Raw genomic sequence first — 60,948 nt, forward strand, 5'->3', positions numbered from 1 at the left:
ATTTTTTTAATTGGAATTTTTCAAAGGTAACTTCAAATTTGTAAGAGAGTATTAGCGTAGGATTCGAAAATTCCATGATAATAAAAAAGGGTATATCACAAATGTGTTAATTAACTCAATATTGTTTTTAGCTTTTGGTCAAAAAATACTGCTTTTAGCTGTAAATTTACTGGATGTTGTTTTTAGATTTTGGTCCAGCGATACTGTTTTTAGCTGTATCGTTTAATTTGATAGTATAAATTTTACGCAATAATTACGATCTGAAAAGACAGACACTCAAAATATTTGCTAGGTTAGGTACGACTTAGGGCCTGACTGGTTTAACCGCAGCGGTTGCGGTTGTGGTTGCGGGAGTTTGCGTATGCGGGTGGTTGCGGTTTCTAGCGGTTTTAAGAGATTTGTACGACTGGTTCTGCGGTTAGAAATTTGTGCGTTTGCGGGATACTTATGACTGGTTAACTACCAAATACAGCAGCTGTTAAATAATAAATTAATAATATTTATATTTTATACAATTATAAAAATATCAAAAATAATAATATTATAATAAATATAAAATTTATATTTAGAAAGTTATAGTTTAAATTTTTTAAAAATATAGAAAATATTTTTATTTTAAAGTTTTATAATATTAATTAAAATTTAATTGATATATTTTAGCATTTTTATAATTTCACTTTAATTTTTTTATTGAATTTTTTTTTTTGCATTTATATTGTTTTGGAAAAAAAATAATTTTTTTTTATCCTCCCGCAAACGCCCGCAACCGCAAACGCTAGCTGGAACCAGCTTTTGAATTTATGAGGTTCAGAGCGATTTGGAGCGGTTTAGAACGGTTTGAGCGATTGTTGCAAAACGCCAGCAACCGCTACTAACCGCAAAAGCTGCGTTTGCGGGTGGTAGCGGGAAAACCAGTCATACCCTTAATTTATAGAAAATGTATTTTATTTGTCAAGTCATCTTCTTTTCATATTGTGTACGACTGCATTGCTACAAAAATAGTATCTCACTGATTATTCTGAATCAACCCATTCACCAAAAAACAAAGAAAGAAAACAAATATATATATCATTGAGATTTTCTTTTCATATTGTGTTAGAAATGTAATAAATCACCAAGTAATTCATCGAAAACAAAATAAAAATTAAATAATAGATTAGTATTAAATATAGTAGTTTTTTTGTACTTTGAAGTGTTACATAAACAAAAAATGTTATAATTTTTACGATTTTAGTGTGTTTTCTCTTTTTCACTTACATTTCCATTAAAACAAAGAAAGATACAAAATAAAATACAAAGCCAACAGTTCTAAAATTTCAGATTCACAAACCTAACAAAAAAACGCCGCTTCAAATTATTGAAAAACCAGCAAATCTGATAAATGGAATACAACAACAAGAAGAAATACACACAAATAACCCAACTTAGGTTTAAGGAACAATTGAAATCTAATGACACACACTATATCAATCAGAGAAGAGCCTAGAATGCATCCATTCAAGCTCATAAGCCACACCATGAAGACATATAATCAAAAAGGAAGAGATATCTGAAACAAAGGAAAACCACAAAAGAAGCTCAAATATACGATAAACTTGAACATAAATCACCAACCAAAAATCTAAAACCTAGCTATAATTTTCTACCCAAAAAGTAAAAATTCCTAGCTATACTCCTAATCTTCTACCCAAAAAGTATAAGTTAGGCATTTGCATCCCTACACAAAATTAATCTTATAAGAACATAACATAAGTAAGACTACAAGAGAAAACTTTTTATTCAAAGTAACTAAAATAAAAGACTGAAACATGCATAATTTAATGATTCAGTAACCTTAAAAATATCATCCAAAGCCAAAGTACACCGTTTACCAACAAACCCAGAGGAAATAAAGAGAACAATCGAACCATCATAGCTGACGGATAAGCCAAACAAACAGAGAAAAATAACTAGAACTTAGAATTGAGCGCCAAAAAACGACACCTTCAACAAACTATACACCGGAAACAGAAGGACAACCTCCAAGGATCCAACGAGATATGAAGTCTGGAACCAAGAGTAAGAAGAAACAATGGATGAACCATACCGTTGATCAGTAAATACAGAACTCACAGTTATATGTAATAAGAAATTGACAAAGAAAGAACTTTTGGCTAGTATAAAGAAAACATCAACAAATAACAACTAAAGTAAAAAAAAAAAAATAGAATCAAAACATCTGAAAATAAAGAACAAACAAAAGAAAAGAATTTGATACCAACAAAGAATTGTGATTCCATAAAAAAATTCACGAATAACGAAAGCGAACTTGAACATAAAGAAAATGAAAAAAGAAATTAAGGGTGTAATTAATAAAAAATTATTAACTGAGAGTAACTTAAAATAGATTAATTGGGAGTAAATATTATAAAATAGTAAAAATAGTAAAAAATGGAAATGAGTGTAACTCTTTTCTTCGACAAAACCAGGAGAAAGAAAAATAAAAAGGTTTTAACTTTTGATAAACAGTAACAAGAGGAAGAAAATATAAAATGATTAAAAATTTATACTTAACTGATAAAAATTTAGCTGAATGAGCGTAACTGTACTTCCAGCTGAATGTTTTTAGCTTCGTACGTGACATTCAATCACAACCTAAAAGAGAAAAAAAAGTTTGCCGGGAGTGTAATTATCTTTCATTCAAAAATTAATATAATCAAGTGGTATTGGCCTAGTAGTAATGGGCTCACAGATGTGAATACCGTCTTGAGTTCGATTCTCTTTGGCCACCCGGAATGCCTTAAGTGGTAAGAAACATGGATCTTGCAGACTTCGTAGCGATTAGTCCTTAGACCTCGAAAACCTTACTGTTATCAAAAAGAAAAAAAGTGGAAAAATATGAATATTATACGGCGGAGAGAACGTCACAAAATGCAGAAACTCCGGTGCTAATGTCGGATCGGAAAGCAAGTTCAGATAGATGGTCGTTGACCAAGTCTCCACTTGCGGCTCATCGACAAGTCTCACTCGTTGTCATTATTACATCGTCGCATTAGAGCTACTTCTTAAACTATGTGACCAACCTGTATAACTTTCCATTTGATTTGAGGAAAAGCTAACAGTGATACATCTAAGCAGATATAAGAGCAACTCCAATGGTGTTACCCACCATTAGAGTCCTTAAAATTATAATAATATTTTTTTGTTTTTTGAATAGTTAAGGATTTGAGTTTAAAATGTATATCCAATGGTGTTACTCAAAATGGAGTCATTAGGAATTTAAAATTATTAAGTTTGTAAAAAAAATTAATTTTAATTTTTTTATTCAATGATTAAAAGCAAACATACAATAATTATACATCTTCATCATTATCAAACTTGTTCCAAATATTTTCGATTAAATCATTTTTCAATGCTTCGTGTGTACGCCTATCTCGAACCTGATTCCGTAGACCAAGCATATTATCGAAATGTGAAGGCATGTTGTTAATATGCTCTACATGTGAACTTCTGCTCGACTCTCCTTCTTCAAATTCCGATGTATCACATTAAATAAAATTATATTAAAACAGAATGAATTCGTTGAGGTGTACTACTCTATTTTGTGTAATTATGAAAGGGAAATCGCATAAAAAAACTTTGACAGTGGCACGTACTGACACGTTAAACTTTGAAAATTTTTGACTATCATTTTAAACTTTCAAAGTGACATTTGTATCATAAAAAATCATCAACTTGACTTACTTGTTCATCAAGTAAAAAACTGACATGTACAACAGAAAATGTGATGATGTGTCAGTTTTTTTTGAAAAAAAATAATTATTTAATTAATAAAATGAATAAAAATTAAATAATAAATCAGAAAATTAAATAATAAATCAGAAAATTAAATAAAAATCAGAAAATTAAATAAAAATCAGAAAACTAAATAAAAATTAAATAAATTAAATAAAAATTCAAAAAAGTAAAATAAAATTCAGAAAATTAAATAAAATCTTAAAAATAAATTAGATTAAACTAAAATAGAGAAAGTTGAATAAATAAGATTAAATTAAAATACAGAGAATTAAATAAAAAATTTAAAAATTAAATATAGTTTCATAAAATTAAATAAAAATTCAGAAAATAAAGAAAAATCACAAAATAAAAAATAAAAAAATCATAACTTTTTTTTAAATTACAAGATTATTTAAAAAACAAACATATCATTGTTGACAATAAAAATTTCAAACATATCACTGCTAACAATGATTGTTTCTCACATAACCATTAAAAATGACATTTTTAACATATCTCTGAGATGATATCATTGTTGACATATCTCTAACGATAGTTTTCCACATTATTTTTAAAAAACCTTGATGGTACCTAATGTTTCAAAAAACCTTGACATATCTATCGTTTTAAATGATGGTTGTCAAAAACATTGTTATTGACATATCTAACATCATTTTTAACGATGATGTCAAAAACTATCATTTGAGATATGTCAAAAACGTTATTTTTAGTGGTCATGTGAGAAACCATCATCATGATCAGTAATATGTTTGAAATAGTTATCGTCAATGATGATAGGTTTTTTTAAGAAAAAATCTTGTAATTTAAAAAATATATATATTTTGAATTTCCTATATTTTTCTTTGAATTTTATGATTTTTCTACAATTTTTGTTTGATTTTCTAAATTTTCATTTATTTTTTTGTATTTTAATTTAATCTAATTTATTTTTAAAGTTTATTCAGTTTCTGTATATTAACTTAATCTATATATATTTTTTTAATTTTCTAAATTTTGTTTTAGTTTTCTTAAATTCTATTTTAATTTTTAAAATTTTATTTAGTTATCTGATCTTTTTATTATTTTTTTAATTTTTATTTAATTTATTTATTTTATTGATTAAATAATTATTTTTTTGGAAAATAAATCGACACATCATCACATTTACCTGTTGTACAGGTCAGTTTTTTACTTGATGAACAAATAAGCTAAGTTGATGATTTTTTATGATATATGTCAGCTTGAAAATTTAAAGTACTAATAAAAAAATTTCAAAGTTTAAAGTGTAAGTACGTGTCACTTTTAAGGTTTTTAATGAGATTTACCCAATTATGAAATGGTCCTACTTTAAAAAAATTCAAGAAAAAGGAAAGTCCTGCCTTGTGGATTATCTGCAACTTTATCTTAAAAGGAGCCAGCGAGTGATAACTGCCAACTGGTAAGTAACCAAAGAAAATAATATAAGAACGACTTTCGTCTATTATTTCAAATATATGATACGTCGCAGTTCTAACCAAAAATGCCCTCCTTCATTTTTAGTACAAAGGGATTATTACTTTAGTTGACCATTTGAGTATTTCCAATATTGGCGTGGATACTAATTATGAAGAGAAATATATTACCATCACCGAGAAACAAAAGTAATTAATTAAGTGGATGTTGATATGTTAGTGTAAAGTCAAATCATAAAATTAGTACTATATAATCGTAATCTTTTAAGAGCTGAAATTTGAAAATTCATAGTAGTAGGGTGTAACACGGAGATAGCACTGGTCAGTGGCCACCAGGGACGGTTTATTAGGGAGCGCGGCTGGTGCGACCGCCTCGGGCCTGCTCTAACTCTAGTAATATTAGGAGTCTTGATTCTAAAGATTCACATATTTTATTTAGATTTAGACAGCACAAAAACATGACATTTCTACCTTTCTAGTTAAAATATACAAACAAAAATACGTGCAGGTTCTCATACTTCAGTCAAAAAATTCTTAGTAACAAAACAAACTAGTTATATGGTCCTAAATTTTTTTTTGCCCAGGAGCCCTTGGTAATACTGAGCCGGCCCTGGTGGCCACCACCAGAAAACACACACACACATTATATTGTTAATTTAATGGTGTGCTGAATAACATCCAGAATAACATCCAGAAAGTCCAAGTTAAATGTGTGCAACTGCAATGGTGTGTTCTTCGATGTCATCGAAGATTTACTTTATATTATTAATTTAAAAGGAAAAAAAAGCGAGAAAGAAAGTTTTGGGGTAATTTATTATTTACAAAAATAATTGTAGTATATGCTCGCATGCCCGACAAAGCTTTAGAATCTTTTTTGTGTTCTCATACTTAAAAAGATAAGAATTTTGAGTACCTTTTAATCAGAGTCGTTGCTTTGAAATTCAGTGTAATATTCATTCCATTTTTATTTTATCTATACAAATTTATGCCAAAAAAGTCACAATTCATAGTAAACTAATTATTCTTGGTTCACAACCAAAAATATATATTTCAGAAAATAAAATAAACCAAAATGAATCTGATATTTTATAGTTTGATTATATTTTATATTATAATTAAATGTAATTAAATAAATTTCTATATTGATTTTTAATGATTTAATCTTTAAATTAGTATAAATACATTTTAAACATTCAAATTTAATAATTATTATTTGACTTATTGTCTTAATATTTTATAACAATTTTTGTTTTCATATGATTATATATTTGTAGGTTTTAACAAACTTAGATTCTGAAACTTATGTATTGAATTTTGTAAACATTATTCTAAAATACGTAAACATTATTGAATTTTATCAAATGATTTATTGATAATGTGTCATAGTTTTAATTAATTATAAAATATGTTTATGAGGTGGAAATCATGAAAAAACAGTATTAATTATTTTATATATATTTGTAGTAATAAAAATCACTAATGAACTTATTGTTTTGATTTTGTCTATTTGTTACTTATTTTTTATTTATTGTTGTCATTTGTCACCCATCACTGAAGTAAACAAAGGGACCAATTGAATATTTGTTTTCTTTGGCACTTACATGACTAAAAGCAAAATCGTTTTGTTTTCTTCTTCCTTGTCGTACTCTTGTGTGTATGCATGCATATAAAAGTATATAGAAAATAATACGTGGATGTTAGTGAAAACAATTAAATAAACACATAAATAAAATAAATATAAACGTGAAATTGAGAAATGCACACGCACGCACATATCCAAAGTTAGGTCTGAAAATACGGCAGATGCGGATTTAATGAATTGTCGGCATCGTAGGTCGAGTTTAGCTAAATTGCATACTAGTGATCTCTATCATATCTGTCTTTTAACTCTTAACTACATATCATATGAATAAGCGTAGGCTATATAGTATAGTTTTTGTTTTTGAACATTGGAATGTAAATTAAGATAATAAGTTCCGATTCATTGTAGAAATCTAGAAGACCTTCTGTATAGGTTCATGAGGGACGTCACGACAAAAAAAGGAGTTATGATTCATAATGGAAAAGTTGATTGTGTAGCGTAATTAATAACAATCTACATTGAATTGAACACAGAGTAACACTTTATGTAGGTGTGTCAACCATGTTTGTCCGTGCAGTAGTAAGTAAGATTCATAGGAAGAGGCACCAATTTGGATAGAAATACCCCTGTACTTGAGATTTCAAGGAATGGCACCACCTTTAGACAAGTACAAGACTATATACTCTAGCTATATATACATTAATAACCATGCATATGATAAAAATATATAGTTATATAGAACAAAATTATATAATAGACTATAGATTAAGGACTAATTATAATGGGTAAAGAAGATAAATAATATTTGGTCATTGTTTATAAAGATAGATGGGGTGAAAGATTAAGATCAAGCCAGATTTGCTTGAAGACATTGATGATAATGTGGTGATACTCGTCAGAATTGAGACAGAGATAGCAAGCTAGAAGCTCCTCTAGATCCTTGGACTCTCTTATCTTGTTCTCTGTGATCATCTCTTCCATCGACTCCTTAAAATCTCTCCTCGGGTCTACCGACGCCTTCACCACCGCCCTACTCCGCCGCGAACTCGCAGTCGCCGATGTGCCGGCTATCCGTGCGCCGCCGCTGCTCGCAGTTTTCCTCGTGGAGATCCTTGGCGAGCGCAGTCTAAGTCTCACACCCGCGGGAGAAGTACTCACAGCCGTTTTGCGCACGGTGGTGGTGGGTTTGGTGATGATCGGATGGAGATCGAGTTCCGGAGGGGGCGTAAGAGTTGCGGCTTTGGAGCTAACGCAGCTGCTGCAAGGGCTGTGCGAGGAGCTCTCCTCAGGGATGAGTAGTTGATCAGAGCGAAACTCGGGTGGTGAGAAAGACTCAGTGACTTGCTTCGGAGGAGCAGAGGAGACGGTCGTGGCGCGGTTGCGGACAGACTTTCTGGGCCTTGCATAGTAAGAAGACGAGCGACGAAGAGGAAGTCTAGGACTGCGTGCTGTGGTAGGAGTAGGAGTAGGAACTGGCTGGTGTTTCTTGATGGGAGAAAGAGACACCGTGCTGTTATGTTGCTTTTTCCTTGATTTCCCCATGTCTCTCAGTTTGTAAAACCATGCGTTAGGGACTAATTCCGATAGCTTAAACCGATAATTACCCATCTCTTTTTTCTTCTTATTCTGTAAAATAGTGGTTTTGAGATGTAAAAATGAGGGTCTCAGGAGGTGGAGATTATATAATAGGGTGGGAGAGTGAGTACGTGTGGGATCCACAAAACGTGCAAGTTATAAAAGGTATAGGTGAGAATGGGATTCTCTCTCTCCATTTTTTCTTGATTTTGTGTTAGATTATGTTCGCCTTTCATTTCCCTCGCCTCTTCTAATTACATTGACATTTGACACTGACACTTTTATTTTTATTAATAAATACTACTTGGATAAGACCTGCGCCATACGCAGGGTAAATTTATATGAAAATTATTTAAGAAATATTGTAGGGAAAAAAATTATAATATTGATCGAATTAATATATTTGGCTCTTACACAATTTTTTAAACTTTTTTGTTAATTATATGATTTGTTTACTAATGAGCTGATCTCATTATTAAAAATATTTTAGGTTAAAAAATTATTTATCGCATAAAAACCTAACGTTTAGGCCGAAGAATCTCATGCGTACTATTTGGTTACAATGAAACTATGTCAGCTCGGTTTTATATCATGATTTAGAAATTTAAAAGATAATTATGGTTATGAAAAGTTTACGTTCACGTGTCAATCCTATCTATCTTCGATAATTTTCTCCTTTTTGTGTCATTTTGGTTATTACTCGATATAAAAATTAATTTTTGAGTTTATTCTCATTTCTTTCTTTTATTTTGGACTGAGATTTAGAAAATGTTTAAGATTCAAAATTATTAAAAAGATACATATTTAGGTTAAGATATGCGCCTTGTACAGAATAAATACTTATTTTATATTTTTCTGCATATTATGAAATAATAAAATAATAATTATATATTAAATAACTAAGAAATCAGTTACTATTATGTAATAAATTGGCTTGCACATGTAAATCAAATGATCGCTCTTGTTTATTCGCAATCATTTTAGAATAAATAAATCAAAACAATCAATCTTATCTATCGTATATGATAAATAAATTAAATTTAAACGATATGAAGTATATATATATATATTAACATAAACACCTAATAAAATAAAATTATTTATTTATATGATTTTATTATCACTGTATCTTATTATAGAAAATAATTTAAACATTGATCACAAAAGTTTATGTGAGACTTTTAACAGTTTTAGTAATTTATACTCGTTTTGAAAAATTTAAAATACAACATATAGAAAAAAAATCTAAAATTTTAATATATGATTAATGTAATTGTGTAATTTATTTTAATAGTAAAGAATTAAACAAAAATGATAGAAATCATACATATTATTAGCAAATCTTCATTATTTAAAATCATTAATTACTATATATATCATAATCACATTAGGTAATTCCGTATGTTTTATTTAAGGAAATAATATATAATAAATAACAACCTTTCTTTAGTTAATATCATATGATATCATATAGTTGGTATTAAATATTTTTAGTGAAATCTAAAAATCAAATTGGACCAACATGTTTTTCAATTTTAATGTGAGACTGACATGTAGGACTAATTAATTATCTAATTGATTGACACATAAGCAATTGGTCTTTTTTAATTATTACAAAATTGAAGTTACATCTTTTCAAATGTTCTTCAATTAATATATAGGAGATACTAGTTGTTTTTAAAGACGTCCTACTAGTAGCAGTAAATGTGGCAATTGTAATAATCTTTTGTTTTGAATGTGCATCACGATCTTATATCGAAATGTCCAAAAAAAAGTGGTGGTTAATAGTATTTCTTTTGTGTTTACAGTTTCCTAAAACGAGCGCGATGTTCATGTAAATAAATGTTACCAAGAGTATGTATGACCTTGTAGCGTGGTGGACCCTCTTGTCGAAACAAACAGAAATATTCAATCTACGGACTTGGTTCGGTCCAGACATTATCACGAAAGAGCCTTTGTTATATATACCACGCACGCACGACTGAAAGTTGTTAACATTTTGCAAATGACGGACACTAAACCCTCTGTCCGACATATTTCATTGAATGGGTATAAAATTCACGTCTACATTTCTTTGTTTTTCTTGTCTTCCTTTCTGACATGTTTTAAACGATAGCTGTACAAATTAGTACTCGAAAGACAGCCTTCCTTTTGTATTCTTGTTTGAATTTATTGGTGTACAGTTTCGAAAAATCTAATGTTCATAAATTCGAGAAGGCCCCCAAAAAATTGAGGGACCATAATAGATATAAGTTGAGTATATAAGTTCACAGATAGATAATTGTGTGCTTTGAACGATCCAACACATAAAACTCAAAAAAGAGAGAGAGAGTAGAATTGTCCCTAAAAAATAAAAGAAAGATTGTTAGCCATTTGCCAATCATTATCATTTATCACCTTTGTTTTTGAAACATGCTCTGTGTTTGTGCATGGAATTGCTCTGTCCTCTGCGTTGAAGTTTTGTGCCAATTCTTTTGTCTATTACCAACAACTATTCCACATTCATAAATGTTTCCAGCGAAATTATAAAACAAAAAATGTAAATCATAGTAAGTTAGTGACAATTAAAATTTATACGTTACATAAAAACACTCCGTCAAGACTCAAGCTCTTTGTTTCTGTTTTTTGAAACTTAGCTGAGATTTTTAATCAATACAATTTGATTCTTTCTGTTTCTCCCCGATTTATATGGATTTTCTCAATGCTTGAAATATAGAATAATCTAAATCATACACTGGGCTGAATCGTTATTATGATGCATATTATTATATCTGGAAATAGACAAAAGGAAAAAAACTGAAGAATGCAAGTAGACATATAGTCATATATACAAGACATTGAAATAAAATTGGGCTTTATTATAATATTAATAGCTGCTCCACAAGGCCTAATATACAAGAACAATGTTACGTGGGTTATTTTAGGTATGGATAAGCTGCACTTTTGGGGCTTTACATTGGGATACACATAATTTTGTAATACAATCAAAATAATTCTCCAAATTCTGTTACTCTTTTCCATACATATCCCCACATAGTTCTCTTCATTAATCATGAAATTTTTGATGGAGCAGCTTAATGTCTTCAATATGCTGATAGCTAGTTTGTGCCAAAGAGACAAATTTGAAAAGGAAAAATTTAATTCTATTCTAATAGGCTTTTGCAAAACTCTGCATTATTATTAGGTTTATATGAACACACAACAATATAACAGCACCATTATCGCTCTCGATACTGCAAAGGTATCTTAAAAGTTATAATAACAATATAGTGTATAATTAAAATTGAAAAATAAAATTCAAACTGCTAAAAGAATTCTACCCATTGAAAAAATATATTTGGCAAAGGAAATTTTAGTGGGTTTCTAATAGAGTCTTATATGAGAGATTGCTTCTCATTTTGTCTCTCCACTCTATCAATATTTTTATTTTATTTTTAAAGTTGAGATATTTTTAAGATCCCACCGTTGAGAACACTCTAATAGTAACATTATCAGTTGAAACTCTAAATTGGATATCTACACCAAATGAAACTAATAATTTATTGACTTAGTTATCTAAATAAATTAAAAATGCTTGAAAAAGGTAAATTCATTTCCAAGCAGACATTTGTACATAGAGGGTCTAAAGAGTATCCGAAGGGAAGTTTCATATATGTAAAAAGCTATCGAAGTCTAATAGTGAGAAATTTTAAACTCAAATCCCCCTAGTTTTTTTTTTTTGCTAAAATGTAAATATCATATAATGAAAAGAAAATTTTATAAGAAATATCTTAAGTTTAAGTCATTTTGGCAAAAAGAAATGAAAAAAAACAAGATGTATCTTCATAGAGATTTCAACCTACAAGAAACCTTATCTTAGCCACATCAACATGAGTGCGTAAAAATGCTTACTACATCTCTTAGCTGAAATAATGTTCCTCAATTGTTTATCAAAGGCATAAAAGATAGATCCTGGTGAGATCGAAGTATGATTATGCATTAGGTTATTTCTTTGTTTCCAAAGATAGAAGACAGTAGTTTGAGAAGCCAGCTTCCGGAGGAGAGTTAGTTTCTTGGACGGTGAAGATCGGATCCATGACAAAACCAAGTGTCATTTGTGGTTCTACTTTGACAAAGATTTTCCTTGTTGTTCTTCTTTAATTCAAGTTATGTCATTTTCTTTTACCAAAAAAAGTTATATCATTTTCGTTCCTCATTCATGGGTTGTTGTTATATAGCTTTAACTTGGACTATATTTTATTATAGCAATATAGTACATTACAATTCAGACACCCATAACCATATGTGGGACTTACTTACCTTAAAAAAGTTATAATTGACTTCCGCTTATTTGTTATTAATAACAAGCAAGTTCACGATCAATCAATTAGTGTCTGCGTAGTGCGTAAGCCATGCCCTATGTTTTGTATATTAATGATGACTATAAACTAGTATATTGAAAATAAAATAAAAACATATCTCATTAGTTAATATGTACATCACCTCTTAATTATTCGCAAGGAAGAAGACGTATTTTCTCCCGACTTATGCTGACTCGCCCTACATACTCAACATATTTTTTTGAAGTCCCTAAAAATGTCAGTTAATTTGTAAAGAACCAGAATATTCAATAAATATCAACGTCAGGGAGTCTGACAAAACCTATAGTATAATACTAAATTTTCACTTTGAATGTGGACGCGAAATCAATTTACTTGGCACACATTAAAAGCCACACTAAATGAAAAAAATAGTTATCACAACAAATGTGTTTGGAAATACGTAAAGGAGAAAGCGAAAATAAGGGAATTAACGAATGGTCTGGAGAATGTGAAGAAAAATAAACCAACCATGTTCTCGTGCTTATGGGATACTTTAATTTTGCCGTCTATCCCTCTCTTATGGACCTTCAATGTGGTCCGTCGCCTTAAATTGCTAAACATCGTTCATCTTTTTAAGATGATTTGATTTGATCCGTTGACAGAAAATGATTTTAGAGAAGACGGCCGAAGGCGAGCCAAAGCCCACATATTTTTCTCGTTCATCTTATAATTAAGCGATGATGACTTTAAGTTTACGGATGAAGGATTTTAGAAAATTTAAATATATACAAATCTTGCATTAATGTTGACTTTAAATAACTGATTTCATCAAATTTGCTTTCAACTTTATTTAATATAGGTTGTGTCCTTATCTGCATATAAATTTGAACCAATTTTCTCGCATTATTTAACCGAAATTAGCTATTGCCTGACGTTACCTTAGTTCTTTTATTTTTTCTTCAATTGAATTGATATATGATCTCCAACAGGAGTTCTGACGTTACCCTAGTACTCATTCTCCAAATGCGGCATCCGTATCATACTCATTAATAAATCTGTTGACAAAAAAAAATTAATCAAAAAGAGAAGAGTATTAGAATAAAACTAATCAGATTGTAAGAATTATGTATTAAAAAAAATTCACTAATCATACGACAGCCATTTATTTATCTTTGAAACTTCATTTTTTCTTTCATTGCATTTTACATTAAAATTTTTTTATCATATAACCAAAAAAACTAAATTTCACTAACTAACTATATCATCATTTTTTCCTTCTTTTCTTTTTCTATCTCTCTCTATCCGTTACTACAAATCTAATATTTTTTCAATATGGTCATTTATCAAATTAACCAGATACATTATATGAAGTTCTTGTATTCTTTTTTTTTTAACATTAGCATTATTCTTTCTTTCTCATGTTAAATCTTTGTTTTGATTGGTTCAATGTTTTCTAAAAAGATGTATATGCGTTTAGATTTTATTTTTTTGGAGAAATATAACAATCTTTTATATTACTTGTTTGAGACCAAAACTGATATGATAGATATTTTTGGTTTCCACTGTACAAAATACAACGTAACTTCCATCTTCTTTAAAGAGAAGCCTCGAGAAGTAGTTGATGATGTTGAATTGGTATTTTATACATTTAATTATGACGTTATGTTCAATCCGATAAATACACACATATATGGTTAACTTTTGTTGTAAACATGGGTTACAATGTTGGTCACAGAATCTTTATTTTTTATTTTTTTTCTAAATTGGTCATAGAATCTTACACGGGATCATACATAAGAAGCGAAATAATTTGCTCTTTATTCGGTCGGTAGATGCATCACCTTGGAACAGAAGCGGCCTTTCGAACCAACCAAGTAAAAGGGGCACTTTCATTCTTCCATATTTCATATAAATAGAACTTGTTTTATTGTTTATTTTACATGCCTTTCTTCTTCTTCTTCCTATGTTCTTCTGTCTGAAAGAAGCTTCATTGAAATAGCACTAAAAACAAATATCAAACGGGAATTCGGCCAAAAAAAACCTTAACTTTGCACGAATTACCAAAAGAAACATAAACTTTTGGGCTGGCCAAAAAAACACCAAACTTTCATTGACTTTAAAATTAATTAACAATGTTTTCGCTGACTTGCCAATTTAGCACGCCGTCAACAAATTTAACAGAAATATTTGACGTCGTTTATTGTTGGCGTTAAGTGAAACGACGTCGTTTTCAAATGAGATGAAACGACGTCGTTTTACATGTTTTGAAATTAAAAATATGAACACCCCTGGATTCGAACCCAGGTTGGTTGGTCAAATGGCAAGGTATTTTACAACTGGGCTACAGGCACTTTCGATGTACTTACTAACATGTTTACTTTTATTTGGTACATATTAAATATAAAAAATTCTCTAAAAACTTAATAAGATCTTTAAATTCCAAAAAAAATTAAAAAATAAAGAAGATTTTTTATAAAATTAATTTTGAAATTAAAATTGAAAGTAAATTTTATTTTTCTTTTTAAAAAATAAAAACTCTTCCAAAATTTTCTAAAAAATTAAAACGATGTTTAAATTCCAAAAAAAAATAAAAAAATAAAGAATTTTTTTATAAAATTAATTTTGAAATTAAAATTGAAAATAAAATTTTATTTTTCTTTTAAAAAAAATAAATTTTATTTTTCTTAAAAAAAGAAAAAAATCTTCCAAAATTTTCATAAAATTAATTTTGAATTAAAAATAAAATATTTTTTTCTTTAAAAAATCAAATAATTTCCAAAATTTTCATTTAAAAAAAAATCCAATTTTTTTAAAAATTATAATAAAATGCAAAAAATTTAAGTTACAATTATCAACTTTTTATGTGTGTATAATTAATTTCAACTTTTAGCAAATGTATTAAAAAAATTGAAAATTTAGGAAGATTTTTTTTTTTTTGAAAATAAAAAATAAAATTTTATTTTCTATTTTAATTTCAAAATTAATTTTATAAAAAAATTCTTTATTTTTTCAGTTTTTTGGAATTTTAAAGATCTTTTTAAGTTTTTAGAAAATTTTGGAAGAGTCTTATTTTTTAAAAAGAAAAATAAAATTTTATTTTTAATTTTAATTTCTAAATTAATTTTTTAAAAATCTTCTTTATTTTTTAAATTTTTTTGGAATTTTAAAGATCTTATTAAGTTTTTAGAGAATTTTTTATATTTAATATGTACCTAATAAAAGTAAACATGTTAGTAAGTACATTGAAAGTGCCAGTAGTCCAGTGGTAAAATATCTTGCCATTTGACCAACCAACCTGGGTTCGAATCCAGGGGTCTACATATTTTTAATTTCAAAACATGTAAAACGACGTCGTTTCATCTCATTTGAAAACGACGTCGTTTCACTTAACGCTAATAATAAACGACGTCAAATATTTCTGTTAAATTTGTTGACGGCGTGCTAAATTGGCAAGTCAGCGAAAACATTGTTAATTAATTCTAAAGTCAATGAAAATTTAGTGTTTTTTTTGGTCAGTCCAAAAATTCATGTTTTTTTTGGCAATTCGTGCAAAATTGAGGTTTTTTTTGGCCGAATTCTCAATATCAAATGGACTGATTCACGAGGTGCTTTTTTTTCGTCTTTCCAGTTCGTACAAAAACTATTGATAGTAGTAACGCGCGTGTCTTATGTACAACTGGACAGCGTGAGCGCGAATACAAACACGTACGATTATCTAATCTTTTAATAACATTTCGCTGTTTAAGATAGGGTGAATTGGGCCAAAATACAAGAAGAATGTGGAAATTAGGCGGATACCCATAAGAGAAAAGATGTGGGCTTTCGATTGTCAGAAAGCAAAGCAAAATGACGATAAGGTCCTTCTATAAGATAAGGAAGAGGTTTTGCCGTAGGCTTAGTGTAGGTTGGAAGCTAAAAGGGTTATTGTTTTCGATTGGGGGGGTTAGTAATCATTAACCTAGAATATATACCCGCTAAAATAACTTTACGCAGTTTACAAATAGAATTGACGAATGAGCGGTTTCTACCTGTGATAACAGCCTGTGCATGGAAAGGAGGATCAGAGTAAAAAGATCTTCTAAGGCATGCAAAAAGTTTGTATGGGGGCTAGAGTGAGAAAGTTCATGTCGGGTTTCGCTATAAAAGGGGATCCAACCGGTGAGCTTATGCACCATAAACACTAAAGAAAATCGAAGGTATTAATTAGTTTCATCGTAGTTAATTTCTGAGAGTCATAAATAGAGAATGTTTTAGCTGTTGTTCGTCATGCATTAACTGTTGTTCGACTGCTATTTAGTGTTTTGTTATTTGTCACATGAAATCTGAAGATATCATCACCTGTCATTAAATATGAGAATGATTAGTTCGTTATTTTTTATTTTGCTGCAACATAAATTGCGGTTGCCATATCAGCGACATGCATTAACTCTTGTAGTATTCTTGTTTTTTCAGGATGGTTCGCTCTATCCGTATTTGGCTAGGTGAATGGAAGAAAAACGGAAACGAAGAATGGGATTTCATAGTCGACCCTGAAGATTATGGATATGGGTTGTTGATTAGCAAGACAGCCACCTTTGATATGCTCGACCAGATCGTAAGGCGCCGTTACAGCCTAAGTCAACGGACTCCGGTGGTTGTGACGTACCGTCTGCCTAGCTGGATGCTCGTGCCACTGGGTAACAAGACACCACCAACAACGATCGCTAACACGTCTGATCTCTCCTTGATCCTTAACGTGAGAACCTGGTTGGAGGATCTAGCAATCCTTGTAACAGTGGGGCCTAAAGGAGTGGCTGAGTACCATTTCCTGTGTCGAACAAGTTTCAACATTGGTGCAACCTCGTATGTTTTTGACATGACTGCCACTGAAAACTCAAGGGCTGCGTATGAAAGTAAGTATACGACCTCGGATAGGAAAACTCTACATTTAATTTGTTGTCTATTGTTTCATTATAATGATGTCTAAACCAATGATTTTTGTAATGCAGGTCTTGTGTTTGGTGATCGTGCAGCCCAAACTGAACGGGTGATGAACGCGATATTCCCTGAGGAAGCGATGCTTCTTTTTCATCGAGTGTCTTTGGAGATGGCGCACGCTGACTGTTACCGTGCAAATCGTAACCACAACACAGCTCCGGTGAGAGAAATCATTGAACTTGACAACGACGATGATGAAGTAATGATGGAAGGAACTCTCGAGGATGTTGTGCAAGGTTGGTTTTATCAACTTTGATTGAGTATGTGGAAAAGAAATTAGTACAAACACGTTTAATGCTTAGCATATCTGATGAGACTGGAAGTGTTAAACTTGGCTAACAAGAAAACGTAAAACTGTTAGCCTGATAAATAAGAAGTTTTATAGCAAAACTACTAATCGCTAAATATCACTGTGATGCAGGGATAACAGGGAGGACATCCGTAATGCCAGAACAAATCACGCAAGCCCAAGCACCGTCTGTGTTTTGGGATGTGGGAATGGACTTGTTGAACTACCCTACACATGGTCCCACCGAAGGAATCACTGGTGAAGGGGTTGAGAATACTATGCGTTTTTGGCAAGATGTTGCAAATGAGGGGTTTGCTTGTCCAGAAGGTTTACATGTCAATGACCCACCGGGAAATCAAAACATGGGTGTGGGTGAGCCAAACGCAGCAACGGATGATAATGGCGGTGGCTCATCAACAGGATCGACACATGCCCCGCTTGTGCCGACATATATAGGTGAACAAGTGCGTACAAATGAAATGGTAGAGGAACCGAGTGCGATTCAACTAGGGGAGTCTGCATGCATCCTCCCAACGAACACAGGTACGGGATGCTTTACGTTGAAAAAACAGTTTTTATGATATGGCGGACAAATTGTAAACAATTTTTAATACATTAATGTGAAAACAGAGAAGAGGGCTGGTAAAGCATTGGAAAAGACGCCAACAGAATTCGCTGAAGGGAGCAAGGCTACCATACATGGTGGACGTGAAAAGAAGGGTGGTCAGAGGGCAGAGCAAACTTCATCGGAAGGGAGTAGCACCGAGGGTGGGTGTCTTTAAAATGTTTTGTTGGGGAAAGGAAAAGGGGTTTGCAAGTTGGATTACCTTGTTGTCGCGTGTATTGTCTGTGGTTGATGGTGGTGTTTATGTTTTGGGTGGATAATGTTTAATTTGGTTTGTATGTTGTTTCTTTTAGACTGCTAAGTCATAAGTAGACGTTGTTGTATTTATGTTATCGCGCTAAATGAAAAACCCTCTAGCAATGCTTAATGAAAATAATCTTTGCTTTTAATATGGTTTAATGTTAGTTTTGCCTTCGCTGTGGTTTCTGTTATACTGCTAAGTGTTATATGTAGCCATAGTTGTATTTCTGTTGTCGCGCTAAATGGAAAAAACCGCTAGCATTTGTTAGAGAAAAGAATCTATGTTTTATTACGGTTTAACGTTTGTTTTGGATTGTGTGTTGTGTTTGTTAGACTGCTATGTCTTATGTGTAGCCGTGGTTGTATTACTTTTGTCGCGCTAAATGGAAAACCCTCTAGCATTGGTCAAAGAAAACAATCTTTATTTAAATAGGGTTTAATGTTTGATTTGGATTGTATGTTGTTTCTGTTAGACAGCTAAGTCTTACATAACCTTTATTGTATTCATGTTGACGCGCTAAATGAAAACCTCTGGCAGTGCTACCTTAAAAAAATATTTGTCATATTACTGTAAAATGGAACATATAAAGGGAATTTGTAATACAACAACGTGCATTATATGAAGACAATAAAATTATTACACAAGTACATCGTTTGGAAATATAATGAGAAATATAACTTCTTCTAGTTTGGCACGGAATCTATATAGTTTTGGTTTGCTAGTTAAACTTTTTGGCATTGTAGCTGTCCTAACCATTTCCGTGATGTATATGTTTATAGGCGAGTTAGGAGAATACGGAAACAATGTTACTGAGGGCATGATGTTCAGAAACAGAGAGGCTTTCAAGCAACATATGGCTATTTATGCCATAAGCATGAAGTTTCAGTACAGAAGTAGGAAGTCAGAACCAGGGCTGATGGTACTTGAATGCTGTGGTCTGAATTGCCCATGGAGAGTGTATGCAGTCAAACTTAAGGATGCTGATGTGTTCGAAGTTCGGAAAGTGGTATCAGAGCATACATGCTCGATAGATGAGCGTGGCGGTTATCAGACTCAAGCTACTTCATCGGTTATTGGAGAGCTAATGCGAAACAAGTTTGGAAGCGCCGGCGGAGGACCTAAACCGCGTGAAATAAGGCAGATGATGCGTGGCGACCATGACGTCAATATTTCATACTGGAAGGCATGGCGTTCTAGGGATGTGGCCATTGATAAAGCTAAAGGTACCACACAGTCATCTTACCACCTCTTACCAGACTACCTACAAAGGCTGGTGACTGCAAATCCGGGGACGATAACAAAACTCTACACTGAAACAGTTGAGGGTGGTGGCGAACGTTTCAAATATATGTTTGTCGCTTTTGGCGCTTCAATCAAGGGTTATGAGTTCATGAGAAAAGTGGTGGTGGTTGATGGTACTCACTTGAAAGGGAAATATGCAGGGTGTTTGCTGACTGCGTCTGCCCAAGATGGCAACTACCAGATATTTCCTCTAGCTTTTGCAGTAGTTGACAGCGAAAACGACTCTTCATGGGAGTGGTTTTTTGAGCAGTTGTCGGCATTTGTTGAGCGGGATGATGAGTTGGTGTTTGTATCTGATAGGCACATGTCTATATACAAAGGTCTTAGCAAGGTAATTAATTGATTGCCGTGTCTTTGATCATCAGATTATGTTAAAAATGCGTATATGCACATGCATTAACCGTGAATCATGCTAATTAAATGATGTGTGCATGCAGGTCTATCCGGGAGTGGGGCATTGTATCTGTGTGGTTCATTTGAAGAGAAACATAAGGTCAAATTTCAGAGCTCGGCACCTGGAATATCTCGTTGCTAAAGCAGCTAGGACCTTCAGATTGCAGGAATTCTATACAACTTTTAACGAGATTAAGACAATGGATCCGGCATGTGCTGAGTACTTACTTGATATTGGGTTAGAGCATTGGGCCAGATCACATTTCCCGGGAAAGAGATATAATATCATGACAAGCAACCTTGCGGAATCATGGAATTCTGTTTTGCGGGAAGCTAGAGAATTTCCGGTAATACCTTTGATCGATTTCATTCGTACTAAGCTCACAGGTTGGTTTGCAACGCGAAGGGAAGCAGCCCAGAAGAATATGGGTTCAATGTCGCCAAAGGTCTCCGGAATGCTAACCAAAAGTTTTGAGCAGACAGGTGGATACGGCGTAACTCAAATTGGAGAGGACGAGTACGAGGTGCGCAACAAGAACGGAGGGAGCTTTCACGTTGACCTCGATAAAAAAACATGTAGCTGTTACGAGTTTCAGGTGCTTGCCATTCCATGTTCACATGCTATAGCTGCTGCAATCAAGGCAAAGATTAGCGTGGAATCGTTAGTTTTGCCTGCATACACTATTGAGGGGCTGAGGTCGGCATATGCAGGGAGTGTATTGCCAGTGCCTGACTACACAGGTGTGTCTGATTTGGTTTCTGACTTTGGTGGTATGAAACTGTGTCCTCCAGTGACAAGACGCCCACCTGGGAGGCCGAAGAAGCAGAGGTTCTTCTCCAGGGGGGAAAAAATAGTAAGTATACTAACTAGATTTAATGGAATAGAGATACAATATGATTTACTATTTGACCTGATCGATAAAAATGTTTGCAGATGAAACGCACTAAGAGGAGGGCCTTGTGTAGCCGTTGCAAGGGGCTGGGACACAACAAAGCCACTTGCAAGGAATCTATATAAAATGTTGGGGAAGCTTGTAGGAAGGAATTTGTGGCGTAGGAAGAGTTGTATGGAAAGGGGTGGGATCATGATGGACAACTGCTATTTATCTTGTGTGATATTGTAATAGTAGTTATCCGATCATATAGGTCTGTTGGAGTTAAGATGTAACGCTTTATTATTATAAATAAAAATTCCTTCCATTATTTAAGTGTGATACAAAGGTTTGTTTTGGTCGTATACTTCATTTAATCATGTGAACACATACGTTAACATCTGAGGGAAAACTGAAATGTTGAAACCTTAAATTTAATGCAGCAAAAGTTTTAACACCAAAATAATTCTACGACAGTATTATAGCACGGTAAAGTTTATTTGTTGTGAAACTGATAAAATTAGTTTGCTAAGAAGGGCCTTAAACAGGAATAAATCCCACTACAATTTATCATTTCTATACTTGCATTATAGCACGACAGCAATTCTCGTCTATTGCCAACAGACCCATTGGATTGATACTGTCGAGCCCCTAGTTAAAACCTCAATCCTTTCAACCAGACACCGTCAAGCAAATTGTTTTATTTGTGCTAGAGTAATGTGAAATTTCTCCTTACGCAATCAAACATACAACAACACAATTAAGGACAAGGTTGCATGGGTTTTTTTAGTGGATTAAGACAATGGATAACATAGCATTGGGATCGGCATTCCTACACTTATAATATAGCACAACAACATTTCCTGTCTCTTGCTAACTCTACCATTAGCTTGGTACGCTCGCTATCTTTCGTTATTGAACTTAGTTCTGCTCTAACATTGGAGATGTCTGCTTTCAGCTCTGAAACTTCACACTTTAGGTCCTCTACCTCTTCCACCACACGTTCGTCAGTCCATGTGAAAAGATGGAATTTGTCCTGAACATGGAAATATGAAGCAATATCACCCTCTCAATTAAAGGATTGTTCTGGAACTACTTACCAATAAGCTCTATCATGTGTGGGAGCATTAACATACTTCACTAAATACTTGCTATAGGTGGAAAATCAGTTACCTCCTCTGATCCGTTCGGACAGCAGTAGAAGAGCCGACCGGGGTTTTTTGCAGTCCCTGATGTCCTAATCACTGCTTCTTCACCACAACGACAGAATTGCGGGATCCCCCTCGGTTTCTCAACTCTTCGCCGCCTAGAACGTGTTCCCCCTGTAAAACATAGAACATTTTAAATAGATGATATTCCTTGCTAAAAAGAGCGTAGCCACGTACCGGGTGCTGAGGAGGAGCTTCCCTTGGTTTGGGTCGACATATCAACGGCTCAATCTCTCCTTTTTTTTCCGGCGAGCTAGGGTTATGAAGAAGCGGAGTCTCGGGGGTAGAGTTAAATAAGGGGAGCAGGAAAGACAACGACGTCGTTTAGATCATCAATACATGAGCACAATCACCAAAGTTTATCTAAGGAAATAATGTCTAACGACGACGTTTTGTTACAAAAAAGCGGAGTATCGGACTTAAATTCTAGAAATTAAACCGTAATTATATGTAAACCAAGTTCCGGACCGCCTGGTTTGTCCGTATTCAGTCTCGCATGTTGTCTTGTTAGCATGCTAAATTGTTAACTTGTATGTGTAGTATATGAGCTAAGTCAGGTTAGTTGGGCCCCGTTTGCATAAGGAGCATAATTGAAATGTAATTATATTGAGGCGGTCTTGTTAGCAGGATACAGACAAAACATTTAAAGCCGAAAAGGGTAACTTTCCGAAACATCTTACAAATGAGTTTTCGATCTTAGAAACAACAACATTAAACAAACTAACAAACAACAAAATATGAGATTGAGCAGACGATCTCCATGACGCGGGAAATGAGACATAGGCTACAAGTTCACACTCAGATGAGTCCCATGTATTCTTCATAGATCATAACTGTGAGGCGCTCGACCTCAACGTCTAGCACATCAGGTGTGATGCATTTGCAGACTTCGAGACCCCCAACCGCGTGAGCTTGGATTAGAAAAATAGAAGTAACGCCGGAGTCAAAGGAGGTGGTGTTCTGAGGGATGGAACGAGGTCTGTCGATGGTGAATGTCTTCATGTCTTTGGAACTGCATTGTTTCCCAGCTTGTTTCAGTATGTAAGGAAACATCTGCGAAATAGAACGCATTTCTGACGTGATCATCCCGTCCGTCCTGAGAGAGGTGTTTGAGTCTAAAACAGAAACCTGGCCTAGGGATGAGTCAACGCAAACACCAACCCAATGCTTCTTGTCAAAATTGAACGGGAAGTAGAAACGATTAGCTTCATCAATTGGGAAATCTCGAACTAAATAGTCAGCTAATGCGGCTGGAAATCGAAAACTTTCTTTCTTAGGTGCTTTGGAGAATTTGAAAAACGTCTTAGCAAGGAGTGAGACAAACTTTGTGTCCAAAAAAACAGAGTTCTTTGATTGGAGGGAGACTGGATAGGATTGGAAAACTAAACGGGTATGATGAATGAGGACGTCAAGAGCCTACAACATTGACAACATCAGTTGAGCCCTCACCCAGATTGAAAATTAATATATATCTAAAATTAAAACATTACCTTTGGTGGTAAGTGCGTAGACCTGTCAACAATTGCAGAGAGCTCTTTACTAGTGAGAGATAAGCCATCAAGTTTTATTGTGCTGCGGTAAAAGGCACATACATTATAAGAAATAGTTTTAGCATGCTAAAATAACGGATGTAGTATAATATTTTCATTAGCATATCTAGTAGAATGTGCTTACAATGGGGACTCCAGCTTCGATGAAAGTTCAGCGAATTTCACAGCGTAGTCAACGTTGGGGACCCTTCTAGTGGCATTCACATGCGCCTCCCACGCACGCACCAGTATACGTTTATCACACTGGTAATCACCAACTAGTGACCTAGGAACAACTCGTGGACGCTTGCTTTTCCTGTAAAGCGGCGCTGGAGCATCGTTCTCATTGGAAGTTGGTGGTGGATCGACTGTCATATGTTCATCACCATAGTCCTCGCTGTCAGGGGCGCTTGTTTTGGATAGTTGAGGATCTTCCTGCGTCAGGCCAAGGGAGAATGTTGGCTGGGGAAATGCAAGACTAGTGTCTCCACTGTCCTTCGATATGGGATCGTTTTCAGCCACGAGTGGGTCTCGACTATCACCAACTACAGTAGGTTCTTTTGATCTTGGGAGATTTTCCTGAAGAGGAATATTGAGATTATAATAACGTTGGTATTAGATATGGTTAGCATTTGTCTAAAAAATTCGCCATCCAAAATTTATAGCAAGTGGAGATTAGGGTTACCAGACATTAAAAATTGACACAAATTACTTACACTGTCTTGTAGATGAGGATTGGTCTCCACAGCCGGAGCGTTTGTGTCCAGAAGGACATCGACCTGCAGATGAGTCGAAAACGTTAACATACATTGATGTTGAAAGACATGCTAAACGTATGAAAAAAGCAGTCTACTTATAACTTTAGCAAAATAAACAAAAATCTTATCAATCAAAAAAAAAAAATTTGGTTGGTACCAACTCATTCTTTGTTTCAGAGAAGTCAATCCTATGTTGTTTCAGATTACTTACACTGTCTTGTAGATGAAGATTGGTCTCCATAGCAGGATCGTCTGTGTCTGAACGGGCATCGGCCTGCACATGAGTCCAAACGTTACCTCACAATTTGTTGCAGAGCATGCGAATAGTAAAGAGTACAGTGCTAATATTATTATCAAACTAATATACTTCCTAACAAATCAAATCAGGTAGATGCGTTCTATTCCCCGTCGAAGTGAGCTAACAATGGAAAAAGAAATATATTTCGAACTAGTAAGTCATATTTGTTGTTTGAGAGAAGTAAATCCTAAGTTGTTACAGATTACTTACACTGTCTTGTACATGAGGATTGGTTTCCACAGCAGGAGCGTCTTTGTCTGAAAGGACATCGGCCTGCACATGACCACAAACGTTAGCAAACACTAATGTAAAATGACATGCTAAAGTAAATAGTACAATGTAATAATCTGTTTATCATACTAACGTTCATCCTACCAATTCAAATTAAAAAGGTGCAATCTAATTCGAGTCGTGGATAGCTAACGATTCAAAGAAAAAAAAATGGATAAGCTATAGAGTAATATGAATTTCAGATGGATCCCCCTTACATTCGGTTCGGATTCGAGATTAAAGTCCGCATCATCATCATTAGTTTCTTCGACTACACCTTTCTCGGCCGTTATACCCTATGACATCAAAGAGTATTGCATCACCAAATATGGTGGCAATTAGATTGTGTTTTAAGAAAAGGCATGGTGAGGTCACCTTCTTTGTTTGGAGTGAGTGCTGATTTGCAAAACGGACAGCCTCATTGATGATGTTATTTGTGTTTGCAGGAGTGGTGCTACCCGACTGGTTTCTCATTCCAAAATGAGATGAGTGTGGGGTAGGAGGTGGTGGGGGGTTATGTGGGGCAGTGCAAAGAGGAGTGACCAACTTCGTAATATCCCTCCGAAAAATCTGGAACATGTCTTCGATGTCGGAGCGCAAAAGCTGATGCGAGGTCGTTACATTGTCAACGAGATTCTGGATTTGTACCCCCATCTTGCTCAATTCTGTTGAGACACTCTTTCTTACAATGTCTGCAACATAATCAGCGTCGAGAGCCTCCGTGACAGGCTCTTTCAGGTTCACTTTGGTGTTCTTCCGTGACCTTTTTTTTCCTGTTTTACCGTCTTCACGCATTCGGTTCACGTCAGCTTTGGTAGCCCCACCGGTAAAATGGGAGTTAGCAAACGCAAATCCATCTTCAACACACTTGACCATATTGGTTACAAGCACATCTTCACCGTCATCGGAAAATCCGAGTTCGGGGTTGAGAAGAAATTCTTCAACTCCCGCAGTGATAATAGAAACAACGTGAGCCTGCAGGGCAATAACATCATCAACTTACTGGCAAATTGTGACCATTGATACCAATATAGACTTGAAATGTATACCTTCGCGGCAGTATCAATATCAGTGACATGCACAGTATTGATACTTTTCTTTCCCTTTCCATCTTCATCAACAGATTCATCGCCGTCTGAGGCAGAAGATCCACCATCTTCAACAACTCCAGTAAGCGACGGAACAGCTTCAATCATTAGAAGCTGTAATGATAGCACAAACCCTTTGAGAGCAATGGTGTTCTGTGATAGTGATACTTCATCTCTCTCTTTTATGCTGCTCATAAGCATGTCGAAGGAAGCCCGCCCCCACGGGAACGCAAGGAACTGATCAACATCTTTGATCATCTCGGCATGCTGGTGAGCAATTCGCGGATTGTGAGACGTTGGCACTATAACGGCTGAGAGCAAAGCAAGCAGGGCGTACTTAAACCTAATTTCCGGATCCGTAACTGTTTTCTTCCTTAGCATGCTAACAACATAGCTTACCGGAACTTCAGTCATTAACCCAAAAAGCTCACCCCAATATGGCTTCTCTGTTATACTCTTCGTGCTCCTTTTCTTCGAATGAGTGGGATACTGCTGGCAGTTGAGGCCGGTCACCATCGCAAATTCTCTGAGGGAGAACCTAACTGGTTTACCGGCGAAAAGAAACCAGGCTTCGTTTTTCTTCACGATCTTCAACTGTCTTGATATAAGAAATCTCCCAAATCGTCCAGAGAATGACGGTTTATCGGCAATTTCCACCAGTTTCCCAAAAGGGGTCTTCCGGATAGCTTCGATTTCATCTTCAGTTAGAGCGTTTAGAATTTTGGTGATGGCAGAAGGTTTATGATATGGAGTAACCCTAATTCCTAGTGGTTCATCACCAACGGCGAACATGCGAGGTGGGAATTGAAGATGTGGGGTTTCATCGGTTTCATCGGCGCCTGACGACATGGGGTAAAATCAATTTCTCTTATACTACAAAGAAAGTAGAAAGAGATGGAGATATATATATTTAGAAGCATAAGTCTCAATATATATAGATGAAAGATGATGAGAAAGGTTAGAAAGAAGTTATCGAAAGTTGAGAATGTAAGGATAGTGATAGGTTTCAACTTGTCTGACAAAAAGTGGTTTCGTGTTGTTTTGGTTAAACACAAAAGTAATAAAATATTGTGGAGAGAATATAAAAGTTAAGAATACGGTAGGGGTAGTTTCGTCCAAGCAAGTCTAACACTTTGCCTAGAAGTACGTAAATGTGCATAGAGCTAAATACACTAAAGAGCTAATGTGTAGAGTGCAATTTCTCTAAGATAAATTACAAAAAAAATTAAAATCTGAAAATTGATGTATATTTTGTTCTACACCGCGTATGCGGTGGGTAGCGCTCACGTGGTAAGCTTTTTCTATGAATCGACTATGAATTTTGTTTTTTGATTTTATTTCTTCAAAAGGGTATCAACCACAACTCTACAAACGACAACACAGAAATATAAAATAGCTACAAATAAACTATAATATCTGAGTATTAAACTTATAGTAATTTTTTTGAGCAACAAATTTATAGTACTTTTATGCTCCTTAAAAATAGTAAACATTCATTCGAACAATTTATTAAATATATATCTTAAAATACATAATTAAAATTTCTTTTAACAATAATAACTAAACTAATTAACAGAATTTACCGATTCGGATAACCAAACAAGAGGAACATAATCAATATAAAATAAAATAGAAAAAATGCTGACCATTTTGTGTAAATTTATCCGTCATTAAATTTTGTGTTTTTAGTATATGCATAATAAAAAAAATTTAAAAAAATTACATCATCAAAATTCATCTATATAGATAATAAAACATACTTTTTTTAAGGTGTTGACATTATCTCTTTCACCTGATAACCCAAATCAAAACTTCATATTAATGTAATAATAAGATTCATCAGATATTAGTCATTCCTTTCATTTAATCGCCAGAGTCTATGATTTTACAAAACCATCATTGATTTTTCTCTGTGCCCCATCAATATAGCAACATTTGGTAATTCCCATTTGTTGCCTCGAAGAATCTTGAATAATCTTCTCTTGTTCTTTTAGCTTTATAATTGTGCATTTTCCAATAATGCTCCTTCAATTTTCCATTATTTAAAAGATATCTTGTAAATTTTCATTTTTGTTCTATAGATTCTTTTTTTCATTTATGTTCTTCCAGATATACCTTATAATTCAATGAAAATATCTAAAATCATAATTTTCGGAAATCTCCAAAATAGATAATGGATATTGGGAAAAATCAAAGATGTTGAAAATATTAAGTCAATGAACTTATATTTAGTTTATTAATTTAGGTCATATTTTTATGTACTATTGACAAATCATAGTAAGACCATTCAATATTTAATATGATGAAATATTTGATTATTTACATTAATCAATCAAATTTGTAAAAATTCTAGAAAATCTTAACAATCAATATAAATATTAATAATAAATTCATTTTAACTATAAAATTTAAACTATTTTTATTTATAGCAAAATCTGTTGAGACCAATTTAACAAAATCTTACTAAAATTAAATTTCTTATTCAATAATGCATCAATAAATTTTGTAATTAGTTATACTCTTATTATAAATTAATGTTAAACAGAAATTTATCATAGAAATAAATTATGTACCATATTGTATAAAGTTATAATTATAGTCTATATATTATATTAAAATGAACTATTATATGAATTAAATATGAAAAATTATATTAAATAGTTAAATTGACCTATTTTTGAAATTCTTTAAATAAATTATCATTCACCGTTAAAACGGATTAATTTTTTTTAGTATGTCATATTTTTATAGACAAAGTAAAATTACGAACATATGTTACACTACAATTTATCTTTTAATTTATTCTGAAATTCACAGTAATATAATATCTAAAAATGATTATATGAAAATATAATAGTATATACTAACCTTTAGTTAATTTATTATTAACAAAATATGCTATTTAAAAACTTTGAAATCTTAATAATTCATTAATTATTTTAATGAAAACCTAATTTTAAATATAAATTTAATGTTCATATTAATTATAATAAAATCTGTTAAGAAAACATAAAAAAACCTCACCTGAAATTCAATTATTTCTTTTATAAAATAATGAATTAGTTTAGTAACAAAAAACATTCAAAAGTCATATAATCTTCCAAACTCAAAAATAGTTGTGTAATTTTCCAAATTTTTCTTGACAAATAAACATTTTTGAAATAAACATTCTTAACTAAAATTAGCTAATATTTTAATTTTAAATAGGTATAAAAAAATAAAAACATAATTTTAATGATAAACTAATAAAAGTTGGAGAAAAAATATGTTACAATGTTGAAGATTATTTTCTCTTAAAAATGAGGAATGTGACATTCCTCTTTATTAATTATAGTCGGAAGAATTTTATAATGAAGAAAATTGAAAACATTTGGTGGAAATTGTATAACAACACTAGGCGAAGATACGAATATGTAAAATATATGCTATGACCTAAACCCTTGGAGATACCAAATCAACACGACAACAAGCAACGAGACACGTGGATGGTTGCAATTTAAGTGAACGTCGAAATCTTCTTAAAAAAATATAAAAAACAAAAACAGAAAATCTCTCACGTCTTTACCAAGGAGAAATTTTTTTGAAAAGCTTGAATTACATAAATACCCTCGTCTCCTACCTCAAGACACAGTGATAAATATGAAACAACTCGATGCAGAGCTTTTATCTCTTATCCAAAATAAAATTGATCTCTCTCTTATCATATTGTTCTCAAGTTATCGTATGAGTTGGTTATTCAAATCTTTACTCATTAAGTTAGCTTTGCCTTAGCTTTCTTCTATCAAACAAGAAACAGTGGAAAGTTTATCTTATTTTCTTTTGGTTTTGAATTCGTAATGGTAAAGCAGAAAACAGTATCAAAATTGAAGTGAAGAAAGAGGAGATCAGAAAGAATGGAGGAGAAGCAGAGAGGGGCAGTGTTGGGGAAGTACGAGGTGGGGAAGTTGGTGGGATGTGGGGCGTTCGCGAAGGTGTACAGAGGGAGGGACACGGGGACGGGGCAGAGCGTGGCGATCAAAGTAGTGAGCAAGCAGAGGCTGAACAAGGGAGGCCTTAACGTGAAGAGGGAGATTGCTATCATGCACCGCTTGCGTCACCCCTACATCGTGCGCCTCTCGGAGGTCCTCGCCACCAAATCCAAGATCTTCTTCGTCATGGAACTCGCCAAAGGCGGCGAGCTCTTCGCCAAGGTCTCCAAGGGCAGGTTCTCCGAGGATCTCAGCCGCCGCTACTTCCACCAGCTCATCTCCGCCGTAGGCTACTGCCACTCCCGCGGCGTCTTTCACCGTGATCTCAAGCCCGAGAATCTCCTCCTCGACGATAAGCTCGACTTGAAAATCTCCGATTTCGGACTCAGCGCCCTCACGGAGCAGATCCGACCCGACGGCCTCCTTCACACCCTCTGCGGCACGCCCGCGTACGTGGCGCCGGAGGTCCTGGCCAAGAAAGGATACGACGGTGCCAAAATCGACGTGTGGTCATGTGGAGTGATACTGTTCGTGCTCAACGCAGGGTATCTACCGTTCAACGACCATAACCTCATGGTCATGTACAGGAAGATCTACAAAGGCGAATTCCGCATCCCCAAGTGGACCTCCCCTGATCTCCGCCGTCTCCTCACTCGCCTTCTCGACACCAATCCACTCTCCAGGATCACCATCGAAGAGATCATCCGCGACCCCTGGTTCCGACAGGGTTACGACGACCGCATGTCCAAGTTCCACCTCGAGGACTCCGACATGAAACTCCCCGCCAACGAGATGCGTATGAACGCCTTCCACATTATCTCCGGATCTCCCGGTTTCAATCTCTCCGGTCTCTTTTCCGGAAAGTTCGATCGAGTGGAGCGGTTCGTGTCGGGTTGGGCGGCAGCGAGGGTGGTTGAGAAGCTGGAGGAGATGGCCGCTGCGGAGAATCTGACCGTGGCGAGCAAGGAAGCGTGGGGGATGAAGATACAAGGGGAAGGAGGTTCCTTTGCGATGGTTGTCGAGATTAATCAGCTTACCGACGAGCTGGTGATGATCGAGGTGCGGCAGCGGCAACGAGCTGGAGGAGATATTTGGTCAGATACACTGAGGCCTTTCCTCGTGGAGATTGCTCACAAACCGGACGAGACGGTGGCCGGTTTACAGACTACCCATTACCAGGAAGGTGCTTCTTCTTTGCGTGACGTGAATACGACGACTTAGTGTTTTAGGTATCTGTCATAATCATCCAAGAAATAAAACACATGACAAAAAATTCTGGCTTTTATCTGACTAAACTATTCACGAAAGTTCTCCAAATTTTTATTTTTAAACACGTTAGCCTCTGTAACTTATCATGTAATCTTTGATTATCAATGTTTTTGTAAATGGTTATCGGGACTGGGATGCACCAATAGAAGAAGAAAGTTCTTGATAGGGGACAGAGAAACTGCCATGAAAATGACAAATCGTGCACGAACCGCATGCATAGAGAAATATAGCTGCATTATGTGACACGCTAATGTAATACTATTAAGGATTTATATGAGGGGATGAAAATCAGACAGATAATGGTAGCTTGCGATTATGCAACTGAAATTGTCAATGAGTGAAAGCCAACTGTCCGGATCTGAGCCATGAGAAATAACCGAAGTACTTTCACCTTTTTGATAAGTAAGAGCTTGTCCTTATCGTATTGTGAATAGTTGGTGTACTATCAGCATGTGCCACCATACACCAATAATTCTCATAATTAATTCCTGCTATCCACATTGAAACCATTGCTCAATAATTCAACATTTTATAATTGACAAAATTAGAATATCAATAATTGAAAAAATTAGCATATCAATAATTCGTCTCCAAGCATTATATGACTCATCTTACTCAACTATCATATTTTACACTTTTGTACTGATTGTCATCTACATGCTAGTTGTACTTAATCGTGTAGACACACACCCAACTTTAGAGCACCTTCAATGGGAGTTTTCTCATTGGAGTTCTTAAAATATATACTATAATATATTTATGTATGTATGTATTATATGGGTATAAATATTTGTGGGGTCTATAACTTTTGTGAAATCCCATAAACAAAGTTCTTAAAGATTCTTAAAATCCCATTTTAAGAACCTTTACTTAGAGCAGCATTATCGCTGACTCTTAAGGAGTTGTAAGAGGTGGAGGGTCACAAAAATCAGAAAACTCACCTCTTCTTCCTCTTCTGCAAGAGGCGACTCTGGTGAAGCTTTTTAACTGTTCGCGGGCCCCACTGACACGTGGCGGCCCGCGATTGGTTCACTTTTAAATTTTTTTTTTTTTTAAATCGGACAAAACAAAAAAAGTAATAATAAAGAAAAAATTAGAACCCACCTTCTCCCCCTTTGAGTTAATGGTGCTCTTATGGGATTCCACAAAAATTATAGACCCCACAAATAGTTATACCCATATAACATATACATACATAGATATATACATAATACGTATTTTAAGAAATCCAATGGGAAAAACCCCCATTGGAAGTGCTCTTATGTGGATATAAAAGGAGAACATGACTACAACACATAACTAATTTCATCAACTTTTTACCGACCCACCAAATTTTACAATTAAAAAATAAATTAAAATAATCATATCACTAAAATTTTACACGAAGAGCCCTAACCAAAGCAAACTTTGTAAAGAATACAACTTAAACCGACGATCTCAAAAAAAAAATTCAGCTTCTTTAGTGAAATGATTTCATAATAATTTGTTTTTATGGGGGGGGGGGGGGGGAGGATTTGATTGTCCATATTTGAACAGATTTTTTGTTTCAATATAGTTGATGTCTTATAGAAAACAAAGAAAATTATAGTGATAAAAGACCATATTTACCCTATATTTAATCTACTCCTATAAGTTTGAGGATACAAGATAATTAATTAAGGAAGGATAGAAATAATATTGTATTGGATGCATGCAGTGTGAAGATTGCTATAACGTCATTTAAAAGAAAACAGAGAGAGTAAGCTCTAGTTATGTTGTTAGGCTAAAAAAAGGAGTCTTTATATGATAGTTAGAGGCTTAGAGCCAGGAATTGGGTGGTTTCTTTGGTTATCCAATTTGTTGGCCCACTGCAATCCCCTGACTTAAGCAAAATCCTTAGAATTCCTATCGGGTTATTAAACCTTTGATTTGACCAAATGAAAAAAAAAAAAAATGTATTGGATCATGGGCCGAGGGTGGTCTACTGGAGACCGTAAATTCAATGAGCCTGTCCCATCTAGTCGTTGTTTTCAAATCGGGCCGGTCAACAAGAAGCAGACAACCATCAAAGACACTTTCCAAACCATATCCTATGTTTTACCTTGGAACGCTTCTCCTTTTCTCTCATACGAGGGTAACAAATTAGATACATGTCAAACACCAAAAATAAATGGTTGACAAAACACATTCTCAAAAAGGACTCCTCAAAAAGATGCACCTTGGAACGCTTCTCCTTTCTCTCATACGAAGGTAGCAACATGTCAAACACCAAAACTAAATGGTTGACAAAAAACATTCTCAAAAAGATGCATATTTAATTTGTTTGGGGGAAATAACTTCTTTTCTTTGTTGTATACATAACATTTTATTTTTCCACAGCTAAAAGTTTAAGATAATACGACACGATAACATATACTAATAAAAGTGTGCTTCCAAGATGCGTTCTCTGTTACCCTATTTGATTTTACGTTTCAGATCTCTACTTGTGTTCTAGGCTTCTAGCCGACAGATATTATATATATAATCCCTTTTTTTCATATAGTGAATGAGTTCATTATTGTTACACCCCCAAAACAAGAAACACACATCTTCAGAATCAAGAATGAAACTAAACACTTTGGTACGAAAGAAAATAACATTAAAAAGATAGTAGTAGGTTAACAGTTTCAGTGCCAAGCCAATACAATGTCCATCAAAGCCGGCCTTATACTCTCCTTCATCAATCTCTTATACTCCGCCGTATCTCCACCGCTCTTCTTCATCACCACCATGTGGAAGCTTGGTGCAATCTCAAACACCTCCGCTTCCACCCCTGCACCCGCTTTTCTACCTTCCATCTTCACCCTCCATCCTTCTTCCTTCTTCCTTATATTCATCTTAAGTTCCCTCCCTACCTCCACCAGCTTCTCCATGATCTCTGACGCCTCTCGGTTGGACGTAAACCTCATCTCCTCCTTCTCTTCGCCTTTCTCAAACAGTCCCGAGAGATCAAACCCGGTGGAAAGCGAAATGATCTCAAAAGCATTCAGGTTGATACACTGCTTCTTTGCCTTGTCACAGTCATCATTAAGCGGCATTGGCTCTGTGTCGTCGGTCTCTGCATCAGCATGGTCTTTATCCTCTTCTAGGCCTCTACGGAACCAAGAACTCTGCATGATCTTCTCGGTAGATATCCTGGTGTTGGGGTTAGGATCCAAGATCTTCTTGAGCAATCTCCTAGCCCCGGGAGCAAACCAGTTGGGGAACTTGAACTCGGCTTTACCAATCTTCTTATACAAGTCAATGAGGTTGGAGTCACGGAAAGGGAGATAACCGGCAAGGAGCACGAAAAGAATGACACCACAAGACCACACATCGGCTTTAAACCCGTCATAGCCATTCCTGTTGATCACCTCAGGGGCAACATAAGCAGGGGTCCCACAGGTGGTGTGGAGCAAGCCATCTTGGCGTCTATTGTCAGAAAGAGCGCTGAGTCCAAAATCAGAGACTTTGAGATTCCCATGCTCATCCAAGAGAAGATTCTCAGGCTTCAAGTCCCTGTGGCAAACTCCGAGGGTGTGGCAGTAGTGAACAGCGCGGACAAGCTGTTGGAAATACTTTCTGGCGACCCCTTCTCTGAGCTTGCCGGTGGAGACTTGGTTGAAAAGCTCACCGCCCTTAACGTGCTCCATGACGAAGTAGATTTTAGATTTAGTGGCCATGACTTCATGGAGGTGGACAATGTTTGGGTGTGACAAGAGTCTCATGACAGAGATCTCACGCTTAATCTGGTCGGTCATACCACCAACTTTGAGGATTCTATCTTTATCGATGACCTTAACAGCGACACCATCACCAGAGATGAGATTCCTGGCATGGTAAACCTTGGCAAAGGTACCCTGGCCAAGTAACTTGCCGACCTCATAACGAAGCATCAGCACAGTCCCTTTCTTCTCCATAGGATTATTATTAGCTTCACTACTAGTAAAATGCTAGGCGGAAAGAGGGTAATATAAATAGAGCTACAAATATACAAGTACAAGATGCAAAAAAAAAAAAAAAACTAAAAAGAAAAAAAGGGATGGGGGTGAAGTCAAGAAGCAAGAAGAGGGTCAACCGTCCTCGCATAGAACATGCTTCCATGAGGCGTTAATTCGAACATTCTGAGAGGGATGATGAAGAGGGATGAGGGTGGAGAAGAAAAAGGGAGGAGAAGGGAGGTGTAAAGCAGTACTACTAGTAGTAGACCACTGCTCTTCAGCTTTCAAATACATGTTTCTGCATTTGTTTCAAAACCCTGAAATCATAATAGGACAACACTTTTGTTGAAACACAAGATAAAAGTAAAAGACAGATCCACACAATATATATAGATCTAACAAATATAAATATCGAGAGAGACAAGCATATATCAGGCAAATGGACCAGCGAATAAAAGAATCTGTATATTGTTGTTATAGGGTTCTCCTATCTATTAGATTACCTAGAGCCAAAATGAAATCCTTGAGATGTGGAACATATTTTACATTAAACCTTGAGAAGAAGAATCACCTGCTCAATGAAGCGCGGAAGAGATGCGAGACAGACCTGCTTGCCGCAAATGATAAAACACACACACAAAGGCGAAACCCTTTATTATCTTTTATATAAAGAAGCGACAGAGAGGAGAGCGTTTGTTTGTTTGTTCTAATTTAAACCAAACAGCCTGTTCTTGCTTGTCCCTTTTTGCTAACAAATCATGCTTATTGGGCTGGGTGGTTACTGCTTTTATATTACTTCTCTAATCATCAACTGGTTTAGATTATTTTTTTATCACTTCTTATCCTCTTTTTTTTAATCATCATTACACACTCACCAAACTTATCCTGCTCTCTCTCTTTTTTTTTTTTTGGCTCAACATTACAGCTCTTTCTTTCTTGTTCCATCTTGCTTTTATTTCTTTGCTTATTTGTCGCTACTATTTACATTGACGTTTCCTTATGTTATTTATTTTACAGAGTTATATTATCGTTTTAAATTATTTAGTCAAAAGATTCGATTTTCGCAGAATAAAGACAACGGATTCCCTGACATTACAATACTTTTTTCTGGTTAAAAACTTAAAAGGCTATTTTGTATACCTTTTTGTGTGTAAAAAAACTTAGAAATCATTTTTTATAGTTCGTGAATAATCATCATCAGTAAATAAAAAGAAGAAGAAATCCTCACTACAAAAGCCGGCGGAAAACGAAAAAGTCTTTCTTAAATAGAAATTTTTTAAAAAATTATTCATCTCCTCTTCTGCAAAGAAAATGACACAAGTAATGGTGTCTCCATACCAGGCCGTCTCAAACATAAATTGGGTCTTGTGCTACAAAAAATTTAAGCTCATTTTTTCATATATATTTTTTTAAATAAGAACCCTAAACCTAACTGAAAAAAAAACAAAAAATGAAATGGGTCCTGTGCAAATGCACCTCCAGCACAGGGCCAGAGCCGGGTCTGCTCCATACGAACCCCAACCCGCATTTACATTATTTTATAATTCATAAATGTTTCCAATAAATATAAACAAAAATGATAAATTCGAGAGATAAGATCTCTTAGATATCACATTTTAGTTATGTTAATCTTGGAATATTTGAAATTTGAAAAAAGATTTTAACAGACATGTAGAAAAAAAAATTCTAGGAGATTATGATACATATGTGAGATAAAAGAAGGGCTTATTGGCGATATAGCCAGATTTCAAAAACAAATAAAAAAAGTAACAATGATTTTGACGTAATTCATTGTCAGACATTTTGGCTTGATACTATCCGGTTATGCCCCTTACCATAACAGGTTGCCGGTTCCTTGTTATAAAATGAACGACGTGGAAGATGTGTTTGCCACATTAACAATCACATATAATAGGGATCGTTGTGCGCAGCTGTCTTGAACACGTATGCGAAAGGATATAATCAAGAGTATTTGACGAACAGTTGTGAGAGAGATAGAAACTCTGTTAATAGAACAGCGATCTGAAGATGATGACATAAATCCTATTCCGATTGTATTGCTTTCCATACTATGTCACGTACGTGGAATGATTTATTGTAAGTTCATTTACAATAGAGTGATGGTGTTCTTAATTTCAGAATGGTGATAAGGTGCATGGTGAAAGTAAAATACGAAATGGTTTACATAAAATCAAGCCGAATTCAGTAAAACGTCCAAGTTAGAGGACGAAACTTTCCGTTTCACATGAGTCAGATGGAATGTAATATATATTATGAACGTAAATAGATACATGCAAAAAATCTTCTTTCCATTCCACATGAACTATATAAAATAGAATAGGTGTATGCATATGACCCACAAAATAAGTAGACGCTGATGTATGCGGTTGTGCAGAGTTGATGACGTATTCCCTGCAGTAAATGACCACTAATGGATTACAACTATTTCATATAAAGGATTACGAGGAAGCCACGTAAATAGGTGGAGTTATTAGAGATGTTTTACTGTGCAGAGTTAAACAAGTGGTGTAAATTAGAAAGTGTACCAATAAATGTTGTATTCCATAATATAATTGTTGTGTACGGTTAGTCCACATAGTACGTACACATGTCAATGTGTTTATTCCATTGAATATATTCTATACCACGTACTACATACTATGTTATGTGATGCTATACACATAGTTCACCAACTTTGATTTACATACAAATGATAGCTAATGGGAGCTTGGTAAAACAACATTTCACAGTAAACACTAAACCTAAGTCAATGAAATATAAACCCTCATACAATGCAGTCCAAATCTTTCCGAAATGACACTCCTTTTCTCAAAAACATGATTCGCCTAATTACATTCTTTATCAGCCATAGCCCACACATGGTTGACGTACATAAAGCTAATGAGTATATGTAAGACAACGCTTGATATGTACATACACTTCATAGTACGTACACATGTCAATGTGTTTATTCCATTGAATATATTCTATACCACGTACTACATACTATGTTATGTGATGCTATACACATGGTTCACCAACCTTGATTTACATACAAATGGTAGCTAATGGGGGCTTGGTAAAACAACACTTCCCAGTAAACACTAAACCTAAGTCAAGGAAATATAAACCCTCATACAATGCAGTCCAAATCTCCCTTTTTCTCAAAAACATGATTCGCCTAATTACATTCTTTATCAACCATAGCCCACACATGGTTGACGTACATGAAGCTAATGGGTATAGGTAAGACAACGCTTGATGATGTAAACCCAATTCCATAAAATAGAAACCCTAATACATTGGGGACACAAGACGTCCAGAAATTAAACCCACATTGCCGGAAGACGGTAGAACATCAATCCAACGTATGTTAAAAGTAGTTGTTAACCCTTTTATTCTCTGTGGGTTCAAAGCCTGTCTCAAACAATTTACATGGGAGGTCTAAATCGTCCACGCCAAACCTGCAAAACGATACAAGCTAATCAACAAAACTATGGGAAAGATGATATACATTTAGTGTCTAAAACCAACAAACACGAATATTTCATCTCGTATAGAATAGAGCAGGGCGATATCGTACTACATACAAGTGCATGCAAAGTGAAAAGTAGTGCTATTACATACAACATAAGCATATTCCAATATAATCTACATGCAACACAACCATACCATTCCAAATTCAATCTACAAACAACACAACCATTCCATTTCAAGTGGAATAAGGCGAAAATATAGTGGATTATCTAATTGAGTGAACTAATAATGCAATGATATTCCACACCAAAATTCAATTTTCCATACTACATACAAGCGCATGCCAAGTGGAAAGTAGTGCTATTACATATTCCAGTACAATCTACATGTAACACAACCATTCCATTCCAAATACAATCTATGTACAACACAACCATTCCATTTCAAGTAGAATAATACGATAAAGTATTGGATTACCTAATTGAATGAACTAATAATGCAATGATATTCCACATGAAAATTCAATTTTCTATACTATGTAGTTCTTGTACCAGAGAAACCACAATTCCAAAATCTGACCGAAAGAACGAACGAGGAAGCATAAATAAAATGAGGAATTCACTGAATATGATGAAAATACCACGAATTGAAAGCACATTATATAACTAACTGTCTAATACTATCTCATATGGAATAGTGAAATTGCATAATAGTAATATGACAAGATAAAACGAGATGGAAAGTGGATATAATTTACTATATGTAGTCGCAAAGCAATTGTCAGCCACAATATTCCACACCAAATAAATCTACATTCATACACTACGGTCGGTGTGGCACCGGTTCAACAGAATTCAAATTTAGGAACCATCAGAACAGTCGGAACAACCAAAACATGAAATCAAAATCCCTAAATTCTGAGCATAAGGCCCTAATTTCGTAGAAGATCCCAAAATCATATGAAATATGAACAGACGAAGAGAAGGTGAAGTTAAATCAAAGAAGACAGTGATAACTTACCGTACTGACAAAGACCGGAGAGGAATCGGTTTGATGAAGTTGGGGAGAAGCGTCTCTAACTAACCGTCTCTGCAAAGTAAACGCCTTCTGTTTCGAATGATAGTGGAAACAGAGAGAAGAGCAAAACTAGAATTACAGTGAGAAGGGGATGGAGAAGATGTTGTGATCTACCAGAAGCGAGAATGTGTAGCAAATCAGAAGATGTGAATAATAGTAAGCCACGATTTACTTTTGTGGATCTAATAATTTATTTATTTCTTTTGCAGGTTACACTGGTTGAAGGGGAGGGTAATACAGTATTAATATGTATATGTGACGCCGTGTATCGAACTTTTAGGTAAATTGAGTAGTGGATGAATATTGGTTTTTTTCATGGTTATAGGTCCCAATTCCCGATAAAAGAAATTATTTGCAAAAGAACAAATTAACCAAAAAAGAAATACTGAAAGAAAACATGTTCATATAGTTAAGATAATTAATTTTACAAGTAGCTAGAAAGAAAATGACACAGTAAGTGTTTAAGAAGAAATCCCACGTTACAAAGTGTCCAGAGAACGTACAACATATCATACAAATACAAATACAAAATCAAAAGCATATATATATATATATATATATATATATATATATATAACTAATACGTGAGCTTGTGATCAGCTGCTGCCAGCGGCGGCGCGGTCTTCTCGGTTAACATCATCGAGAATGACGACGAGAGAGGCGATGAAGGCATAATCTACGTTTGGATAAACCGTCACGGAGAAATTGTCCTTTCCCAGGAACACGCTCTGTACAGTGTGCTTCTTGTGCATCTATTATACATATACAAAAAACCATTCCAGTTAAATCACCAACCAAGTATTCAAAGTAGTTTTGTCCTATTTTTTGTATTTAAAGTCAAACAATACATAAAACGCGGAGAGAGAGATGTTTACTTGGGCAACGATGGCGTCAGATTCGCCGGCGTAGACGACACAAGAGCGCTCGAGCCAGCTCCCTTTGACCCTGAAATCACATCTCTTCTCTTCCTTGTTGTGACTCAAAAACACATCAAGTTTGGTCTTAAACTGAAGCATCGATGATCTCTTAACCGTGTACAGTAGATCACACTGTTCCGTACTCCCTCCTCTAAATACTTGCCATCTGTCATGCAAACTCACCATCTGCAATATAAAATTTAATTTAATTTACTTTAGTTAAAGCCCTAGCTAGTACATTCAAACAAATCTTAATTAATTAGATCTACGGACCTTCTCTCTCAAAGTCAAGACCGGAGATCCAGAACCATCCAATAAGATCCTCTTGTCGTGAAGGCCAAACACCGGCTCCTTCACCTTGAACATCAGGTTCCCGTTAACGTCCGTTATAACGAAGTTGCCGTCAGTCAACTTCATCATTTTCCGCACGATCGCTAGATCCACGGGGTACGGAGCGCAGAACCTTTGATCCACTATCCCTCCTGCGATGCCACCTCCTTGTGGAGGCGGAGGAGCCGAAGGGGCTGTCCCTGGTGGGTAAGCGTACACATAAGGCTGCTCCATTTTTCTTATTTCTTCTCCCTCACAAAATGTATTTTTTTTTTGGTATAATAATATATGCTCTCTCTTGCTCTCTCTATTTCTTCCTGCTTTGGTGAATTTGTTTTCGTCTGGTTATGGCCGAGAAGATAAGTTTAGGCAGCCATGGTTTTTATATAATCTGCACACACAAATAATCTGGATCGAATATGTTGACTTTTAACTTTTGCTTGAGGAGAAAAGTCTATGCGCATTATTCTATTCTATTTTATCACATTTGAAAGGATTCAAAGATTGTATATTTGTTCGCATCTTAATTTTTTTTTTTTTTAAACTAGTTCCTTATACAGTTTCAACACGGTTCAAAAATGGCGACGCGTTAACACGGAAACAAATGATTCAGCGAACACTGGGTACCTCTACCTGCATGTGTCTGTCAGTTTTGCTATAACCCTGTCGGCCTCCATTATAACGACGATCCCAGACCCAACCATCATTGATTAGTCTCTAAGTTTCCTTGTATGCTTCAAATCAATATGAAAAACAAATATTCGAACGTTATAGTCGTCTCCAACATCAAATTTTTAACCAAACCAATGTTTAAGGTATCAAATATTTGCGATTTGTTTGGTTATTTACCAACTCAAATTTCACCAGTAGCTGTTTACATGATTCAAGGCCCAACAACTGATCAACTCAAGTCTTCTCACTATTTTCAGCAAAGCCCAAGAATTAAGAAGCTTGGAATATACTGTGCGTTTTTATGGCGCGACATACGATTAACAAAAATTACAAAATGTAAAATATTACTATTGATTATAAATTTCTATTGCTCTAGTGAAAAAGCTTATAGCACTTCAGTTATGAGTTCCGGCGAACTAGAGTAGCCATATAATAATAATTTTACCAAACGAAATCATCACGAGTATACGACTGGAATTAACATTTAGTCATCGCCATGGACATAGGATCAACACTTAGCAACATATAACTAGTCTGGATCATTTCTGTGGGATGAGAATGCTCATGTATAATTAAAAAAAATGAAAATACTAAAACTCTAACGATGGGTGGTCATTTCCAAAACATACATTGTGATTTAAAAAAAAAAACTGTTTGCTTTTGTTAAAGAAAAATATATTTCCTACCAGAAACTGCTTTTAGTTGATAATACCACTTGACCGTAGTTTAATATATTACAATAGTACTATACTATGCTTATTATCTAGACTAGAACTTATTAGTCCAAAAATGTATGTGTCATGTATTTGTGTTGTTCGATTTTTCGTCTTTACGATCCGTTTTAGCTTTGGTGAAGTTTCTTGCCTATGATTCGAACTTGGTTGTTTCTTCCCAGAGTCGATCCTGAGTTTTTGAAAATTTTATCTGAAATAAAATATTTATTTAATTTTTATCTGAATATCAGAATATTTATTTTATTTTTATCTAAATGTTAAAATATTTATTTTATTTTTATCAAAACTTGGTTTTCATTCTTTTAGAAAAAAAATCAAAGAAACATTTTAGTAACAAAAAATAATATTTTCCTTATATTAATAGTTTTATTGTAAATTATATTCATATATAAATTATAGAACCTAGAATATGTTTGATATCTTATTATTATTCTTATTAAATTTCTTTTTTTTATCCTTGCTAAGCTTCTCGATGATGTTGTTCCTTTTCTTCCCCTTTGTTTGGGATGTTTTGTATTTCGAGTATTGCCGGTTGATGTTCTGTTTTTGTCTTCCTCTGCGCTCTCTAGCTACTTCTTAGCTTTCCGGCTGATTATGTTTGGTTTGGTCTTGTTTTATCTCATTTTTGTCTAAAATATCTATTTGTCCTTAAGTTTCTGTATGAGTATGGTGTTGGTAGTTTTTCCAGTATGGTAAACTTATGTTTTCGAGTAGTATTTTTAGTTCTTTTTTCGCCGGTCTTTGTTTAATTGTATTTCTTTGTATCAATTTTATTATCAAATGACCAAAAAAGTGCAAGAGTTATGTTTGTAAGCCAAAATTGTTTTTTTAATCTTTATATCATTCGAAAAGGAGATTTCAAAACGAGTTATAACTCATGAGCTGGTTCAGCTCAGTTCGATTTTTCATGAGCATCAGCTATGTTTTTAGGCTCATTTAATAAGTGAGGTTAATGATCGAACTTAGATTAGATCATGAATTATATGAACGATCTTTAATGAACATGAGCTAACTCATGAGCTTTGTCATTTTTATACTTAATATATATATATATATATTGATGACTTCTATTTTTTAATGTAAGAAAAAATAGTTTCTATATTAATCATATGTATCTTCTAAAATTATAATGTAAGACAAAAAAGTTATAATATATATAAAAATGTAAAGATTATTGATAGCACTTTTCATATCATATATATCTTTACAATTAAAATATAAAACAAAATATTCCTAAAACTCTCATGCGGCATATATATTTTTTTTATTTGAACAGATGAAAACTTTGAAGATGAATCATCTAAAGACTCTTATGTGGAATAAATTTTGGATCACTGATGTAATTAGCTTTGATTTTCTTTATTATTAGGTGTTCGTTTTATTTAATATTTAATATTAATGTTTTGGATTTTTAATATTTAATATTTAAATCATATTATGAAAATTATTTTATTCTATATTTTATTTATATATTTGATTGTGAATTAACAAATTTAACTCATAATCTAGATGATCTTAGTTCGAGTTTATATATTAAAGCTCATATAATAAATAAAGTGTACTGAGCTATGAACTGAGCTAAGTCGAGAGAGATAGCTCATTTTGTCACTGATCATTATTTATATACATGCAATTTTGTCATTTTATTACCGTAATGTATACAAACGCGCGCGACTAACCCATAAACGAGCAAATTAACAAGGTAAACCTTTTCTCTGAACAACATCAATTCATTAGAGTAGTTTAGGTCGGCTAACAAGGTAAACCAACCAGCAACTTTAACACATGCTCCACTAACCAATTAAATTGATCATCTTAATTTACTCTGTATTCGTATACATCATTCCTCGCCGACACATTAACTTGTTAGGTCAAAGACGCCCATATTCAAATGATGTCGCTATTTTTTTTTTGTGTAACCTAATGTCGCTATTACTCTATGCATGTTATACATTTTATTTTATTATTGGTTGAACTTTGTTTAAGTAAATAATTAATAAGTTGGTTTTAGAAAATAGAAAACATAAAATATTTTTTAAATTTATGAGTTCAATTCTGAAACGTCATCTATTAGAAAATAAACTGAGTATCCTTTTATTTATTTTAATATAAATAATTTATCTTTTTGTATGAATGAAACGACATGCACTCGATCTTTCGATGAATCATTGGTTAATAAAACAAAGTAGTTAACGAAAATGATGTAGAGCCACGCATAACTCATTTCGACACCATCCACTTAACAAAACTCTATAACTGATAGCAAAGTTTTCCAAATTCACTCGAATAAAAATTCATTAGGAAATAATATTGAATATAGAGTTTTTTCAAACTATTTGTTCTCAATCTTAAATCGCTTACCGCTCAAATTTGTGATTATCAAAACTGATAGCAAAGTTCACAATCTTAAATCACTCGAATGATTACCATAAAATTTGATCTTCTATGATCCATATAGTCTCATATGAAAATAAATTCTTTGCTCTCAATCTTAAATCGTACACGCTGAAATTGGTGATGATTAGTTCTAAAAATGGTGATAATTAACATATATGCTTGTTAGACATACCTGATGAAATTCCCAATGGAGTAAGCTTCCCTTGCGTACGTACGTATTAATAGGGTTATTTTGCGGGATATCTGCTTCCCCTAAATACGCTTTTCGTACACACAAATAGACACACGCACACGTATATATATATATACGTATGGCAATATAAGACTAACACTGGGATCATCATCATCAAGGTGAAGTGGTCATGATGGGGAAGATGGGCACATGAAGAACTAACTCAACACACTTCACACATCTCTATCATATACATGCATTTGGGGAGAGTGTATATACGTGGACTAAGAGATGAGTTAGTAATGCACGTGCCCTGCTTCTCCATCTTGCTCAGCACACCTTCTTCATCATTCACTCCTGTCTCTCCGACCACTTAACAAGGGGATGGGAGAGAGAGAGAGGGAGAATGGAGGAGCTCTGGTGACAGGTAGACTCAGCTAAATGTACTAAGTGCTTTCTCATATATAGCAAGTGGAAATATTATATATTCTAATTACCCATCAATATTCTTTTTTTAACTTGGGAATGGTTTACGTGTGTAAAAAATATTTTTTTTCATGTAAGCTAGTATATAAAAACTAAAGTTGTTGTCCTTATAGACGACCTATATGACACTAGATCTCTCTTTATTTTCTAGTTTTTAAAGATCAATCTTTATCTCTATATAGTGCAAAAGGTTCTATATTTTAAAAGTGGTTCAAGAATTGATAATTCACCATTTTCTTCGTGGTTAATTGTCCTAATTAACGGATAACACCATCTATTAGAATTGCTTACAGTAAAAAACCTAAATATATATTAAAAAGATAATGGAGACAGCACGCTGACCCATGAACATGCTACCCAAAACCCAAAAGAAAGTGTATGTGCTTGCACATATATACGCATTCATTTTTACCAAAAAATAATAATATATACGCATTCATATACATATACACATTTTTTGAGCACACACATACATTTTTATAATAATGTTTTTGAGCCCACAAGACCTACCCTGCATTATATATTTATATTTAGGTTGCATAAGCTATATATATTAATATCAATTCCCGGCCTCGGTATATTTTTATGTAAACACATCAATTACAATACGAGGTATCCTTTGATATATACATGTTTTGTACATAGATGATTGTTCGATAAAAAGTGAGGTAAAATAAATCGAAATTAGGTAGGAGATTTTAATTTTTCCCTATATATAGAGAAATATTTCTGGTGAAATCATTAAAGAGTACCATCCGACAGCTCGATGACTTTTCTTTTTCGACATTAAGGTCGGACTCATGCTGTCGTAATTATTACTTATATATCAAATCATGCTGCGTTGCTAATCACTTTTTCTCTTATAAACTCATCGTTTATTTTCTAATTTGGTATTCTTTCGGAATAAATAATTATATTTTAATAGATTTCATTACCTGCATGGCTGCATTTATATGTTATCCAAAACAACTATTTGTATTGATTTTCTCCTGTATTTAAATGAATACGTAAACCTAAAACTATCTATATGATGGTGAAGCCAGTTTTTGTTTAGCAAATGAGGGATGCATTTTGAACCATTTTTGCCAAAATTTTCATCAAATATTTGTTGTCACCTAAATTATTTTGTTGGATTATATACCCGCAGCTACCGTCGTTTGTTGAATACATTTAATTCGAATCTAACTATATAACATCACGTGGGGACCATATTTAATATATATTGGTAGCTTAGATGTTTCTATATATTTTTTGCATATTCCTTTGGGTGAGTTTTAGCAATCTACGAGTGACCGTGTAGAAGATTTGACACATAAAGTATAAACTAATTTGGGAAATAAGTTTTTAAAAAAACTATTTTGGGAAATATGAAAAATATTCAAGCGTATTTTCAAGATACTTCAGTGCACAAAATATATTTTGTATAGATTATTAGAATAAAACCGAGAATATATACCCATTTTATAAAACCCGCAAATACATATAATATATATATATACATCGTCAAGTTTTATAATATTCTAGGTTTGAAATGGTTAATATAAAATGAAATGATAAAAGAAATATGACTAATATGTCAAGAAATTTAATGTGAAGGATGATAGCAAGGATATATTTCCTTTTTGGCTTATTTTTAGTGGATAATAAAAAAAAAATGTTAAAATTTAAACAAAATGTTTATACATATTTTATTCCATAAAATTATGCATATAACATCCCAAATTTTATGTGGCTTCGGGTTATCCTCACTGGCTCAGTGTTCTATACGAGGCTGATTGTAATATCCCCTTTTGTCTAGCAATTAGCTGTTGTTGTTCTTCACTTGATTGAATTTGATCCTCTGTTTTGTAATGACTCTTGTTATGGTTAATGTTAATATATATCAGTATTTACAGTGAAAAGAAAAAAAAACACCCCCATTTTTTTTTTCATTTGCATATTTTTGCAGTAATGGTGAATATCATTGTCGAGTAATCTTTTTAACTCTTGAATTATTATTTCTGATTTTTCCATGGAAATTTGACAATGTAAAAGAAAAAACGGTGATTGTTGGTGAGGAATGATAAAAGACAATGTGGGACTGAAAATTGCCCACCCCTAAGAAAAGTCGTAATCAAAGTCCACTTCTAAGTTCTAGGTCCTATCTCGTGAAAATCATTGAGATGCTTCTCTTGTCTTCAAACAGTATTTTGTGATCTATACTGTTAAACACTCTTAACCTAAATTTCATTTTTTTCTTCTCAAACTTTTCATATTGTGTCAAACCAATGTTTTCTCTTTGATCTTTTTTTTTGAACACAAATGTTTTCCCTCTGATATATGCCTTTAAAACTGAATGTCTAGGTTCACCATTCTTGACTTGCACTAGCCAGGTCAACTTTTTTTCCCCTCTCAAAATGTAAGGATAGATTTTTGAAAATTTTGTTTTTGCTTACTCTAAAAGCAAGAGACAAACAAATGATAACATGATTATTTCTAATGTGTTCAGGTTCATTTAAATTCAACCATTCTGTAGTCATAACTATTATGTGCAATGATTTAAACAAATGTTTTTTAATTAAATTATAATAAATAAATAGATATATATATATAGTATAATGTATATACAAGCTTAACAAAAACATGTCTATTTTGGGAATAATTGTTAACTTTCGATCATTTTCATTCTTAAATCCTTTTAACAGTTTTTGGATCATGTACATTCTTAAACTCTTTGAACAATTTTTTTGTCTGCAATATCTAATTTTCAGGGCGATCCATAAAGTTTATCGTAGTCATGTAATTGTCATATGTATATAGATAATGAACGATTTATAATGATCACAATGCTATGTTTGAATACTTATAATATTTTATCGGAATTTATTGCATGTTACTTAACTTGTCAAACTTGGTAGGCTAAGACTAATTAAATTGTATTATCATGGCCTTGATAGAATTAAGGAAAATTCATTGTTTCTCATTCCGCATGTCCAAATCAACTAATTACCTATGAGTCTGTGACTACGAGGATTTCTTAAAAACACTTTTTCGGTTGCTCAATAAGAAAGGAAGAAAAATGTAAAAAGAAAGAGACAACACAGATGGGATGTAGTGACTGAATTACAAGTCCCCTTCAAGAGATCATGAGAAATCTTCAATAGCCTATGAGAATATAATTCAACAATGACTCCATTTTCAAAAGGTTTGATACATTTGCATGGACCTAAAATATATATATATGTGACCATATATATACACTAGCGTGTTTAAAATTTCAAGATTTAAAATTATTATCAAAGACAGATCAATTTATGATTGATAATCGAGTTAGTTTTGCGAGTAAAATGTATCTTATTAATTATAAATATATAAATAAACTAGTTATTGAACAATATAACATTGCATATATTCATTTATTTTGAAATCTCTCTCTCTTTTTGAAGATATTATATATACATATATATATTGAGAAAATGGAAAACAATAATTTCTCGTAATATTAATTTATGGTCCAGAAAAGATTATTTAGTTATTTCAGAAGTAAATCGATCAAATTTTCTCCATAAATCTTAAATTTATTATCTTGTGTTTTTGTAGAATCAATTTGTAGTTATAACTCTTTAAATGTATTAATGAAAGATGTGTTTTAAAAAATGTTACATTTTAAAATATGTGTGTTACTACTAATTGGAAGGGAATATTCTCCATAAATTATGGGAATGACACTTGGCATACACTGTAAAATAGAAGAGTGATGGAGATATGAGTGGAGAGAATTCAGTACGCGGTAGAGATTAGAATAATTCCATAACAGAAGTTGCGCCAAAAGGTTTTTAATGCAAAAGACAATAACACTTTCAAATTTACATACATCCATTTGAATATTTGTAAAGTGAAATTGACATCACATTTCCATTCTAACAAACAAAACTTGGTTATTCTCTCCCAACAATTTAATCAACCTTAATGATAAGAAAAAAACAATTTAATCAACAAATTTTTTTTTTTTAATAATCAACCAATTTTACTTTTTAAAACAATTTTTTTTTTGTTATATCAACCAATTAACATATATGAGCCAACCACCAATATAGATTATAAATCACACGTCGAGAAGCCTCTTATATAACTCTAGCATGGTTGTTTGATATTGTTATTTTAGAGATATTAGACTAAGAGGCTTTCTGTTTTATTTTTATCTTGTAATACTTCTTACCGAACATTTGTAGATTTGACACTTCGTTAGTACCAATCAATTACTTGTGTGTCATCTTTAGAAAGAAAAAAAGATTATTTATATATTCTAGTTTTGGCTTATCACTAATTATTACTAGAGCTTGATCCGTACACCCGTGCGGATACTTATTTCCACTTTTATATACATGAATATTATTTAAGTATTTATTAGATAATATTTTAAATATTATCATATCTTAAAATGTTTATAAACACAATAATTAATGCCTAATTACGAACAAACATTAGATAATGAAAACATATCTGCTAATCTTTTACTTTTCTTGTTGTAATGGTTACAGTCCTTACGAAGCTAGTTGGGTTGAAATGTAGAAGATAGTATGGACCTATGTATATATTGGTCGTCATTCAGACAGAGATAGTGGACATCTCACCAACATGCACATAGCTCTTTTAACTGTCGGCTCAATTGTTTTAAGATATCTACTACATAGTAGTTGTTTTTTCAATTGTTTATGCTAGAAAAAGAAGTCAATATATATTGATACCACATCGTCTTTCAAATTTAGGGGTTTGAAACTCTTACATATATGTGATTCCAACAAAATATAATACAGAGCCACAAATTAGCTTTCCTTATTATTTTATTAGTTCAGCTGAATATTTGATTAGATAAGGTTAATTGACAATTAAATTAAATTGTTTAAATTCTTTTGAGATATACTGAAAGAGGCATGGACTAAATATTTGATTAGATAAGGTTAATTGACAATTGATGAGAGACGAGGTGGTGGTGGCAGACATGCATCACACGAAATCTGCCACTTACACAGATAAGCGAACATACTGTTGTGACCTTTTTGTAATTAAATATAGCACGCTTAATTAGCTTCCAAATGCACTCCCTGATAAGTGCTAACTACACTATTATTGTTTTAGCTATATATCCAAACTGTTCTAATTCTCGTCTAACCAAAACTTGATATAAGGAAATAGACAGCTGGCAAAAATAATAATAATCTAAACTGTTCTAAGCTATGAGCTTATACTACTCCATTGTTATATTTAAAGGAAAAACTGACATTTTAAACCATTACAATGAAATTTACACGAATTGTTTGCTTAGAGGTTAAAAAAGCTAGTAAAACAAACTAAAGATTAAAGTGTGTATAAATGTCAATTTGAAAGAAAAGACATTTTGATTGGCTGGAAGAAAAATTAAACCAATAACATCTCTATAATATTATTTGAAAAATCATTTTTTTTTCTACGAATTGTATTAATGTTAATGCTAATTTTTACGATGGTTAACTACGGAAATATGCTTAATGAATTAAAAATATTATTTCTAATTTTTATTATTAAAATATTTAATAATTCTGTCAATAAATTTTTAATTTTAGTTTTTTTTTCTATTTTCAAATGAGATATATAATAAAATAAAATATGAAAGATATATTTACACGAAATAAATGAAAAATATTTTATGAATATACGAACATGAAAATGTATTTTACATATAATATAATCATAAAAAGAAAAGTTCACAAAAAAACAATCTTGATATTGATAATTTTCCTTTTACAAAAAGGTCATTTAAATAGCTTAAACTAATATATTTTTGATGAACTAAAAATATTTTATAATTGCTACAGTTGACATGTTTATTCATTTTTGCATTATTTTTTGTCATTTTGATTTTAAATGTCTATATAATTTTTACAAACTACATAAATAAATCAGATATATATGAATTTTAACCAGACCTAATATACCACTAGTAAACTCTTAAAGGTTTAATATTTTTATTTTGATTTTTATGTATTTATAAAATGTAATATACCAATAATAAGAATACATAAACCAATATATATTTTTATGGTTAAGATTATTTATATTATTTTTTAATTTATCTTTTATGCATCTATTTATAAAATATAAAGTTATTTTTTTTTAAAAAAAAAAATATTATTTTTAAATATTAATATTTGTTTATGAAACTTCATACTTACCATCACTTTACTTTTTTTCTTTTACAAATTAAAAATGTAAAATTATATTTGAAAGTATAATTATATATTTAAGATAAAGATCTGAAATTTCCAATAAATAAAACTAATTATTTTTTTAAACTGTAATCAAAGTAGTTATACTCGATTTGAAGAAATATATGCAATTCAATATAATCCACAAAATGAATAATTTAAACAATACATATTTTTATACTTAAAACCAAAAATTAAAATGCAAATAACAAAATTTATGAACATTCAATCTAGTCAGAACAAAAAATACTATATTTTAATTTATAGAAATAAATGTATTTTAATATTTCCAAATAATAATCAAATCTATTATAAATTATATATTCAAATTACATAATTCAAATTATATAATATTATTTAAAATAAATTCTGTATAATTTAAAAATTATTTAAATTTAAATATTGATAAAAATGTATAAAATATTTATATTCATTCATGAACACACATAAAAGTCACATGATTTTAAATATTAGAGTAACCTAAGGAGATTTTGAATTGGGATTGATAGAGAAACCCAAGAGTCATCTAAAGAAAAAATGAGTATGATTATTGGGCTCAAACAAAGGCCCATGAACAAGGTCTCTAATCGGAGATTCGACGCACGAAAGAATTTAACTATCTGAATCCCCCCCCCCCCACCCCACACACTACTGTCTACTAATTACAGTAAATTAACGCCAGCAAATCTGAGAAGCGTTCGATTTCAAAGCAGAGGTTCCAGCTTTTAATAGAACCTTTCTCGAGCTTGGTCACACGAAAACCTGAGAAGAATTTTGTTCACTTATGGTGTAGCTTTTGCATTCTTTTATGTATGAGTTTATTTATTATTACTGGAAAGTGCTAATGTTACGACTCTCCAATTTGGAATAGTTGTATTTAAGGTGGGTCGATGCTTTTATAAATATTGCCACAGCTCGATATTTTTTTTTCTTTTACTGTATACACTCCAAAATCATGATGTGTGGAGTGTGGTAAACCTTAAAAATAATAGACCAAATTTTATAAGAAGGACAAGAAAGAACCCTACACATATATACAATAACTATTTTTGGTTGCTAGCTAGTCGCTTCATAAACACACTACTGTTTATAACATCATAAATTCATAAGGCTTTTTTTTAATTTACTAGGTAAAGAGTAAACCACCAGATACAACTGTGTTTTACTTTAGTCTACACAGTTAAATAGCCAACAGCAAGCTAGGTAACGAACCACGAGGTAGATCCCTCGGTACGCTCTCCCAAACCGTGCAACCCCCCATGTCCCATCCTATTGCCCCACGACTGTAATCCGTGACAGTGATCCATGTGTTGAAATACTCCCTTAGCTCAGTGACCACTCCGTCTTTCAACTTCCAAACGTGGACCCAGTACACTTGTGAACCCTCCCATCCTTCTGCTATGACGCAGCCATGACCAGGCACCACTACTTGTACACTGCTTGGCTCGAACCTGAACGAAACCTGGCTCGGTGGTTCCCCTGTTAGTAGTCTCATCATGTGTTGACAATTGTGCGGTCCATGGAACCACCATTCCACGTCACTGGCCACCAATTTGGCCACCGTCGATGCGTCACCTTGCTGCAAAGCTCTGTAGAGTAACTCTATATTTTCCCGGTTTTTCATTTCAGGGGTTGTCAAACGCTCTACGTTATGTGCTTCCATTTGTGTTTATTTCTCTTTCTTGGAATTTGAACAACGGATATGGTTCCGCTGGAGAAACGTTTTTCTTTTATATATGTATGTATGTATGTAGGATTCTGTCTAGTTTTCGGTCTCTTTTATAGTCAAACATAAGTCCTCGGTACAAAGGGTCATCTGCTGCTGTTCTTTTTCCAATCGTCGCCTTAACTCTTTTTAATTTATTTATGGCCAATTGTTTATTTTTTTGTCGGTGATAATAGCAATAACATATTGTATGCCGTTTTTCTGACTAGCTAGTCCCTTAAAATTACATCAGATATTGTTTGCCTTCTTGTTTGCCTTAGCTCGCTTCTAAAACATTTCTCTCGGATAAAAATTTGAACTTACATAGAACGATCTCATGGTATTTGGATACCAATGACAACAAGGTTGTTGTTAGAAATTAATACATAATATTGTTTAGTATATATAATATAGCTTTTTTATCAATATAATATAGCTTAGAAGAAGATTGTTTAGTATACATAATATCCAATTATATAACTTTTTGGAAAATAGTCTAAAACGGACAATTAAAAGAGAGAGACTTCCTTCATACTATATGAATGACCAATATTTTAAATGTTAACACAAAAATTTGAAAAATCGCAAGGATTTCTAACCAATGTGGATGACCTAAAGAGGTGAGCATAAACTAAAAAATCTAACAATTTGTATTATACCCATAATAGTGACAGTTTGCAGATAACAAAAAAATAAATCAAATCATCGTAAAATGTGTAGTGGCAAAGACGAGTCAAAGATGCAAACGTAGTTTTCAGATACTTTGTAAGTTTTATTTTCCAAAGTAATGCTTATGCTTCTATTTTTGAGTTTATAATAAAAGCTTTCCAGTCTGAACTATATTTTTTACATAACCTCTTACTATTATTTTGTTTTTCTTCCTATTTTTTCTTCGAACTTTATTCTTTCTATTTTCTAGCTAAACGTGTGAAAGTATAGTTAATACTCTTTTTATTTTTTAATATATGATATTTTAGGAAGTTTTTTTTTTGTTTTGAGAAATTTTTGATGTTTCAATATATAAAATACTTTCATTTTTCTATGTAACTTTTAACTGTATTAAATTTTTTTATAGTCAATAGTATTTTGTTCTATATTTTGTAATGGGTTAAATAGTTTTTATTGTTTCTCATATTTCTTTTACGGTTTCAAGATTTCCAACTTGTAGTATCTCAGGTACCAGGATCGAAATCTGGTTCTAATACCAATTATTGAATCAAATGCTCACACTCAACTTGTATTGCTTTACAAAATTACTCAAAACTAAAACTTACAAAATTCACAAGTTATAATTTACAACAACCTTGCATTTCCTTATATATAAAATATAATTCTTAAACACATTAGACATCAAATGTTTAGATAACTCTAAAACATTCTTAACTAACCATAACTTGCACTTCAGGTTACTTCAAGTTTATTCCAACATCTAGAACATATTTATAACGAAAGGAGTACTGCTTACTACTCGTTTGGAATGCTCTTATCTCGTCTTACTGATGCCGATCCAGTTAAGTTAATATCTAAGTAATTATGCTTAAAGTTAGTTCATAGTTAATACCTGAACCAGATGCACACAATTTTTTTTATTCTGTCTCTAGTGAACAGTCACAATATGTCTCCATCTTAATTCCCACTAGATTCGTCCAGTTGTTATTATAAGTGAGCCAGCAAATAGAAATTGAATGAAAACGTTTTAGTCGGTTTAGTGATATAGCCTTTTGGTGTGTGTTAGAAAATATTTTCCAAAATTTATAAAGATTGAGTATATAGTAGTGTCTGTTGCCTTTTGGGGTTTGCCTGTGAAAACTGAAGAGTCAGATTATCCAGGGTTAGACTAACTTTACTTAAGTTATACTAATATAGAAATTTATGAGTGGAGTGAATCTTATAGGATAAACACATCTCCAAACTATGTATATATTTATTTATAGAGCTGAATATTTTTTTTTATTTTCTCTTAAGATAGAATAAAATCTATCACTACAAGAAAACAGCGGTATTCTGACGGACGTTCCGACGGAAAATGAATTCCTCGGAATATACCGAGGAATTTCCGAGGCAATTCCGAGGAAACAAAAAATTTGGCTTCCTCGGAATTTCCTCGGAATATTCCGACGGAATTCCGAGGAAAATTCATCTCGTCGGAATATTCCGACGGAATACCGAGGAAACTAGTATTCCTCGGAAAAAACCGATGAATTCCGAGGAAATATTATAGACGTTAGAGAGCCGTTGGAGAGCCGTTGGGGGATTTTAAAAATTCCGAGGAAATTCCGACGAACTAGCCGTTTGCATCGGAATTCCGTCGGAATTTCCTCGGACTGTCGGCAGGATTTCAACTATAAATACAAGCACCCCTCTTCCTCTTCATTCACTCCATATCTTCATCCTCCCTCTCACTTTCTTTACACACGAATTTGATTCATAAAAAACATGTCTTCTTCAAATTATTTTCGTTCTTGGATCGATCGACCTCATTTGGATCCGAACACGAGATTGCTTACGGAAGAATACCAACAAGGTATAACCGAATTCATGGGGTTAGTTCACCGACAACCGGAAGCAAAAACAGGTATGTTAAGATGTCCTTGCTCTAATTGTAAAAATAAAAAAGTTATTAAACAATGGGATGTTTGGACTCATCTATATTTGAGTGGGTTTACACGAAGTTACAAAATTTGGTATTATCATGGAGAAACTGATTATGAACATGGTAGTACTAGCGAACCTCAGCCAGCGGTTAGATTAGAAGATCCAATTAGAACGGATGTAGATTACGGTGTAGGTACTGAGCAGATGGTAAATGATCATTTTAGAGGGGAAGATTTACCCAATGCCGAAGCTAGGAGATTTTATGATATGTTGGATGCTGGAAAGCAACCATTGTACGAAGGTTGCAGAGATGGTCATCCAGCTTTATCATCTGCTACAAGATTGATGGGCATTAAGACGGATTATAATTTGGCTGAAGACTGTGTGGATGCGATTGCTGATTATGTAAAAGGTATTCTACCCGAAGATAATGTAGCTCCTGGCTCATACTACGAGGTTCAGAAACTCGTAGCTGGTCTTGGTTTATCGTATCAGGTAATAGATGTATGCAGAGACAACTGCATGATTTATTGAAGGGCGGATGAACAGCGGGTTTCATGCAAATTTTGTGGGAAGCCTCGTTATAAAGATACGAGTGGAAGAGTTCCAGTACCATATAAAAGGATGTGGTATTTGCCTTTGACGGAAAGGTTGCAGAGGCTGTATCTGTCTGAACGCACAGCGCAACCAATGAGATGGCATGCGGAGCACTCAACAGATGGTGAGATCAGACATCCTTCAGATGCAAAAGCGTGGAAGCATTTCCAATCAAAGTATCCCGACTTTGCGTATGAGAGAAGAAATGTCTACCTTGGATTATGTACTGATGGTTTCAGCCCGTTTGGCAAGAGTGGAAGACAGTATTCTCTATGGCCAGTCATTCTTACACCATACAACCTACCCCCAAACTTGTGCTTGCGACGAGAGTTTTTGTTTCTCTCGATTCTCGTTCCCGGACCAGAGCATCCTAAGAGATCACTTGATGTGTTTCTTCAGCCACTAATATATGAGTTGCAATAACTATGGGCTCAAGGTGCTGAAACATACGATGTTTCGTGTAAAGAAAACTTTCAAATGCGGGCAGTACTAATGTGGACAATAAGTGATTTTCCAGCATATGGTATGTTATCTGGATGGACAACGCATGGAAGGCTATCATGTCCATATTGTCAAGATAACACTGATGCTTTCCAACTAAAACACGGAAGGAAAACGTGTTGGTTTGACTGTCACAGGAGATTTCTACCACCAGATCATCCATATCGTAGAAGTAGGAATTTGTTTACGAAGAACAAGAGGGTGTTTGACAGTCCACCTCCGGAAATTCGTGTGAAAGATTTGAAGACACAACTTAGAGATTGTGGTGCAGAAAGGACGCCAGACGTCGGTGGACATGAGCATTTTCCGGTAGATGGTGTTGGAAACCTACATAACTGGCACAAAAAAAGTATTTTTTGGGATCTGCCATACTGGGAGGATCATCTACTAAGGCATAATTTAGATGTCATGCATATCGAGAAGAACTTTTTTGACAATCTCATGAACACGATCCTTAATGTTCAAGGTAAAACAAAGGATAATTTGAAGTCAAGACTCGATTTAGTCGATATATGTGATCGTTCAGAACTTCATGTTGATGAGAGTGGTAGGGCTCCTTTTCCCATATACCGACTTGATGCAGCGGGAAAGGATGCGTTCTTTGATTGGATTTCAAACGATGTGGAATTTCCAGACGGTTACGCATCTAATTTGCGTAACTGTATCGACAGAAAGGAAGGAAAGTTTACTGGCTTGAAAAGCCATGATTGCCATGTAATGATGCAGCGCCTCCTTCCGTTTGCCTTCAAGGAACTATTACCACGAAATGTTCATGAAGCAATTGCAGGGATAAGTGGTTTCTTCCGCGATTTATGCACAAGATCAGTGACTCTTGAAGGTATTGAAAATTTGAAGACTAACATAGCTGTGATTCAGTGCAACCTTGAGAAGATATTTCCTCCCTCATTTTTTGATGTTATGGAGCATTTTGTTATTCACCTGGTAAGAGAATTGGAACTTGGTGGTCCTGTGCAGTATAGATGGATGTATCTGTATGAGCGGTATATGTTCCTTTTGAAGAAGATGGTGAAAAATTTAAGTAGGGTGGAAGGGTCTATAGTCGCACAGATGATCAATGAAGAAACTTCAAACTTTGCCGAGTACTACTTTCCAGCAGAAGTTCAGACCAAAAACAGAAGACCTGCTCGGCATGATGATAGAGGCGAACGGGCAACATATCATTGGAAGGTTCCAGACATTTTCACAGACGTTGGACGACTTAGCGGAAAACCAAAGGACCGTCGACTTACTGATCAGGAGCGCAGTCATTTGCAAACATATTTACTCACCAACTGCGAAGATGTTCTTCAATATGAAAGGATTTTCATGGCAGAAAAGCGGTTAGAATATAGATACGCCACATATGACGAACTAGAAGAAATGAAGCAGAGAGAATTTGGTGGATGGATGTTTACTTATGTGAGTGATGGTTTGGCCAGAGGTGAAACATTTGACGATTGGATACGCGAGATGGTCGTTGGACCAAACTTTGTTGTGAAGTCATATCCGAGATTTTGTACTCGAGGATATGCATTCACAACTCAGAAGAGAAGACGTTCGAGTACGACTTACGATGCTGGTGTTTGTTCTGCATCAGGAGATGATGTATACTACGGACACATAAATGAGATTTTGGAAATCAAGTATTTGGGCATGGTTGGATTGCGCTGTACTGTTTTCTATTGTGATTGGCACGACAACACTCCAGATCGAGGTGTGAGAACAGATGCATTTGGTGTTACATCAGTAAATTCAAGACGGAAGCTGCAATATTATGATCCTTTCATTCTTGCTTCTCAGGCCGATCAGGTTTGTTATATCAAGTACCCCCGGGTAAGGAACAGAGATGATCCATGGGTTACTGTTACAAGACTCAACCCGAGAGGCCGAGTTCAGGGAAGTTCTGAGCTGGAAGACCCACTACAACCAAGCACATCCGGCAACTTAAGTGCAGCAGAAGATTTAGGTGGAGTTGGCCTTGTAGTCGATTTAACCGACTTCGGAGAAGAAGCCGCCGTTCACGTAGAGGATGAACCAGTGATTGGAGAGTTTCACCAAGATCCAGATTCAGATTCATCTGGTGATGACGACTCGGAAACAGACTAGCGTCGACCTTTTTTTTTTTTTTTTTTTTAAAGGAAAATTCCGAGGAAATTCTGAGGACAAATAGGTTTTCCTCGGAATTTCCTCGGAATAGATCTTCTCGATTGAAAACCCAAAGTTCCTCGGAATTTCCTCGGAATTTTCCGAGGGAATTCCGAGGAACTCTTTATGTTCGTCGGAATTTCCTCGGAAAATTCCGAGGAAATTCCGAGGAATTGGGGATTTGATTATAGATTCTTTTTCCTCGGAATCTCCTCGGTATATTCCGAGGAAATGCCGACGAACATAAGGATCTCCTCGGAATCTCCTCGGTATATTCCGAGGAAATTCCGAGGAACTTGGGGTTTTAAATTGAAAACAACGTTTTACGGATTGAATAACACGTATATAACCTTCATTAAGTGTCATAACCAGATTATGATGTTTGGAACTATGAACTTTGGTGTTTTATCCAATAACAAACACTTTTTACGATTACATGAACGAAAACCACACAACATAAGAGAAACACTTATACACTTTAATAAACGGTAAAGGGAATACTTACAATTATTTTTGAAATTGTGTTATTTCATGGTTATACTTGGATCCAAAGTTATATATATATATACGAGTAATCAAGTTTTAAATCTATTAAAATGATTTGGATTTAAATGTTATATAATAATTGTTGTGTGGTGATTATTTATTTATTGCGATAAATAAAATAAATAAATTTGATTGATGTAATATTATTAAACAAAAAAGCTATTTGAAACTATGTTTAAAAATATATAAATACAAGAGAATCGAAATTTTTATTTAACATAATTAAGTAACCCAAAAATTAAATTAAAATATTGTAAAGTCAAAAAATATAAATAATTATTTATAATTTTATTTTTTATTGTTAAAATGATAAAATGAAAACTGTATATAAAATTATTAAAAACATTATTTATGTTGAAGGCGCAAAAAAACAACTAGTTATTCTACAAAAACTAACATGCTTGTGCATAAAATTATTTTATTTAACTAGAGAGTGTATGGGGTTTCGGTGCAAATAATCTCCTAGGTTCGAGGCCGGCCAACACTAATACCGTTGACATGGCGTAAAGCATCTCTCTAACAATAATCGAGCTAGGAATAAAGCGCAATGAAACTTATTCAAAACCACTAGCCCAACACACCGTTAGTCGAATAGGATTATCTTTCGACAAACATCACTCGAGATCGTTAACCTATTTCAGAACTGTATTTGAAATTGTTGGTGTGCATACATGTATATAATT

General features: G+C 33.7%; 10 protein-coding genes and 2 long non-coding RNA genes across 14 annotated transcripts; 4 read left to right on the forward strand and 8 right to left on the reverse strand.

Annotated features, from left to right (window-relative positions):
* Positions 1 to 4,846: 4,846 nt before the first annotated feature.
* Positions 4,847 to 9,521, reverse strand: LOC103849024 (transcription repressor OFP1). The gene has a single exon (XM_033285706.1). It carries the CDS (start codon positions 8,395 to 8,397, stop codon positions 7,606 to 7,608), a length of 792 nt encoding a protein of 263 aa, XP_033141597.1. The 5' UTR covers positions 8,398 to 9,521; the 3' UTR covers positions 4,847 to 7,605.
* A 929-nt stretch (positions 9,522 to 10,450) lies between these two features.
* On the reverse strand, positions 10,451 to 15,241 carry LOC117132171. Its single transcript, XR_004455695.1, has 2 exons — positions 13,194 to 15,241; positions 10,451 to 12,903 (listed from the first exon to the last, which is right to left on the reverse strand). It is a non-coding gene; the product is annotated as an uncharacterized LOC117132171 (long non-coding RNA).
* Positions 15,242 to 17,059: 1,818 nt separating this feature from the next.
* On the forward strand, positions 17,060 to 18,913 carry LOC103850738. Its single transcript, XM_033283853.1, has 2 exons — positions 17,060 to 17,557; positions 17,654 to 18,913. Exons 1-2 carry the CDS (start codon positions 17,119 to 17,121, stop codon positions 17,896 to 17,898), a joined length of 684 nt encoding a protein of 227 aa, XP_033139744.1. The 5' UTR covers positions 17,060 to 17,118; the 3' UTR covers positions 17,899 to 18,913.
* On the reverse strand, positions 17,912 to 27,726 carry LOC117131689. Its single transcript, XM_033283885.1, has 8 exons — positions 26,477 to 27,726; positions 25,689 to 26,402; positions 25,368 to 25,430; positions 25,071 to 25,133; positions 24,818 to 24,880; positions 24,247 to 24,680; positions 24,063 to 24,144; positions 17,912 to 23,988 (listed from the first exon to the last, which is right to left on the reverse strand). The coding sequence occupies exons 1-8, from the start codon at positions 27,362 to 27,364 to the stop codon at positions 23,371 to 23,373; spliced, it is 2,925 nt and encodes a 974-aa protein (XP_033139776.1). The 5' UTR covers positions 27,365 to 27,726; the 3' UTR covers positions 17,912 to 23,370.
* LOC108870744 lies at positions 18,087 to 21,430 on the forward strand. The gene is made up of 5 exons (XM_033283883.1): positions 18,087 to 18,474; positions 18,562 to 18,699; positions 19,577 to 20,430; positions 20,537 to 21,321; positions 21,427 to 21,430. Exons 1-5 carry the CDS (start codon positions 18,087 to 18,089, stop codon positions 21,428 to 21,430), a joined length of 2,169 nt encoding a protein of 722 aa, XP_033139774.1.
* On the reverse strand, positions 22,203 to 22,789 carry LOC117131688 (uncharacterized protein At4g04775-like). The gene is made up of 3 exons (XM_033283884.1): positions 22,750 to 22,789; positions 22,538 to 22,686; positions 22,203 to 22,400 (listed from the first exon to the last, which is right to left on the reverse strand). Exons 1-3 carry the CDS (start codon positions 22,787 to 22,789, stop codon positions 22,203 to 22,205), a joined length of 387 nt encoding a protein of 128 aa, XP_033139775.1.
* LOC117131685 lies at positions 23,984 to 25,653 on the reverse strand. Of its 2 annotated transcripts, XM_033283856.1 has the most exons (4): positions 25,368 to 25,653; positions 25,071 to 25,133; positions 24,818 to 24,880; positions 23,984 to 24,680 (listed from the first exon to the last, which is right to left on the reverse strand). In XM_033283856.1, exons 2-4 carry the CDS (start codon positions 25,098 to 25,100, stop codon positions 24,243 to 24,245), a joined length of 531 nt encoding a protein of 176 aa, XP_033139747.1. In that variant the 5' UTR covers positions 25,101 to 25,133; positions 25,368 to 25,653; the 3' UTR covers positions 23,984 to 24,242. The 2 variants fall into 2 exon arrangements, with proteins under 2 accessions (XP_033139747.1, XP_033139746.1); XM_033283855.1 differs by having other exon boundaries at positions 25,071 to 25,653.
* A 2,421-nt stretch (positions 27,727 to 30,147) lies between the features above and the next one.
* On the forward strand, positions 30,148 to 31,917 carry LOC103850403 (CBL-interacting serine/threonine-protein kinase 14). The gene has a single exon (XM_009127146.3). The coding sequence runs from the start codon at positions 30,409 to 30,411 to the stop codon at positions 31,702 to 31,704; it is 1,296 nt and encodes a 431-aa protein (XP_009125394.2). The 5' UTR covers positions 30,148 to 30,408; the 3' UTR covers positions 31,705 to 31,917.
* Positions 31,918 to 34,243: 2,326 nt separating this feature from the next.
* Positions 34,244 to 36,631, reverse strand: LOC103850404 (CBL-interacting serine/threonine-protein kinase 15). Of its 2 annotated transcripts, none has more exons than XM_009127147.3 (2): positions 36,262 to 36,631; positions 34,244 to 36,007 (listed from the first exon to the last, which is right to left on the reverse strand). In XM_009127147.3, exon 2 carries the CDS (start codon positions 35,667 to 35,669, stop codon positions 34,398 to 34,400), a length of 1,272 nt encoding a protein of 423 aa, XP_009125395.1. In that variant the 5' UTR covers positions 35,670 to 36,007; positions 36,262 to 36,631; the 3' UTR covers positions 34,244 to 34,397. The 2 variants fall into 2 exon arrangements, with proteins under 2 accessions (XP_009125395.1, XP_033139743.1); XM_033283852.1 differs by having other exon boundaries at positions 36,194 to 36,631.
* Positions 36,632 to 40,627: 3,996 nt separating this feature from the next.
* On the reverse strand, positions 40,628 to 42,450 carry LOC103850405 (protein LURP-one-related 15). Its single transcript, XM_033283854.1, has 4 exons — positions 42,125 to 42,450; positions 41,435 to 41,882; positions 41,120 to 41,347; positions 40,628 to 40,996 (listed from the first exon to the last, which is right to left on the reverse strand). Exons 2-4 carry the CDS (start codon positions 41,723 to 41,725, stop codon positions 40,841 to 40,843), a joined length of 675 nt encoding a protein of 224 aa, XP_033139745.1. The 5' UTR covers positions 41,726 to 41,882; positions 42,125 to 42,450; the 3' UTR covers positions 40,628 to 40,840.
* Positions 42,129 to 44,914, forward strand: LOC117131686. The gene is made up of 2 exons (XR_004454861.1): positions 42,129 to 42,306; positions 42,421 to 44,914. It is a non-coding gene; the product is annotated as an uncharacterized LOC117131686 (long non-coding RNA).
* An 8,217-nt stretch (positions 44,915 to 53,131) lies between these two features.
* Positions 53,132 to 55,864, reverse strand: LOC103850406 (wound-induced protein 1). Its single transcript, XM_033283857.1, has one exon. It carries the CDS (start codon positions 53,837 to 53,839, stop codon positions 53,357 to 53,359), a length of 483 nt encoding a protein of 160 aa, XP_033139748.1. The 5' UTR covers positions 53,840 to 55,864; the 3' UTR covers positions 53,132 to 53,356.
* Between the last annotated feature and the right edge of the window lie 5,084 nt (positions 55,865 to 60,948).

The sequence above is a fragment of the Brassica rapa genome, chromosome A02 (assembly GCF_000309985.2).
Source record: "Brassica rapa cultivar Chiifu-401-42 chromosome A02, CAAS_Brap_v3.01, whole genome shotgun sequence".
NCBI classification, from domain to species: domain Eukaryota; kingdom Viridiplantae; phylum Streptophyta; class Magnoliopsida; order Brassicales; family Brassicaceae; genus Brassica; species Brassica rapa.

Coding starts and splice junctions, on each gene's coding strand:
- LOC103849024 (XM_033285706.1), bottom strand. CDS start 8,397: ATGGGTAATTATCGGTTTAAGCTATCGGAATTAGTCCCTAACGCATGG.
- LOC103850738 (XM_033283853.1), top strand. CDS start 17,119: ATGGTTCGCTCTATCCGTATTTGGCTAGGTGAATGGAAGAAAAACGGA. Junction 17,558..17,653: donor CTCAAGGGCTGCGTATGAAA/GTAAGTATACGA, acceptor TTTGTAATGCAG/GTCTTGTGTTTGGTGATCGT.
- LOC108870744 (XM_033283883.1), top strand. CDS start 18,087: ATGCCAGAACAAATCACGCAAGCCCAAGCACCGTCTGTGTTTTGGGAT. Junction 18,475..18,561: donor CATCCTCCCAACGAACACAG/GTACGGGATGCT, acceptor ATGTGAAAACAG/AGAAGAGGGCTGGTAAAGCA. Junction 20,431..20,536: donor TATACAAAGGTCTTAGCAAG/GTAATTAATTGA, acceptor GTGTGCATGCAG/GTCTATCCGGGAGTGGGGCA.
- LOC117131688 (XM_033283884.1), bottom strand. CDS start 22,789: ATGTCGACCCAAACCAAGGGAAGCTCCTCCTCAGCACCCG. Junction 22,687..22,749: donor AAGCTCCTCCTCAGCACCCG/GTACGTGGCTAC, acceptor TATGTTTTACAG/GGGGAACACGTTCTAGGCGG. Junction 22,401..22,537: donor GTCCGAACGGATCAGAGGAG/GTAACTGATTTT, acceptor TTCCATGTTCAG/GACAAATTCCATCTTTTCAC.
- LOC117131685 (XM_033283856.1), bottom strand. CDS start 25,100: ATGGAGACCAATCTTCATCTACAAGACAGT. Junction 24,881..25,070: donor ATCTTCATCTACAAGACAGT/GTAAGTAATCTG, acceptor ACTCATCTGCAG/GTCGATGTCCTTCTGGACAC. Junction 24,681..24,817: donor ATCCTCATCTACAAGACAGT/GTAAGTAATTTG, acceptor ATTCCTCTTCAG/GAAAATCTCCCAAGATCAAA.
- LOC117131689 (XM_033283885.1), bottom strand. CDS start 27,364: ATGTCGTCAGGCGCCGATGAAACCGATGAAACCCCACATCTTCAATTC. Junction 26,403..26,476: donor ATATTGATACTGCCGCGAAG/GTATACATTTCA, acceptor ATTGCCCTGCAG/GCTCACGTTGTTTCTATTAT. Junction 24,681..24,817: donor ATCCTCATCTACAAGACAGT/GTAAGTAATTTG, acceptor ATTCCTCTTCAG/GAAAATCTCCCAAGATCAAA.
- LOC103850403 (XM_009127146.3), top strand. CDS start 30,409: ATGGAGGAGAAGCAGAGAGGGGCAGTGTTGGGGAAGTACGAGGTGGGG.
- LOC103850404 (XM_009127147.3), bottom strand. CDS start 35,669: ATGGAGAAGAAAGGGACTGTGCTGATGCTTCGTTATGAGGTCGGCAAG.
- LOC103850405 (XM_033283854.1), bottom strand. CDS start 41,725: ATGGAGCAGCCTTATGTGTACGCTTACCCACCAGGGACAGCCCCTTCG. Junction 41,348..41,434: donor TCTTGACTTTGAGAGAGAAG/GTCCGTAGATCT, acceptor TTTATATTGCAG/ATGGTGAGTTTGCATGACAG. Junction 40,997..41,119: donor CTGACGCCATCGTTGCCCAA/GTAAACATCTCT, acceptor TATGTATAATAG/ATGCACAAGAAGCACACTGT.
- LOC103850406 (XM_033283857.1), bottom strand. CDS start 53,839: ATGGAAGCACATAACGTAGAGCGTTTGACAACCCCTGAAATGAAAAAC.